The sequence below is a fragment of the Amblyomma mixtum genome, chromosome 2 (genome assembly GCF_055824585.1).
Source record: "Amblyomma mixtum isolate Tamu chromosome 2, ASM5582458v1, whole genome shotgun sequence".
Classification (NCBI taxonomy): domain Eukaryota; kingdom Metazoa; phylum Arthropoda; class Arachnida; order Ixodida; family Ixodidae; genus Amblyomma; species Amblyomma mixtum.
Genome location: NC_143013.1, coordinates 247527638 through 247599726, shown reverse-complemented (window position 1 = coordinate 247599726; position 72089 = coordinate 247527638). Strand labels below are relative to the sequence as shown.

The following is a 72089-nucleotide window of genomic DNA, read 5'->3' as shown; positions in this document are numbered from 1 at the left end:
CGTATTCGAAAAATTTGATATTCGCACACCCCTACTGTTTAGTTTTCTGACCGAACAATGATCGCCTAAAGACAGCAAGCTATCTTTGGCCACTACCATCAGAAATGTCAAAACTGAGCCTCTTTCTTTAAAATCTGGATTCTGCTTGGTGAATAGTTCATTCTAAACCTTCACCGTAACATTACGTTACAACGAAGCTACAGCATTTGGTAGGGTTAGATGGCGGGCAGAATTAGAAAGGTCTTGGCTTCATGCTTTCAAACAGATGAGGTTTCGAGATAAATACCGGTGACGATGCCCTATCGATGCCCTACCGATGCCCTACCGATGCCCTATCCATATCTGATATTGCTATAATTGCTGTATACGATATATCCTTTTGAGGCGTCAGCAGTGTACGCCTATGGGCTTAAGCGTTTCAGGTTGAAAACGACACTGGGCCGGACATTCTGATTTTTTTTTCTCCGATTATTGCTTTTCAAGGTCGCCTCAAAATGGTTAGTATAAAAAAATACTAGAAAATTAAGTCCTCACTTCACAGAATAAACCAAACAAATTTGTGGGATTTTCTTTAATTGATGAAACAGTTGCCGAGCAAAGATAAACGGTACATCAAGTAAAAAAAAAGCAAGGCTTTGGCGAAGGCGGCATTCTGCGGTCCTTCACCACACCCGGGAAAATGTTTAACTATGCCCCCTTTTTATGGAGATGAGGGGCTCCTTTCTCGGTGTTTTCCACAATAAATTTAATACATTTAGTTCCTCAGCCCTCACAAACATGTGGGCTGTGTTAGATCATTCACATTTTGGCCTTAGGATAGTTGGTAGGATAGTTGGTATCGTGATTGGTTGGTATAGTGCCTGATATAATGCGCCTTGCATTTGTGTTGGGCATGGTGTTTTCACATTGTTTTCTGTTTCGTTGCAGCGATATTTTTGCGCAATTTTATTTGTTGCTTAGAGGTCAGTTCCATTTTTTGATATGTTAAAAACTTGGCACCGACTGGATGGTGCTGGTGTTTTGTTTGTCGTGTTCCGCCTTTGTAATCTGTACCTTGTATCACTCCTATCTTGGTCCTGACCGGACTGATACTATCTCTAATAAATAAATAAATAAAATAGTCGTTTTCGTAGAGCATCTTTTAGTGTAGGCTCGGCATGAAACTCTGAAGCGAAACCTCCCATTCGCATTTGGCTACCTCTACCACCCGAGTAGACAAAGCAACGCTCCTGCATTTATCGTTTCCGGACGAAAATGTGGATGGAGCTTCCTTCAGATTTATCATCTAGTCAGTCGAATAGTCGAAAGCAACCACGAACTACGAAAGCCCTTTGTTTTTTGAGCGGCGACTTTTTGATCTGATTTACAGGGATGCTTTTCGCTGAAGCGTTTTGCACAGAACACGTACCCGAGGTTTTGTTGAAATTCTTCGTCATAATATGTGTTGAAAAGGAAGAGGTGAGCCGAGAACTTAAAGAAAAGAATAAAGACTGAAGTTGGGCGAAATTTGCTTCTGGTTGGCTACGCTGCGTGTGGGTGGAGCGCGCGATTAGTGGAGCAATACGGCAGAGGTTATGAAAATTGAGCGCACCGCGTCTTAGGGAAGGAAGAAAACAGCAGTGAAAAGGGGCTCAACAAAGAAATTGCGGCTTCAAATACTAATAATTAACCGTACGAAGGAATCTATACTGAAAAGGACGTTGTTTTGCAACAAAAAGAATGAGTGTGCAAAGACCTTAATTTAGTATTCGAGAAAACAAAACAAACTTCACCTTTACGGAATTTCTTTTCATATTTTCACCGATGCTTTGGTGTAACGTATAACTTTTAGCCTCGTTTGAGCTGTTCAGACCAGTTCTTTTATGAAAAATGTGGCGAAATGGTAAACAACTGAAAATAAAAAAAAATTGTGCAGCTCTGAAGTTATTCCTGCTGTTGTCTAATGCGCCATTCATACTCAAAATGCCCCTGTTTCTCATCGATAGTGCCTGTGTATTGTCAAATGTCCAGCACATGTTTCAATCCGATAGGGCATTTCAAAGATTTGAAATTAAAAATTTCCAGAAGGCACTTGGTGACCCAAAGGGCCATGAGGCCAAAGCCTTTCCCGCAACGCTCTCCAGCTTCCTTCCGCTAGACAAGGAGAACTCCATATGCATTGCCAGGACGTCGGCGTAGCATAGTAGTTATTAGCACGCTCGGCTATGGAACGGAAGGATGGTGGATTGATTCTCGCTGTGCACGAGATTTTAGGATTTTTTTCTGGTTAATGACTAGTTAGTGATGACTATTTATGACTTTCACTTCAGATGTAACAGATGGTCGGGCAGAGCCATGGCCGCGGGTATGAGCCATTAAAGCCTTTCGCCTTAAAATCATCCCGTTCCACTTATGAAATTGTAGCTGATGGTGAGGCGATACAAGACGGCAAAAACTTTGGGCAACACAGCGTGTATTCAGAAGTGGCTGGCAGGAAATGTTGTTGCTGTTTCTATGTCCTCCTCACAGATGCGGTACGTTCGTTTATGTTTTTCCTACCGCCGGGAAACTCCACATTCCTATATCGTTCTGTAGGAACGGCACTGCACACTTGGCTCATTAAAATTTTGTGCACTTTGCCGTGCTGAATACTAAACCAGAGTCGTGGCCGGTGATAGCACTGCCAAGCAGCTTGCAATAGGGTTTTAATCTGCATTCTATTAGCTTGTGATGACCGCAAAATTCGACCGAAGGAAATGAACGCGGTAATCTTCTGTATTTCGGCATAACGGCTTAAAGATATTGCTGCCTGTTAACCCGCATACGTGGCTTCATTACCTCCGCTGACTCTCTAATTCCCTCTCTTAGCCAGGAATAAGATCAATAAATATTCTCGCATTTGAAGAAAGGAAAGGCGCAGAACAGCAAAACAACCAAAATTTTGCTGGTCTCAGATGCTAAAAAAATCTAACAATGGAATAACAAATATTCGCTTTCCAAATGAGCCACATGTTGCAAGGCTTATAGAGAGCACTACTTCAATGCAGTAATTCAGTAACACGGTGATTGGGACTCAGGAGTACATTGTTTTTTTTTTTTCCGGAACTTTTTTCCTTCAGAAAAGGAAGCCATCGTTGTAGTACATCGAATAACAAAAACTTTTACGCTCAGCTTTGATGAACGCTACCTAATGCTTAGACACGCAGAAGCTGTTATTTAGAAGGTGAAAAAAATTTTTAAATCTCTTCGAGGCGACGCATAGGAATATCAGTGCACAAATGATAGAACCGAAGGGTTAACATTATTGCACGCACGTAGTAAGAGTGGCGGCAAAAAAGCACTTCTGCTGTGCAAAGCAGCTTATCAGTGCCGAGGTCGAGGTGCTGCTTAACGCTTCACACGAAGGGTTTTTTATAACCATATACGGACGTCGAAGAAATACACCTCGGGTAGTGGGCAAGCCGTCGATAAATTGCAAATAAGTGGTCCTTCTCCGTTCCGCGTGTCTGTATCGTACTTAAGTAAATAATTTACGGCGCAGTGCGCTTCAGCATGCTAACACAATTTTTTTTTTTCAGTTTACTGGTGTGTTCTCGCCGTTACAGTCCTTATCTTGAAGGTAAGCAGGCAAATACAGACCTACTTGCTTAAGCACTCTAGGCATTTTCGACTGTTAGCTACGGTGCCTTGAAATTTTGTGCGACTTTATTGGTTAAATGAAAAACTCTGTGCTCCTTAGGCTGAAGTTAATTTTTTTTACTCATTTTCAAACAGTACTGAACTTTTACGGATAAAAACACTTTGGATTCGCGATAAAGGAAATAGATCTTAGTTAAGACATGTCTTCTGCATACGAGCCTGCACAAGGAGCGCTTGTAGGCAACCAATAAATTAGGCGTCGCATACCAACACTCTACTTTTTTTCCAGCGTATTATTTAACTCCATAACTACGTACCCAAGAGTTTCAAAGCAAGGGTGATGACTCATAACTGAACTTCTTTTTACTGCACCAGATACTGAGACAACGCTTCCCATAAAACGCGAAGTATTGTTTGAAGAGTTAGTAGCCAGAAACTTTACGCCATCACATGGCCATGCAGTCCGCATGGCGAGAGGAGAGGGATGACTGCGTGGCACGGAGAGGCCAAAACGTCGCACAGCTGTTGGAACCCACCGAAGTATTCCAAGCAGGAACGGGGTCCCAAAGCTACGCGTTAAGATGCTAGGAACCCAAGTTGCGCGCCTCCGATGTCATAGCTGCCATCAAAAGACGCCACAATCTGATTGTCGGGGCCACCAATCAGAAGTCTCCCCTGAAAGATGCCACGATTCACAAGTCCGCCTGGCCCCAGTAAGCGCTCAAGGACTGGCTTAGTCCGCGAAGAATATTAAGGCGAAGGCCTTTAATGCCCCATCGTTGTCGGCAGAAGGTAGTCAGCAGAGGTATCAATGACGCTGTTCTAGTCAGAGCAGAAAAAAAATCTTTGTGCACGACGTGATTCGAATCCACCATCCTTCCGTTCCGCAGGTGAGCGTGCTAATGGGTACGCTACTTCCTGTCAACGCCTATGTAGTTCGCCTGCAAGGCGTCGAATCAGACGGATGCCTCCCAAACACCCCCCATTGTCTCCAGCATTTAAGATTCACAAACAATTGTGTACTTAATTATCATCTTAACCACACATCAGTAACACAAGCAGCAACAAAAGGCTTTCGCCTCACCGCACTTTAAGTCAGCAAAGTGCCCCTCTGAATTTTAATAGATTGTTATTATTAATATTTCAAAGAAAAAAAAAGCCAGTAAATACTGATTAGAACGTTGCATGACCGTAATCTAATTCTTAGGTTCGAAATCCGACGCAATCATAATTATGTCGCCAATTACAATCAGACCTTTTAAAGTAGGTCTCATTAATAGCCCGTATCTCTTTCCTAATTTGGGATATTCTGCCACTCGCCAGCTCTGAAGAACAAGTAATTCTTCTCTGGGCATGCAAGAGCGAAACAGGGTTACTTTAAGAGGGCATAGTTACTACTGCTGCACTAGGCACCCAAAGCTGTAATGCGCAGACCTATCGTGCGCAGTAGCGTACATTTTCATCACGCCTCTCAACAATTGTCGCATCACAACCCACAGCTTCGAATTACTTGCTGGCCCTTCTTCTAGGCGTCACCTCCACTTTAACAAGTGGATACCACATCCGCTCAGCGTGACAAGACACTAAGTGCGCCATTCGCGCTTCAGGGACTTTGGCTGCAGCCTCCACAACAACGACGAAGCGGGTAATTTTCGCTGCTGTCGCAATGCAGTGGATTTAAGCCTTATTGCGTCTACTTGTGAGGACACCTATTCTGGGAGAAGAGGTGAGGTTGTGGGTTTTAGCCTTACAGCTAACCTTTCCTTTTTATCCATCGTTTCTACTGTGCTTGGGCTATGTATATAGTGGGTAAGGAGCGACCTATCTTGCTTATTGGTACCATGGTACCAATCATGGTACAATGGTGCACTTCGCAGCATCGTACAATGGTACATATCACTTTAAAAGCCACCCAATGGTCACCTTCCACGAGTTTCGTTACCTGCCTAATCGCGACGGGCAGCTTCGTTAGAGCTCTCAACCAGCTGCCTTCTTTTTGTTTGGTTTCTATCCTATACATTGGCATCAGCCATGGATCTACTCAGTACATATATTCCATTTATTATTGCTCTTGAAAATTAACAAGCGTCAGCTGCTTTCTTTTCTGTACAATGGCAAGATTTGTTCTTATCATCATGAAAGTACTTGGCACAGTGCACGGCTTATGGCATAATAGGACACTGTCGCATGGGAAGGGACGCATTTTCGTAAGAAAAGAAAGCATTCCTTTACAGTCACACAGCATGTTCTATCTGCATCAAGTAAAACCTAACAGATGAGCTCGGAGAAACAGATCACTAGTGCTGTTTTTATTTAGCTATGTGTGGCAAAGTTCACTCCATGTAACTGTAATGTATCCTGTGTAAAAATAGTCTCTAGAAGCTGATATTCTCGCTTTTTTCTGCTCGCATTCCGTTTCATGCTCATGGTGCATCGCAATCGGTATATGAACGCAAAATGGTGATATACCAGCATGAGTTATTTGAATAGGTTGCATAATAATTTACCGGATTACGACACGCTGCAAACACCTGACTACAACGAGCCGCTGAAGAAGGAACAAAACACGTAGGCGGTTTCAAATGAATTTTTGCGGCTTCTTCAAAGACGGCAAAAGTAGCCCCCAACTCCGACCTCTAACACACCGATATTTCCCCAGTACCTGGAACGGATCCGCAGCAAAGGAAGAGTTACCCCTTACTATTCTGGTGGCTTTGCAATGCTCTACAACACCACTCTCAGAAGTAGCTGGTAAGTACATGCGTGTTTCAGGAACGTCAGTACCAGCCACACCGTGGTACCAGCAAAAAGCATGTTCTCGGCTGCTGGAGAGGTCATTTTAGGTGGAAAGAGCAGGCTGAATGGCAATAAAGCTGCCAAGCTTGTGTTCTTTAACCAGAATGCGTGGGTGATACAAAATAATTAACTTGAACTATTCAGTTGAACAAAAAAAGACGTTACAAGTGTGCAGAACTGCACTGCGACGAGTTTATATCGCTATTTGCCATTTAAATATAAGAGCATCAAAAAATAAAGCGCAGGAAGGGTATAGCTGGTTACTCCTGAGGATGAATGCATTTATGGACATATTCTCAGACTTTTACACGCGGAATTAAATAATGTATTTCCTTCAGCAAAAATTCTCATAAACTGAGTGAAATCGGTGTTGCTAACGGTGAGCTATTGGGAAGGTTTTGGCCATATCGCTAGGCAACAAGAGCAATTTTTCAGAGCACTACTGATAATATTATTTATTTATTTATTTCTTGTACACCTCAAATGCCCCTGAATAGGGGTATTGGTAGCAATACCATCGATATTACCGATAGTTTATCGTTAGAAAGACTATCGATGTTTTTTTACACAACCGGTAATGGAGAATAAACTATTGATACTGTTAATAATTATAATACCGATATTTATGCAGCACCACCACAAATTGGTGATGCACACACCGCTCTTCTTTCGGCATTCATGGTTCTCATAGAAACGACGTCAATAAATGAGCCTGATATTCAACTCGGATATGGCCCATGACTTTGATACGCAAGAAACCTCATGACAACCGCCATGAAAAAGCAACCAATTAGGAGTAGCGACATATATACAAAATTTTATTTTTACATGTATCCTTCTCACAGGAAAAACACACGCATGTGTTTTGCCGGTCCTTGAGAGCTGGAGTGCAGAATCTCTGTAAGGGTAAAAAAAACAGTTAGAACAGTTAAGAATATGCCGATATTTATGCATACAGATTTTCTTGTCATTACCGAGTTTAAAAGGTGAAAGATAATTAAAATAATTGTTTTCTAATCCATATAGCTCTGCAGACAAGCGTGAAATATGAACGCACACGCATAAACAATCGTAAGCCATCAAAAAGACTGCATCACTACTCACACTTCTTCTTGCGGAGGAGGGTGGTGTAGTCGAAGGGAGAGCCAAGACCATAGCCGTAGTTCAGACCGTAGCCGAGGAGACCGTGACCGAAGCCGTAGTGGCCGACACCGTAGCCGAGAGTGCCAACGCCATAGCCGTAGACTGGGGCTGCGTGGTAGGCAGCAACGGCTGGAGCAGCGTGGGCAACGGTAGCAACAGCCGGGGCGTGGTGGACGGTGGTCGTGGCAAGAGCTGGGGCGGCGGCATAAGTGGCGACGGCTGGGGCAGCGACAGCGGTGGCAACGGGAGCAGCGGCGTAGGTGGTGGCAACCCTGGTAACAGCTGGAGCGGCAGCAACAACTGGAGCAGCGGCGTAGGTGGCGACAGCTGGGGCAGCGTGCACAGCGGTGGCAACTGGAGCAGCGGCGTAGGTGGTGGCAACCCTGGTAACAGCTGGAGCGGCAGCAACAACTGGAGCAGCGGCGTAGGTGGCGACAGCTGGGGCGGCGTGCACAGCGGTGGCAACTGGAGCAGCAGCGTAGGTGGTGGCAACCCTGGTCACAGCTGGAGCGGCAGCAACAACTGGAGCAGTGGCGTAGGTGGCGACAGCTGGGGCGGCGTGCACAGCGGTGGTAACTGGAGCAGCAGCGTAGGTAGTGGCAACCCTGGTCACAGTTGGAGCGGCAGCAACAACTGGAGCAGCGGCGTAGGTGGCGACAGCTGGGGCAGCGTGGACAGCGGTCACGGCTGGAGCAGTAGCGTAGGTGGTGGCAACCTTGGTCACAGCTGGAGCGGTGTAGGTGGCAACAGCTGGAGCAGCGGCGTAGGTGGCAACAGCTGGAGCAGCGTGGACGGCGGTAGCCACAGCTGGAGCAGCGTGGTAGGCAGCAAAGGCTGGAGCACCCACAGCGTAGCTAGCAACTGGGGCGAATCCGTAGCCAACGCCGGTGCCGACGAAGCCAGCGAAAGCGCTGGTGGCCAGAGCCAGGAGGACGCAAGCGCGGATCTGAAAGCCACGCATGGAGTGAACAATAAGCTGATGTTACAAAGTTAATTCTCATCTTTGTGGCTGTAGTCGTCTGTACAGCTTTGCTATCTGTAAGAAGGCAAGTTTTCGTGAGTAGACGGCTTTGGCTACTGTAAGATGTTCCGTTTAACACCTAGCGAACGAGAGCGTTGAGCGGATGAAGGATTCCTCCTCTGATGTACGCTTCCCTATCTACTCTCTCATCTATCTACTGGTAATTAATGACAGCCATCCCTCGTTGTATATGCACGAAGCATAAGGCTGGGCCCGTGTACTTCACGAGATGTCCCTGCAATACACATGTCCTTATTTAACGAGCGGGATTGAAGCACGACAGGCTGGCTTAGCGACAGTAAAATGAATTACACGGGTAAAACTTACAAAAAAAAAGGTCGTACGTATGACTGAAAGATTGTTATTATCGTTTGATTAAAAACGTAATGGAGTAAATACCACAATAGAATATATAAATGGGCAACCGCTGATCCAAGATACCAGTGTTAACGTTCAGAAACGAAGATAAAAGCCCTGCAATCGCAGTAGTCGCACGCATATTGGAGCTGAACTATGCATCAATAACTCTGTGGTTTTCAGATTGCTGGAAGCTCGAGTACATGGGTGCTATGCTGGAAGGCCCGAGTTTGCTGAAACTCGGAATCTTCCCGAGTTCTGGCGACGCCCTCAGATGAGTGAACTAATGGTAGCAAGACAAAATCCCACCCTCGTCACGCCTCCAGCTTCATTGGGTTATCTGGATATATTCCGTGCTTTATCATCACATCGGCGCCACCTCATGGGCTTCTTGGGCGGTCTACAAAGAACTGGTCACGTGAGCCAACCGCCGGTGCACTTTTCATTTGTCTATCGCTCCACCAAGTGCATTACGTGTCCAATTATACAAACGAGGTTTGTTGAATTTTATTATGCACTTAGTACACCTTGATAAGCATTTTATAGTGTGCAAGATTTGGATTTAAAGCGCTTTAGAGTGATTCATGCATTATTAAATTTTGCTTTGTACCGCGAGGGAACGCTACCAGCGCTACATCATGTGCAACGCTGTGAAGGCTACGGAAGTAGTCCGCAAAAAAAAAATAAAGAGACGTGTATCACTCCGCGCTGTTCTGTGGCCGTGTGGCCTAACGCGTCGCTCCGGAGAGTCGATAGGCAATGGCAGTGCGTGGGTTCGAATCCTGAATGGTGAAACTTTTTGTTTCGCCCAGTTTTTTTTTCATCGCAAGTTGAATTTCGCGTGACTTGAATGAGAAAACTCGTTTTGTTCAGAATCGCTTAAATATTATGCCGTGTTCTGAAATGAACTGCATGCATCTGTTCATTTGATGCATACCGCGTTAATGTGAGCTGTCCGAAATTTGTTGTCAATGAGCTCGCACCGGCTTTTGGTCAGCAGTGGCGGTTTTCTTCCTGATTCAGCAGCATTGTGACTATACTTTTTAGATGCAAGCGAGAGGTTTGTGCGCAAGATGACATTCATTCGTCGGCTTTAATTAATTAGCACAGTGGTGAGTGCTCTGAAGTGGCCCGATTAACAAGTGGCCGTCTGCAACTTTCGATTTCGCCGTTGCCGAGGAGCCCACTTTTTTGTGGGCCTCTCTTAAGGTTATGAAGGCATGTTATGAATTGTTCTGTGCAACCGGTTAGCGGCTGATCCAGTCTTCGCCAAAAGAGTCTGGGACAGACTTTGGCACTGTGCTGTAGAATAGCCCAAAGGACTTGGCGAGAACAATTATTTTTTACTGATCGCAAAGTTCAGAAGCAAGATGTCTGTTAATTTAGAATGCTGGTTTATCATGCAAGAGCGCAGAACACATGTTCTAGACTTCTTAATCGCCTATTTTCTGACTGTATATGTGTCACATTCTTGTGGTTATCTGCAATTCTTTTGTTTTTGTTAAGATATCTATCGTTCTTAAGCAAAGCGCGTTTTCCTTTGTGATTGAAGAGGGCTCTATAACTTCGCTATTATATGCGGCAAAAGAGCAGCATATTTTAGCTGATTGGTCAAATTATTTTTACACACACCACCTTGGTATGGCCTGTTTTCCCGTGTTAAGTGTTAAATTTTGAACATAGTGTTGATTCCCACAGTGACAGAAAATAGTACTGCTTCAAGAGTCAGCTTGTCTCGATTTCCCTGCTCTTCTAGAAGAGCAGCAGCTGCTCAGGCAGGATTTTTATGCAGCCAGGTAAAAAGAGTTCCAAGCTGTGGTAGCGTCAAGTAAGAATGAAGAAAAAGTTGTACAACGCTAGGAAAAAATATTTCCAAAGAGCAAACAATAAATGAGATAGGACAATAAAGAATGCTGACCCCGCAGTGTTTGCGAGAAATGGTTTATTCTGGAAACAGCCCGTGGCATGGATCACAGTGCATACAGATTAAAGGACACGTGCAGTGGATGTACACCAACACACAAAAAGTCAAGTGCTCCAAAACGGAAAAAAATGTGGAGCCATTGAACAACACTATTTGATAAAACGAAAACCTGACCAATGTACTATTGTTTCACACTCAACTGAGCAAGAACCAGCTTGAAATCATTCACACCTCCGAAAAATTAAGGACAAAACATACAGTACTGGCTACCTCAACACTGGCACTGCATAACATGTCAAAACGACCAGAAATTGACAGTAATGCACGACAACACCAAACCAGAAATTCCTTTTCAGGACATGAAGATCAGACACCCATACATACCATTCTCAACCTCCACACACAAAATGAGGACAATGCCTAGGGGTTTGTGAATGTTCGAACTTTTTGAACAGCATAATTGAATAAATTGCTATTCAGTTAGTCGAACGAATCAAACAATATATGTTCAAAATTATTTTAAAGGAATCCAATTTGCTCTCACATTTTGAGATACTTTTCGAATAATTGACACCAGGCTTGATTAAGCTCCGCCGTATTTTTCTGCTATTAATCTTCCATAAACTGCCCACATTGATGACGTGTACCAGTATACGTATTCTAACTGGAAAAAAGTACTATTTGCACTCCCTTACAAATTCTACTTCTATACAGACACTATTAACACGACCACCTCACCACCTACACTACAAGTTACTGCCCGATACAATTTGATGCAACGAATTACAATGATGCAATGATTTGATGGAAATATTACAATTTTTGATGGAAATGTTACAATTTCCTCCGTAGACTGATTAACACACACACCCACATGCACACATATTTCACATTTACACCCACACACGCACAAAGGTGATCACAGCAAGCCGATGAGTCCTCTCTCTTTCCTCGGTAGCATGTGAATTACACATCAATTCGAAGTCAGACAAGTTCCTCGATGCCACTCAAATCTTCATCACTGGAATCAGTGCTCGACTCATCAAAGGAGGAGTTGCATGAGTCAGAAATGCTGAAGACAACCGGCTCAATTTCAGCGTCAACAATCATATCGCGTTGCCATGCTTCAGCCTCAACTTGCTCCACATGAACACAACAGTTTTGCCAGTTTTCCTGGCTTACAGACGCCAGTGCTTCCGACAGGAGCTTTTCCACTTCAGCCAAAGAGAAACATTTATTGCGACTTGCGATTATGAATATTGCATAAGAATGCAATCTGCCAAGTGAACAAATGCTACCGTTTAAAAACCCATCAAAATGCATACATGAAATAGTTGGAAAAATGCATGCACCTATTACGTGCGCAAACATGAAGTAAAACAAAAAACTATCCACACTGTGTGTAAAACTGCTCAGTTACTGATAAACGGAAGCGGTTTTTGAGGTTTAATGCCCCAAAGTAACTCAAGCGATGAGGCATGCCATGGTGAAGGGCTGCCAATCAACCATATGGGGTTCCTTAACATTCACTGACACTGCACAGTACACGGATCACTATCACTAATAAATGGGAGAACATTCCATTAACCATGACATGCATGAAAGCAAAACAGAGAATTCTTACAACCATTGTGTTCAATACATAATGTGCCTTCCTGGTGAAATAGTTGGCCTTCACCACGTCAGGGCTGGACTTCGAAGGGGTCTTTACGCCAATGTAGGTCCAGTCGACGCATTCCACGACGTCTGTGATGCCGCCGCGCAGAAGGAAACGCTCCTTAAAATATGCACGCTCGGCCGCAGTCGTGGGGAAAGCGAGCCATTGCTTCTGCACAGCCGCGTCGATAAGCGCGTCGGAGACGTCCCTAACACAGCGGCTCACAGTGCTTTGGTGGCGTCCAATAAAGCGGTCTGCGCCGACGCTCCCCTGGAACCTCCCGGTCGCGAAGAACCGGAGGGCGCGGAGGACTTGCTCTTCGACCGAAAGCGAATGAGGCCCGGTACGCACTCTCCGCAGGCGTGGGTCGTCGCCTAACTCTTTACACAACCATCGTACCGATGTTTTGGAGAGGTGAAAATGTCGCTGGAATTCGTCGTCGGCCATGGCAGTAAACGGGTCCAGCCGGCCGTACTGACATTTGCCGTCAGAGGAAGCGATGACCCAGGCTGCCGCTGCTGCCGCCATGACAGTCCCGAGATGAATTCGGGGCACTTCACCGTTCACGAGTTTAGCTCCGAGTTCACCTGTCAATCAAAACCATTGGTCACGCCCCCGGCGTGCCACACATAAATTATAGGCGTACGCGCTATGGGTGGGCCACTCCCAACATCCCTGCCGGCTACAGGTATGCTGCGCGGCTGTGCTGATTGCTGACAGACATCGACGATGTTGACCATCGAAATATAACCGGCAAAACGGACGTCATCGCTGATTAATCTAAGCACCTCTGCGAAGGACACGCAACGTGGCGATAGCCGCCGATTTCTTCGCTCGCATACCAAGATTGCACATTACTATAGCCTGTTGCAACCACGTAAGAGACAGCACAACGCTGACGGCGCGTCACACCTGCTTGCAAGGCGTCAAACACGGAGCACGACGACGAAACGGTGCTTGGAGCACGTCCTACTCCAACAACATGGCATCACAGGTGTTTGGCTTGGCCGTGCTTTCATCGGTGATAAAGCTCAGCATCAACGTATCATACACATCCGAGATCCACAAACGGTCGCTGCTCTAGACCCAGTGCAATAAAGAGTTTGTAATTTCCAGCACGCAAGCACTGCGTACTTCACAACCGTAACACCTTTCTCTGTTATAAGTCCGATTCCATTATTACAAACAGGATCCCTCATCTGCCCGAACGATATTACTGCGATGTCACTGCGGTATACAACGGCGATCGACGTTAGTGACAAAACCAGCCCGCAAAACCTTGAAATGCGCGACGTAAACAAATACTACGCAGATACGCGCGCCACCACCTTCACAGCTTTTAGTCAGTGTGGGATGACATAGGATAAGTTGTGTCGCTGAGTAGCACGCTCTTCGCATCCGCAGTGCACTAAAGAGGCATCACACACAACAGGCATACGAAATGAATCATTGAATACAGCCAAACAGCAATTTTTTTCTCACACCGCATCACAGCCGCTCGCACGGCCAATTTCTACCGCTGAGATTCGCCAAGAGCGTACTAAACGAAATGGTTGGCCATATGCATAGCGGGGTGCGGCAGCGGCCGTAGCAGCGGAGAACTCCACCTGATGTCACTGCAGAGAGCAGCAGTGACGCGGGGGTGCAGTGCAGTTCAGTTTTTTCCTTTTGTGTATTATGCAAGCCAGAAGATGCATGACTGTTATATTTTGATATACGACACAATAAACTATATTATCACAATGGCCGAAAAAGAAGACAGATTCAGCGTGTAGTAGTTGCCCAGTCTTTCCAGTCGAAGGCAGCGCTACCGGCGGCGTGTCAGCGCAGGAGCTCCCTCGTTTTCGGCACGGTGGGCTGCCGCTCTAGTTCGTATGCAAGCCACGCTGCAAGCAATGGCCTCACTATCGCCACTAGCGGCAGAAAGTGTCAAATATTTGTTAATTTCCTAAAGTTATGCTTTTCAACAACGCTTCATTGGATTCAGATTTTAAAATACATTTTGAAATCAACAAAATGTTCATAATATTATCTGTTGCCTTTTAATGTATTCGAGTGGAGACAAAGGGTTGATACAAGAGTGCACCTAGTGCGCACTGTTCGTCTTCGGAAATGGAGAGACAGATAGAGCCTGAAAGAGAAGACACGCCTTTGACGCGCCCGAAAAGGCGTGTCAGACAGCTAGCGGCGAGTGTGCAGATAGATAGCAGAGAAGTCACGATTTCGCGATTGCTGATATGGCGCTGATAACTTCAGGTAGCGCTGCGGCTTGGTATTGCGCAGTGTATTGTGTTTGAAGTGTGAAACAGGCGCGCAGGGTGCGCTTGTATCGCCTTTACGTGGCTTTATCTCTACATTTTATTGTCCGCTGCCTGCGCACGTTCCGCGCTATCTTCGTTCACTGACTGCCGTCATCGCAAACTCGGATGAAACTCGGGCGAGCGCCAAACTCGGGCCTTCCGGCATAGCGCCCCACGTTTCCATTGCAGAGCTTCGTTCCTGTATCTTAATGGTTTGAACTAGCCACTTCATACTGCGTGCTGCTCCAACTTACCATTGTGCTTGTTGTGGGCTGCTGCTGTTGAGCCAACTGCTAAATACCGAGAATCGCAGGAGCCCTTTTATACGATCCCACCTGGAAGGCTTGTGTGAGTAACGCTCGAGGAGGAGAGTGGAAGAAAGGAAAAAAAGAACGCAGAAATTACGTTTAGATCAATGCAAAAAAAAAACCCTCAAAAGGAAAAGCTAAGATACGCTGAGGAGGTAATTTCATAACACACTGCGTTCCCGCGTATCAGTGGCAACCGGTGCCGATTGCACTGAGTGCGGAGAAAGTAATACCAGTTACGAGGAGGAACGAACAAGATGACGTCCTTCAAGCAGGTTATTGTCGTATCTGACCAGTAGCGAAGCGAGAAAGAGGGCTGCATGTCGAACGGGATGAGAGAACATTGTATGAAGATAGCTTCTTCTAGCGCATGCACTGAATTCGAACAACCTGAAAGAAAAATTCGTACACAGCGAATTGGCAAGGTTACTGCTGTTCTCCGTACAGCATAACGCCTGAGGCGCGTTTGAATAGTCCGTCTGAATTAATCCTCTCGCAGCTTGCTGCCGTTCTATAGCACGATTAGTGATGAACGTCTCCTCGTTGCTCTTGACGGCAGAGCAATGCAGTATTATGTGCTTGGCTTCAGCATTAGCCTCCTTTGAGTACGTACGGCAGGAAATCCTTTGGTAACGCAAAAATTAACGTAATTTCTTAGGCAATTTCAATGTAGACTAATGCGTTCTCTATTTGCTGATAGAGTATAGCATCGAGACCTGCTTCTCAGTATTTTCCGATGTGTATGACGAAAGAAAATACGTATTATTGACTGAATAGAACGCCTCTGTGCAATTTAATTTAATATCGTCATCCAGCATACCGATTTTTCATTGCCTGAAGTGTTGAAATTTTTGTCGCAGTTTCATTTTTCGCCTAAAATAGCTTCAATGCCTCAGGGGCCCTAATATGAAGCGAGTGAAACGAAACAAAAAATGATAATGAGGCATAATTGTAAAACCGAGCACAAAGTGTGAATTGTGCGGTATAACGCCCCGGAGGCACACATTTTCTGGAGGGACTCCGTCGTAAAGGGCTTCGGAATAATTTACTTCGCCTAGGGTTCTTCAACGTGCTCTGACATTGCATGGCACGCGCACGGCTTTTTGCGTTGCGCCTCCATCAAGACCCGGTGGCCGCAGCCGGTATGGAACCCGAGCTATCCGGCTCACTAGTTAAAAGTTTTCACCATTTAGTCACTTGGCGGGTGCAAAAAAATAAACAAACAAACAAAACATATTGCAACTTCAAACGGTAACTATGAGCAAGATGAGATAATGACGAAGAATTTAAAGATTGGCTACTCGGTCGCAGCTCATTGTGGATGGAGGGCTGCGAAAGTTTACGAACGAAAAGTCACAAAGGCGAGCGCTTCCTTTGGGTCGTGTCATTTCTGTTTTTTTTTCGCGTTTTGGTGTTCACAATAAATTAAATTGAGAGACCAGCCGAAAGTACACAGCTCTCAGAGGGAGTTTTATTTAAACAAGCATCGCATATATACGCAACCAAGGCAGGAAACGGTCACAATCGCTGTCCGCTCTTTGAAATCTCTCTTTAGAGAAAACTTGCATCCATTACGACTCTCTAATCAAAACTTCAGCGCACCTAAGTGATGATGTTAGTCGTCGACGCGTGCAGTATTGTGCCTTTATGTACCTAATGGAAGCACCACAAACGTGGGCGGAACTAGAACTCGTCCCCGCGAACGCCATTTGTCCAAACCAAAGCACTCCCTCTACGATTTCATTATTTCAGTTCTTCGCCTTTAACTTCTTCCTCCCTTTTCTCCTCCGTTGACTATTTGTCTTGAGGCAGCTAGATCTGTAAAAAATGAAATAAATATGGCCGCGACTGAGCCACGCCTGCTTTTGGAAAGCGCGGGAGCTCTAAGAGATCAGCTTCGCGGGACACTTCGCCAGAGCACTACGCTCTTGCCGGCAATAGTGGATACGGTTTCAAGATGGGCGTCAAGAAAGTATCTCTACATGGTTATTGCGGAAATTATTTGTAGTGCGAGAGGTACGGGGATTGATACCCCGCACCTTCACCAAATATATGGCGGGAAAGAATATATTTACAGATATTTACAGATAGAAAAGAACAGCTGCGAGCGGCACCGAGAACACAGTCAGAACTTCGTTGTCGTCTTCAACTCCTCCCACTCGTGTCATCGCTCATTGTCGTCGTTGTCTACCCGCTTCAATACTAGGGACCGCTTAAGGCACCTTAAGAGGGCACTGCGATAGAGGTGTGCTCTGTATTCATTGCGCACGGATGAAACTTCTAGAAGACGACGACATGGAATGCTCATACCTAGAGAGATTAGATGACTCTCAAGGAATGGGAAAAAAATGCTCTTTGTAAAGCATGCACGACTGAAAATTACAAAAAAAAATGGTCGACAAATCAACTCTCAAATTTTTTATTCGTTCTATCTCGAAATAGAAACGACTCAACAGATGCGCTGAAAATTCGCATCTCTGAACTCAGGCAATAACGTCCTCAGGGTTTTAAGGCGAAAGCCTTTAATGGCTCATACTCGCGACTGATACTCAGTCCGTCCGTTACATCTGAAATAAAAGTCATAACAAGTCATTGCTAGTCACAAGTCATGTCTAACTTGTCATTAACCAGAAAGCGAGAGCCTTTCTAGGGTCATGGAGCGGAAATCTGTGCGCGGGATCTGTGCGTCGCATCTCTGCGCTGATGTGTCACTCTAGCAAAAAAAACCCGAAAATCTTGTGCACGGCGAGAATCGGACCACCATCGTTCCGATCCATAGCCTAGCGTGCAAACCACTATGCTACGCCGAATTTTGTTTTTCTTTCATAGTGTTTATTATAAATGGTTATGTAGAGAAAGTATATATATATATATATATATATATATATATATATATATATATATATATATATATATATATATATATATATATATATATATATATATATATATATATACGGGGTGTCCCAGCTGAATGTAACCAAACTTTTAAAAAAGGCAAAGTGTCCTAGTCCAGTGAAACCACCTCAGGGGTGTTCATAGTCGCGTGGCCTAGTCTTGAGTATTTTTTTTCTCGCTTCAAAGTTAATTAATTAGCTAAGTTTAATTAGCTAACTTTCTAATTATTAACTTGAGGAAGAAAGTGTCAATGCAAAAGTTTTAGACCACCCCGAAAAACGGCTAGTAGTGCGGTTTCCGTCAAGTTACGATTTACATAGCTGCATTTATTGGCCTTAAAACAAAGTTGTCACGTGACCAGCTGCTCGCTCACTTCTCTGTCCCAATGTGCACCCAGAGTCTCATCGAGGAGAGGACTTCACAAAAAATGGATTTTATTCTTTAAGGCTCGTCTTGGGATGTTGAAGTGGCACAGTTGTCATGTGAAAGCTTTTCTTTTTTTTTGTTATTGTGCGGGTTATGGTTAAAGTCCGGTAAAAAAACTACTTTACGTAAATATTACTTTGCTGCAAATGTCTCAGTAAGCTGTTTGTCAAAGCGATCTACCACTTTTCCATTGACACTTTGTTCCTCAAGTCAATAATTAAAAAGTTTGTTAATTAAGCTTAACTGATTAGTCAACCTTGAAGAACGAAAAAAATACTGCAGACTAGGTCACGCGCCTCTAAACAACCCTCATTTGGTTTGAGACGGCTAGGACACTCCGCGTTTTTTAAAAGCTTGGTTACATTTTGCTGGGACACCTGGTATACATATATATGTGTGTGTATGCACCCAAAAAAACTATTTACAGAGCACCTAGGTTGACGTTACGTGGCACAAACATGATAGAAAATATAACAGAATTAAAAGGCCGGCAATGATATACAGCGCATCAAGAGAGGAAACCAATCCGATAAAAAGTCCAATTCTTTGTAAATTTTCGTCTTCCTGCCAACGCATATGAAGTTCTCCTTGTCTAGTGTAAGGACGCTGGAGAGCGTTGCGGGAAACGCTTTCGCCTCATCGCACTGTAAATGACGAAAGTGCCCCCTCGAAATTTTTTTCTTCAGTTGCACGAAATACAAAAAATAAGCCACCAGGAAAGCCAACCACAGTATCAGTGCTAATGAAGCTTGGCTCCTGATACGAAGGACCGAAGTCTATGTCGGCCGCGGCGGCCACGTTTCAATGAAGGCTTTCCGCAAGGGCGATGCCGCGGTGGCTCAGTGGGTATACGGTACTCGGCTCCTGACCCGTGTCAGTGGTGGTCGAAATTATTCTGCAGCCCCTCCACTGCGGCATCTCTTTCTTGCTTTCTTCTCTCAATCCCTCCTTTATTCCTCTTCTTACGGCGTGGTTTCAGGTGTCCATCCAGAGATGAGACAGATATTGCGCCATTTTCTTTCCCCAAAAACAATTTTTTTTTCGTCATTAGCAGCCTCAGGACAAAACACGGCCATGGAGCTGCTTTGATGTTTATGATCTTGTAAGTCAAACGGCTGAAAGTGATCGCAGGTTAAACAGACAGTGTGTCTCATGAGCGGGCACGTGTGTATTCGGCAAAATGTGAACGGTTTGGTTGAGATACCGTTTTACACCGAACTCATAACGAAGATTTTGTTGACATCACTCGTACGTGATTGTAAGGATGAAGGGGTTTGAGAATTGAAAAAGAAAAGGAAGTGACGTTAGCAAGAAATTGATTCCGGTTGCCTACACCGTACACACCTGAAATGTGTGATAAGTGCAGCCACAGGGAAGAGGTTGTAGAAGTTCAACGTGCCAAGTCACTGAAATGAAAAAAGAAATATAAAGAGACGAACAATGTAATCGCCGCTTTCAATATTAATAATAGCCTGTATTCAGGGATTCCCTATTTTAAACGAGTTCGTTTCACAATGAAACTAACGCAGAAACAAAAATCGTTATTAAATATTCTACAAAGCACAATTAAATTGAACTTTATACAATATTTTTTTCGTGTTTTCACAACTACAACTTTTCTCCTCGTTTGTTTAGTTCGAAGATAATAAATATTTTTCGCACTGTCGGTACGTACTCTTCGCGGCGAAATGTTGGGGATTGAGGACATCGGTGAATCGACCAGAACTGTTTATTTTAAACCTTTTTCTACTGCCGCCTTACGCACCGTAATATGCATAGTGTCAGTGATACTCTTTAACAACGTCACTGCGATGTATAATGTTCGGCACAGCTTTCCTTGTTTCGGGGAACTTTAACAATTTGTGCTCAAAATCCACTCCTTCCCAGTCACAAATTTGAAGCTGCTGATGTGGAGGCACTACAAGGCAGACTTTGTGCAACAAACAGGCATTTTCAGAAAGGGCTGGCAAGGAATGTGATTAATGTTTAGTGTCCTCCTTGGGGATGCTTCAAGTTCGCACATGTTTTCGCATAAACCGCACTACCGTCTTGGCACTCAGCATTCCTCTCGTTCTGCAGAAACGGCACCGAACCTTGGGGCATTAACATTCTGAGCACATTGCTTTAGCAAGTCAGGGTCGTGCCTGGTGATAGCACTGCCGGCTAACACACGGTCGTGTTTTAATCTATATTTCATTACTTTCTCCTTACTGCGAAAATCGACTGAACGAAATGGAGCTGTTAACCTTTAGCACTTCGGCAAAGCAGATTACTGATTTTTATTAAGCCCGTATGCGAGGCCTTATTTCAATAGTCTAACCGCTTTGAGTTTTTGGTTGCCATTTATAGAGTTAGCTAAAAATCAACGGATTTAAAAGAAGATCCTGGCCCGAAACACTAGATAAACTAATTACTCACTGGTTTTACAAGATGAAAGACAGAAAAGATGGTGCATTAATTACTAGCGCTAATAACGATACTTGTTTGGAGCCCGGAGCTGAGCAGTCGAATTTTCGTCCAAAACAATTCGCGTGTTGCCATGCTTTCGGACAAACTTCTGTAATTCAATAATTTCGCAACTTCGTGACGGGTTCTCATGGGCAGTAAATTATTTCTTTCCTTATATACCGATAAAACTTTTTTGCGGAATGGAAGGAAATCATCAATATTTTAGTAAATCGAATAACGAAGATGTTTACATTGTCCTTTGATCATTACTACTTAACACTTGGACACATGTAGGCCATTACATAGGTATTAAGCTACGCACTCTTTAAATCTCTTCAAGGGATACACGAAAATATAAGTACGTAAACGGTCGAAGCAAGACGCACATATTATTATTCGACGCACATAGCAGGAATGGCGTCAAAAGCTCTTCTGTTTGAAACAGCAGCTTATCAGTGGTATGATCGAGGTGCATGCTTGATGTTTCGTAGGAACGGAATTTTATTGCCTTCGATGGATATCAGGCAAGAGTAGCTAATTAGCAACTGAGTGCTCCTGCTCCGTTCCTCTTGTCTGCATCTTATTTATGTAAATTATTTACGTGCCGTACGCTTCATCATGCCGCTACATTTTTTATTCATGTTTTCTGGTGTGACCTTGCTGTGGGCATGTAAGTACTTACTTACTTGAACACTCTAGGCATTTTTGCTTCTTTATTATGCCACCTTGAAGTAATTCCACTCGAAAACACAGTGCTCTAGTGGCTTAACTGAGATATTTTCAGTATAAGTTTTTAAAACTATTGATCTTAAACTGCGAAAAATCCTTCGAATTTTCAAGAAAAGGTAAAAGAACCCAAAGAAGGGTCATGCCTTCGGCATGTGCGCCTGCACCGGGAATATGTAACGCGAAAAAGGCAACCAAAATTACGGGCACGCGTAAGTCCCCTTAAAGGTGCTGTGAAGAGGAATAAACTCGTCTTTTTGCCGCGGGAATTCAATCTGCACGTTCCGGACATTCTTAGAAACTTCGATTTATTGCCCTGTGTGGGCGATTTCCCTAATTAAATCAAATTAACGTCCGGCTCCGGCCTTTTTTTTTTTTAATTCTCCCCTGTACGGTGGGCGGAGTCGACCAACGCGTGGAGTGCCTTTCACCCAGTCCCGTGGCGGCTTGCCGCTCTGACATCGGCGGAGTAATACGTAGTAGTCCGTAGAAGCAAATAGTCCGCGCGTATTTTTATTTCTGCGGGCTTATTTTACGGCTATATTATCTGCGAATGAAACTATTTATTCACAGAAACGTAAAAACAAAATAAAGCGAAAGCAAAGCCTCCACGGAGCTGGCTGAAAGGCACTCCACGCGTTGGCCGACTCCGCCCATCGTACTGGGCAGAATTCGAAAAAAAAGGCGGGAGCCGGACGTTAATTCAACTTAATTAGGGAAATCGGCCACACAGGTCCATAAATCGCAGTTTCTAAGGATGCTCAGAACGTGGAGATCCAGTTCCCGCGGCAAAAAGACGAGTTCAGATTCGTCTTCAGTGCACCTTTAAGAATGGGATGCCACAGCTTTGCAAGCAATGTTGCTCCTGCATGTATAGATATCTATGCCCGTTTTTCACTACATGGAAAATGCTGTCACTGTCATGGTTTCTTTATTTAAAAAAAAATATCACCATGCGCTGAGTGTGTCCGTAGAGAACCTCATCCAAACTGCTTGTCTCACACTTTCCTGATTGCATGCTACCTCTTGTTTTTCAGTTTTTACTTTTCGTTTTCTTATCACGTGACGTTCTGATGAAATCGCCCTCGCACCTTATCTAGGCCTTCTGTGACTAACGCATGACGTGAAATCACATCATGCGCAGTGCCATGGTGAGCATATAGGAATTGAATTCATTTGAAGTTAATTTTTTCAACTGCAACATATGATCGGCAGGTTGCAAAGGCTTATTCACATAGCCACGTGACCTCTCCCAACCAATCAGTAATTTTTGTCAAGGACGCAGGATGCGAAGCCACAAGATGCGAAGCCTAATGCAGTCGCGTTAGAAACCAAGACGTCGGATTTCGCCACTCTACCATTTCTCCAGCTATACTATTTCTTCATGATATTACCCTGTGCCCAAGAGTTCCATGGCAATCGTGATGGCGAATCGGTTAGCTGCTTTTTGCGACGCCAGGCATTTAGGCGAAGCTCCTCGTAAAATGCATATTAGTGCGTGTGCACCTACCGAAAGGTGAGGGATGAGTTCATGACGCGAAGAGTCCGAGACATCGCAGGGTCCTTCTCACCCACCGAAGTGTTCCTGGCAGAAACGCTGGCCCGAAGGCGGCCATTAGACACGCCTGGTTGCCATGCAGAAGGCACCCATGGAGCACTGTGCTATTCACAAGTTCTCGCTGCTACAGTTAACACTGACGATCCTCATCCCAACGGATGTGTAATCGTCATTAATATTTAATGATGTGCGAAATAGGCCTTTTCAGCAGAGCCTGTTATTAAACGAAGGTTTTAAAAAATAGACATCTTTTTCGGCCTAATTTTCACCATGGAGATAAGAAGCAAAAACCAAGATATATAAATAGCAAGTTTGCTAACTGAAACCTCATTCTTAGGTCCGAAATCCGATACAGTCACAATTGTGAGTCTAATCGCAATTGGACGTCTTAAACTTTGTTGAAACATAAGAGAGTGGTGCAAGAAGAAGGTACAGAACACAACAGAAACACTGCACTGGGGCGGTCTGTGCTTCTGCGGTGTTCTGTGCCGTCGTTTTACGCTGCCCTCTAATGTTTCAAGTGTGAGCTAACTAGCCCCAGCTAGAATTTTAGTTTAAACTTTCCGACATCATAAGCCATATCTCTTCTAATGTTAGGAATTCTGCCTCTCGTCAGCTGTGGAGCACAAGTAACTCTTGTTCTTTGGACGCCAAAGGCCGCAGTCGGCAAGCTTTACCTTTTTAAACGCCTCACTATGAAATTATGCTTCAAGGATGAACATTTCCTCGTGCAATTCACTTATGTTTTCTAAAATTACCTTCAAAAAATGTAGCCACGGCTTCAATGATTTAGAATTTTTTGATGTTCCCTTTTTGGAACATTGGCGAAAGCTACTATCATCTAAAAACGCTATTATGTTCTGCTCAGTGCGAATTCCCTCTTGATATCAGTGACCACATGTAGCTTTCTACAATGTATATACAGCGCATCGAAGACAACAGGAACGGTATTAGAGAGCATCTTGTGTGGATGGCCTGATTCTTCTTCATATCACGTGTATGAATTTCCATTCTGTGCGAATAAACCTTGCGTTAGTCTTGTCTTGCGCTAGTTGGTTGTGCATAGCGCAACCAACTAATTCAACTTTCCGCTATTTAGTCCATATTGTGTACCCTGAATATAGAGAAGTAAACTATAGAATTAACCACTACTCTTGAATTTTTCTTTTTTTCTCAGTAGGAGCCGTACCTCATTCGGCGCTTCAGAAACCGCGGTAGGCAGCAAAATATTCCTTGGGCAATGGCATCTACAGCAGAGCTATGTTAGGAACATCCTTTGACAACCAACACGTAGGCCCGTTCTATGATGATCACGTGACAACCTTCTCCATGCGCCTCCCGTTGCGTTAATGCTCGTCCAGGTGAGCGCTAGTGGGAAGTTGGAGGGGGGAGTTTGGCCACTCGATGCATGCATCCAGCCTTTCGTTTCGAGCAATATTTGCTCTCACCATGTACGATGCGTACTCGTGAGACGCTTCAAATGCCCTGAAACGCCTCTCAGACCACTTACGTAGCTGAGAAGTAGCAGACCAAAGACGTGCTCTGAGTGCAACAAACCTAGAATGTGCGTGAGGCTCTGGACACGAATGGGCGCTGATAAACAGAGCCGAACTGTGCCCACACATTTGACGGAGAGAATCAAACATTGTTTATGCCAGCCAACGCCATGTGATCCTACAAAAGATGATTGTCTCCTGTCTTTAAAATTTGCTGCTACAAAAAGGCAATTTTCCATGAAAGCAACATTTGCAAAAAACTCACTGTGAGTGGAGGACACAAAGGACGCTCTCTATTTCTATATCAAGACATAACCAAACATTTATTTATCGTTCTGTTTTTTTCTTTATTTCAACGTTTTTTATTTCTATGCAAGAGCTACAAATCTCACGGCTGTGACAGCAGCCATAATCAGCCCTTTTACAATTATTATTTTGAAGTCTTGAATTATGTGGATAATAAAAACTATGGTTGCAATCATTTCCAAAATTATCGCACTGTATACGAAAAGAAAGATTTCGTAGGCAGCTCCACTTTCAAGATAAATAAAAAATTGGGGGGGGGGGCACATCAGTTTTGTTGTTAATAACTCAAAAACGCAGTTACCCCCCAGCCCGGTAAATTTTGTTTAAGTCGCGCAAAATTAGATGCGATTTCGAGAAGCTTGCAGACAAAAGCCTCCCGTGTACCTAACTCGTCGAAACTTCTAAAATGTATTCGGCCACAAAGCCGACTGTAACTGCGTTTTCGAAATTCGACAAACTATGGATAATTTTGACGATGGACAACACTCCTCCCAGAAATTAAGGACATTAGCAGTAATAGGTAAAATTTAGGTACTCATTATTAGCCAGCCGTTCTACTAGTTCTTATGCATTATTGCTGCAAGCATGAAGAGTACATAATCGTGAGCCTGACTACTCTGAATGCAGAACCAAGGCCTCTCCCAGATCTCCCTATATAACCCTGGCCCCCGCCAGCCGACGCAAACTTGTCTCTGAAAACTCACATACTTGAGAAGCAAGAAACCCTATGAGAACCACTATGAAAAAAAAAAACATTTAGGCGTAAAGGCATATATACAAGGTTTTATTTCCACATGTATTCTTTCTATAAGAAAAACATATGGACGTGTTTCTTCATTCCTTGAGAGCAGCAGTGAAGAATTTCTGTAAGATTAATAAAGAAGGTAAAAATGTTAATGACATGCACACAATTAGGGGGACAATTTTGATAACGTAACCGAGCTTAAAACATGAAATGTTAATATAATTCTTGTTTGCTGAATTATAGAGCCCCACTGCTAAACTGATTATATAGAGAAGCATCCCCCCGAAAGAGTTGCAGAATATCAAAACAAAAATGTTCATGACAACTCACACTTCTTCTTGCGGAGGAGGGTGGTGTAGTCGAAGGGAGAGCCAAGACCGTAGCCGTAGTTCAGACCGTAGCCGAGGAGACCGTGGCCGAAGCCATAGTGGCCGACACCGTAGCCGAGGGTGCCAACACCGTAGCCGTAGACTGGGGCGGCGTGGTAGGCAGCGACAGCTGGGGCAGCGTGGGCAACGGTGGCCACAGCTGGGGCGTGGTGGACGGTGGTGGTGGCAACAGCTGGGGCCGCAGCGTAGGTGGCGACTGGGGCAGCGGCGTAGGTGGCGACCGGAGCAGCGTGAGCGATGGTGGCGACGGCTGGGGCAGCGACAGCGGTGGCGACTGGAGCAGCGGCGTAGGTGGTGGCAACCCTGGTAACAGCTGGAGCGGCAGCAACAACTGGAGCAGCGGCGTAGGTGGCGACAGCTGGAGCAGCGTGAACAGCGGTCACAGCTGGAGCAGCAGCATAGGTGGTGGCAACCCTGGTGACAGCTGGAGCGGCAGCAACAACTGGAGCAGCGGCGTAGGTGGCAACAGCTGGAGCAGCGTGGACAGTGGTGGCCACAGCTGGGGCAGCCTGGTAGGCAGCAAAGGCTGGAGCACCCACAGCGTAGCTAGCAGCTGGGGCGAATCCGTAGCCAACGCCGGTGCCGACGAAGCCGCCGAAGGCGCTGGTGGCCAGAGCCAGGAGGATGCTAGCGCGGATCTGAAAGATACGCTTGCGGTAAGCAATGCAGTCCAATGGAATAAAGTCACTGTGTATACTTATTGCATTCAGTGGTCCTACATGGTGGATATCGCTATGCAGTATAATTTTCTCGCATAAACAGGGTTCCTTTTACAGTGTCTGCCGCCTGAAAGCTCGTATGTTGACCGATGGGGCATGAGCGCTTTTAGCAGATGGAAGATATTTCCTCTGATCTAAAGCGGTCGCTTTTACCTCAGCTTCGAGAAGTTAGAATGATGGAGGAGTTTATTAAGTCAGCTTATGATTAATGACAGCTATCACTCCTCGTATAGGTACTAAGAAATGGGTGGGCCGGAAATCTTTACATGGAGTGCCTATAACTTACAGTGTCTTTTTTAACGCGGTAGACTGAAGTAAATCTCGCTGGTTTACAGAGGTTATACTTAATTAAAATCTTGAGGTTTGCAAGATACCTTTCGAAATAGACTCATAGAAAGAATTTACTTTACCGTGTGATTAAAACTAAGCTGGAAGTGGAAAACTGGAATAGATTAATTAGATAGGCAATCGGTAATCAAAATAAGCGTTGTTAACTTCAAAAGGGAAGGAAAAAGTCGCGCTATCACTGTCGTTGTACTCATATTGTAGCTTAACTGTGAATCAATTTCTTTGTAGTTTTCATAGTGATGAAAGTTCAAGCAAATTTATCGTCATAGAGCTTCGCTCTTAAATCTTTATGGCGTGAATTTTCGACGGCAGACTGCGTGCTGCTCAAACTTACCATTGTGCTTGTTGTAAACTGCTGCTGGGGAGCCAACTGCTGCTTGTCTAGAGTCGTCGCAGCCCTTTTATAGTAGCTGGCATGGAGCGTTTTATCACCAACTTTTGAGGAGGACAGTGGGAGACAGGAAAAAAAAAGTCCTAATTACGTTCAGATGAATGTAAAACAGGACGGAAAGTGAAAAACAAAGATATGCTAAGCAGGTAATTCCATAGCACATTGCTTTCGCGCTTATCAGTGGGTGTAACGATTTCGAATGCATACAGTGCGGAGAAAGTAATACCAGTTACAAGGAGGAACGGTCGAGATTCCGGCCTTCAGTGAGGTTATTGAGGTTTCTTACCGGCCGCGATGCGTTAAAGAGGGCATGTCGAACGGGAATGAGCGTAGGTACTTTCGTCAAGTGCATGCACTGAATTGAAATCAACTTCAAAGAACAATTCGTGACCAGGGAAGAAGAAAGGTTACTGCTGTTCTTCTCCGAATAGGCTGTCTCCAGGGTTGCGTTTATTCATTTCTTGTGAATTAATTCTCTTGGGGCTTGCTGCCCTTCCTTAACACGATTAGTGATGAACGGCTACTCGCGGATCTTGACGCTAGCGGATTATGGGCTTGGCTCTACCACAAGCCTCACTCGAGTACGTGCGTAACGGAAATCCTTCGTAGGAGCACACAAAAAGACGTCATTTCTTAGACCATTTCTATTTCAAGTAATGCGTTCTCTAGGTCCCGACGCAGTGTATCTTTGGGACGTTCTTCTAGATACTTTCTGATTTCGTTATGAAAAAAATAGTGTTTAATTGTGTTGAAATACCTTTGTGCAATTAAATATAAGATGTTCATTTTCAGACTATTCTCATACTAGCACAGCGTTGTTGCATTGCGTGACCTGTTCAAACATTGGTCGTCATTTTTTCTATTCCTTTACTTCCAAAACTTAAGCTCCTAAAGGATGGTAATACGAATGCCCTGATATACGAGTGAAAGGTACTTAATGCAAAAATTATTTTTAAAAAAAAACTCAAATTGCGAATTGCAGGTGGTTTATGTCATGAGGTGACACATGAATTTTAAGGACGCCGTAGTGAAGGAATATGAATTAATTATGCCGCTTATGGTTCTTTAACGTGCGCTAACATCACACTACACGCGGAAGGATTTTTTGTGTGTCGCCTCGATTGATAGGCTGCCACCGTAGCCAGGGTTGCAGCCGGGCGAGAGATCTTATGAGTGCGCCACAGGCGGTGGGTGCAAAGAAAAAAAACATTATGGTTGCAAATGGCATCTATACACAAGACAAGCCAGTGAAGCAAAATGCAAAGCTTGACTTGTGGGTAGCATTTCATTATGGACAGAATAGCGCAAAAACGACAGGAAAAACAAGACACATGCGAGCTTCTACATTTTGCGCTATGCCGTCGACAATGAATGCAGTAAAGAAATTTCTCGAAAGTGCAAGTCTTTTGGCAACTGTTTTAATTAAACAGGGGTCACAGGTATTGGCAATCAAGGCAGAAAGTGGTCCCAATGGGTTGATTTTTTTATTATCGGGTTAGAGAAAATTGGCAACCATTACGATTCTCATTAAGAAAGAAAAGGTCAATGCGGCTAATCGGGGATATTGCACGTTGACAGGTAGTATGTTTGCCTTAATAGCCAAATGCAAACGCGTCCCACGCGAGCGGAGCTTACTCTCTTCGCCGCGAACGCGATCTGTCTGATCGAATCCACATCTCCTAGCGCTTCAGTGGAGGATGTGCTCCGCCATCTCTCGCGTTCTCCAGCAGTTTCCTCCTCATGCTCTTTGATGCTCGAACGGCGGTCGCCGCTTAACTGCAGAACTGGCCGAAGACAGCTAAGCCTAGAAGCGCTGGTGGGCAAGACATTGAAAGCGTTCAGCGTGCAGTCGTGTTTGTGCTCTTCACGTCCCCGGAATTCTGCATGCTCGTCTCGAGAAGCGTTTGCAGACCATTTGGGTTCGGCATTGACAGCTTTATAGAGCAAAATAACTGCCATAAATGGGCATTAACCATGGGCGTCCGGAAGGGGGGGCAAGGGAGAGGAGGGGAGGTTGCCCCCCCCCCCCCCCCCCCTCCACCCCTTAGAGTTACGGATATTGTTTATGCACTAGTTCCTATTTGGTGCTAACCTACCGCCGGTCGCATCCCCAGACATCGGGAGCCCCCCCCCCCCCCCCCCACCCTCCCCTTGGAAAAAGTTCTGCGGACGCCCTTGGCATTAACTGCCCTCCACAAAAGCGGACGGTCAACGATGAGCCGTGTGCTCACTGTCAATGTTCGGTATTGTCACGCCGTAAAGGCATCAATATGCATAGTAGGATATAACTTTAAAAAAGGACAGTTTTTAACACTGGGCCGCGGTCAGCGGCGTCCTGTATTATTCTTATAGCCAACAGCAGCAGTAAACGAGATCATCTTTTTAATGTTTGACTTTGACAAACATACCAGGTATCAAAATCCTAGACTACATAATTTTTTCTTGCGATCAGGTTTTAGTCGAGGTAACAAGACAAATTTTTGACAGCGGATTTTTTTCTGTGTTTGGAGTAATTCTTTGTGGCGGTCCTCATTGTGGGTGAAACTTTACTGCAGACTTAAGTTTTATCCAAATATGAAGTGTGATTTGTTTTGAAAGCGAGCTTATTAGCGCTCTTCTATAGGTTTAGCTTCGAATTTGAGGGCCATTGCTACCAGACGGTGGTTGGGCGTGTTCACCAAGGAAGCGTGCGGGTTTTGCGCGCACCTGTCGGCATGCACGGTGTGAATGGCCAGCCACTCAATCAAAGACGACGAGAAACCAGTGTGCATGTTTTCTCTTCTCTTCAGCGAGTTTTTCCGCACAATCATCAGTCCGACAGCTACAAGTCTTTGGTTTGAAATGGCTGCTAAGCGTGCCGCAGAGCAGATTCTCAGTGTCGCTAGTGCAAGAAACCAATGATTTTTTTAAATGCCCTCGAAACACCTCCCGCTGCGAAGGCGACATCCCGAAACACACCTATAGACCTCGTCGGTCAGAATTAGGCCTTTATTCAACACCTCGAACACATCCCTGGTCCCTTATTGGTGCATGAGGTTTCCTTCACGTCTATCAAGGACTGGGAATGAAGTGCTTGTTGTACAGCAAGCACGTCTGAAAAATAATAAACAAAAGTTGTAAAAGTCTGATACAACTCACAAAAGTCTCTTTCAAACTCTTTACTTCAATATACCACGAAATCCGAACAACTTAACAGTTGGGCTGAAAATTCAAATTAACGAGTGCGATAACCGTTCATTGAGGTTTTTCTTTTGTTGCACAAAAATTAAAACAAAAAAACAGACTGTGCGTGTGAGCCTTATGGGGCCCCCGGCGGTTGCGGTGCCACTACGAACACCAATCATAGGCTCAGTGATTAGGGCGCTCAGCTGCTTAGACGAAAGACCCAGGATCCATCCTGGTTGCGGAGGCTGCGTTTCGATGGAGAAGAAACGCAAAGGTTGCCGTTAAGGAACCTAGGCTGGTCGAAGGTTATTTGAAACCTCAACTACGCCGTCCCTCATGGGCGATGTGCCTGTTCTTTACGTTTAACGCCGTACTGGTCATCACGCAAGAATGTATTGCGTTCACTAACTGAGTTTTAATTAATTTTTAACTCTGAACTTTAAGCGCTTTTTGAAATAACAGATTTGATTGCAGACTTCCACAAAATTAATTCAAACCGAAAAACAAAGGGGAAAAAACCCCCGCACCGGACGCTTGAGCATATGAAAGTCTGCGCTTTCGGGTGCGTTCAAGCCGAAACTTAATTGGTGAAGAGCATTCATTACCGCCAGCTCCCCGGCCTCGTTATCCGTCACACCATACCGTCGTGCGTGGGCGCTAACAGTCTAGCAAATGGGTGAAGAGATGCCGGGATAATGAAACATAGGGTATTATGGTGGTACAACAAATACGAAGTACTGAGAGGTATTTGGAAAGGAATAATTGTGCCGGGGCTTACTTTCGGGAATGCGGTTCTGTGCTTAAGGGCAGAAGTTCAGTCTTGGTTAGAAGTAAATCACGGAGCTTTTGGGAGATTAGCACTACGTGCCCACGGAAAAATTACAAACGAGGAAGCGCAAGAGGATACGGGCTGGGTATCGTTAGAAGCACGAGAAGCTCAGAGTAAAATGCCATATGATGACCGCCTGAGGAAATTGGATGATAACAGGTGGGCAGATAAGGTATTTCAATACTTATACTGAAAGGGTGTTGACTCACAATGGCGGAAAAGAACTAAGAAACTAACTAGTAAGTATGCCGGACACGAGGAAGGAGAAAGAGCAGTAAAAGACAGGTTGAAAACGCGGAAGGTAAAAATTGGATTAGTTCAGTGGAAAAGAAGCATGGTGTAGAACTCTATCGATACTGGAAAAACAGATCAGGAAGGAATTGTTCTATGATATCTCAGGAGGCAGTGCCCTACTCTTTGAAGCTAGGTCAGGGTGTCTTAAACACACAGCTACAAACAGAAATTCAGCGAAGAAGATGACATATGTGCTGTTTGCAGTAGATCAGTAGAAAGAATTGTTTGTTTGTTTTGTTTATTGGGTTTAACGTCGTGAAGCAACTTAGGCTATGAGGGACGCCGTAGAGAACGGCTCCGGAAATTTCGACCACCTCGAGTTCTTTAACGTGCACTGACATCGCACAGCACACGGGCCTCTAGAATTTCGCCTTCATCGAAATTCAGCCGCAGCGGCCGGGATCGAACCTGCGTCTTCCGGGTCAGCAGCCGAGCGCCGTAACCACTGAGCCACCGAGGCGGGGCAGTAGATAGAATTGAACACCTGATACTCAAATGTGATGGTATCCATCCGGCTGTCGATGCAGGCATAGTCGCTCTTACTGAGGCCCTAGGGTGTAGCGATAACAATGGTCATGTATATAAATCTGCGGTGGAAGTTAGCAAAAAGCGACTGGAAGATTGGTGGCTCAAAAGCACAGAAGTGACATATGGTTGGAAGTGTAGGAAACCGTATTGGAGAAATTGGCGAACTTTAAAAATTGGCTGTGGCTTAGCTTAGTTAATCCCGGTAATTGCGAAAGCAATTTCCCCTGGCTGCGCCTAGGTTAGCTGGTGGTGTGTCTTGATGGTGCTCTTAGTAAGGGTTATGTTATCAAAGTTACCCATTCGTTACACCCGAATCTTCTTCAGAGTTTGTACGTAGTCGCCGAGCTGCATATTGAGCCCGTCATCTCGAAAGTTGTTCTTCACGTTCTTCTTCTGTCTCTGTAGCTCGCTGTTTCTTCCTGGTTTTACACTGGCGAGCCGCCTTCTCCTTAAGCTTGGCAGTAGGTGGTTTCGTACACGGTACGGCAGATCCGCCGTTGGTAGCTACCGCCGCTCCACACTGCCGGCGCGAGCTGAGGCCCTGGTTGTTGACAGCTGGTGTGACGTCACTCCGGCTGTAGCGCCCCCTAGCGGGAGGAACGCGAGGCTCACCGCTGTTGGTAGCTACCGCCGCTCCACACTGACGGCGCGAGCTGGGGCCCTGGTTTTTCGCAGCTGGTGTGACGTCACTCCGGCTGTAGCGCCCCTAGCGGAGGAGCGCGAGACTCACCGCTGTTGGTAGCTACCGCCGCTCCACACTGACGGCGCGAGCTGGGGCTCTGGTTTTTCGCAGCTGGTGTGACGTCACAACAGAGGTCAAGCTAAAGGTCAATGGTAACTACCGCCGCGCCACGCTGAAGGCACAAACCGCTAACAGTATTGCTTTCACAATAATGACAATTTACTACGAAATTACAGAAAAATAAAGAAAAAAAGCCTAGTATGGTTGCAACTGCCACCACTCCGTTCCAATGCAGACGCTCCTATCTTCCATCCATCCATACTTCCAGTGACTCTACACTGCTATGAGCGCGGAGCAGTCAGTCACTTCCATCGCCGCTTTTGCTGATCGGTCAGTCGTCAAAGTGGAGTTTTTTGGCTCTCGCTAACAGCAATAAACATTACTTTTTCAGCCCTCTGCGACTTTCTCGCAGAGCAGTAGACCGTGTTTCTTCGAGGCACTTGGCCAGAGCTCATTAGTTCTGCGATAGTGGCCGAAGTAGCGAAACAAATTCATGCGAGGGAGACTGCTTCGGTCAGCGGTCACGATATTGCATGTTACTGAGCTAGCACCTAATTCCAAGAACTCTTCGAAACGCATTCTGCAATTCCATTTGTCGGATATAACAAGGTGCAAACGACGAGTATAAACGGAATCCTGTCATTGCCTCCAGTTAGACTGTGGCCGTGTGATATTTCTCATAGGGTACGATTTCTATTTAGACTGCCTTCCATGCCAGCAAACCTTTGGTGCCCTTTTAGGTGACAAGTAAACTCAACTAAAAGGATAAACGAAATACATGCATAAACATTGTAATATAAAAGAATACGCCAAGTGCATGAAACTATGAACGACATTTTGCAAAAGCATCGCTAGGTTGCGCATAATTTAGTTTTTTTCTTTTGCACGTATTTTTCTCAAAAATATGTTCACTGGTTGCCCCAGCCTACAGGCTCAGAAGCCTTCGGTAGACAAGGCCGAAGGAGGTGCGTTCGAAATGTAGAAGCGCTCAACATAACTTTGTGGGAGCCGCTGTTTACAATCTATTTGTTGAATTACATATTTAGAGTTCAGTGCGTGGGTTGCCAGACGAACGCACGTAGTGGCTTTGCGTCCATCCACTGATTCCGTTGCCACCACGGAGTGCTAACGTAACGCGGAAGCAATTTTTCTACTAGCGTCGCCAATGACTGCGTTCGCAGTTCTCAAGAACCTGCTGAGGGAGCTGTCGGACTACTACTTTCTCATGTTGAGCCTAAAGAAACTTTGTGAAAAAAACAGGTTTCCTTCAGGTGCTAGAAAATCGTGTAGAAGTGCTTCCTATTTGTTTTCAAGCGGAACCTTCTAGCTCATTCATTATTACTTTTGAAAAATCTGCAAGACAACATATTTAAGTGGTTTTCCCGCATTCGCCAAAATACTGCGATTCTGGCGTAAGGGAGCTCAAGACTGGGTAATTGTACGGTGTTTAAAGAACTGGAAAGCCTTTTAATAAATATGGGGGGGTTCGGCTTAATCTTCAAGAAAAGACTATCCCGTTTCTAACACATACCCATTGGTAAAACAAGTCCTTTAAAGGTCAGAAGCTAAAAAAAGCCTTAATCTTCATGTAAACGCAATGACAAATATTTTGTGTTTTGTTTGGAACCCCAAAATTGTTAGCCGAGAGAAAATAACCCATCTTTGGCATTTCCACAAAAGCACTTCAGCTGAAGTGATTGTTTTTCTCTGAGGAAAAATGTATTTTTTGAAAATCAGCGTGTCATTGCCTGAGAATTATGTAGCTACGTTAGCAACAGTCTGCGGGACCATTCTGATTGCCCAGTAAAAAAATGATTTGGGCTTCTTTGTTTTAGCTGAAATTACCACGACCTATATTTTTCGAGCACATACCACAGATTGCATATTCTTATGTTCCCATCGCCGGACACGTCAGCCCTTGTTTCACGTTGCCAAAGAAGTCGTCCCGTAATCCAAAAAACAGGAGAGGGGGGCTACAACTCTCAGTTTACTGTTGGGACAACTACACTATCAAAATACAACTACTACTGCAAATCGATACAACTATGCGATGTTGACAACGATACTGTACAACGCGCGGCGCTTATCAGATGCTGCTATCATTATTAAATCCACACCATTGTATAACATCTGCTTTGCACACCTATTGGCTTCATGCAACTTTTGTTGCAAGCAAAAATCGCTTTGCCGGCTTTAATGGCAGTGCATTTTTTGTAGAGAAAGGTGGATATCAAAATGGAAATATTTTTTGACAGCTATCTGACTCAAACTCGGGACGTCATGACGAAAAACGATTCTTTAATCATGGTTTGAAGGTTAACGGCATACGGGTTGAGCCTCTGGGATCCTAACAAAAAAGGCTCTCGTGATGAACCGCAGTGTGCTTGCGGGAACGGCAGATGTTGGCTACACCTATATTTAATTTTTTTTTTTAAATATTTTTAGCATATAAAAACTCTACTTTCAGTGAACTTGACGACTTTTTCTTTACAATAAGGTATTGCAACGGGCACGAAAATTTGATTTTGTTCTCACGATTAATTCATGCACAAGATCCGCTGCTTGCTGTTCATATCCCTTCCACCCAAAGAAAAACATGGCTTCCCCATTTGTCGCATCTGGACAAATAAGCCTGTTGTGCTGTGGTGAGCTATACCTTGTAGTCAAATGAATTGTTAAAAGCTACCGCACTCTAATTCAGGCTTTTTCATGTACCAGGAGCCACGTGTGTACCGGATAAATTTCTTTCGTAAAGATCAATTTGTGCACTGAGTTAGTGTGGGTGAAACTACTATCAAATAGCACCGCCTAATCATCAGCGATGATGAAACGGAGAAGTAGAGATAGTAGAAAAAACTACTTCTAGTAGTTTTAGTAGTAGTAGTAGTAGTATATAGTAGTAGTAACTTCACTGCGAAAAAGGCAGTGAAGTTACTTAGGCATATCTTTCGTCTTGCCACGCAGAGTGGGATGGCGGAAGTGGAGGTAATGAAGGATTGGTGAGATGAACAAAAAAGGTAAGCACATCCCATGTGCAGGCGTGAATTGAAACAAAAAAAAATAAGAGACACAAATAGCTGCTGTCACTTTAAATGGTAACAACCCGTACATAGGCACTATCTATTCTATGTAACGTCGCATGGCTTCAAAGCCTTTAGACAACGAAAGGGCGCATTTTAATATTCTTCATAACAGAATACAACTTAGCTTAGGGGAATAACGTTTTTGTGTCTTTGATTATGCATATAAAAATTAAAATTGTATGCAGTACCAAAACGAATTATTCTTCATCGTATGTAGACAAGTTTGTTGGCATATGTGTATAGGAGCAATTAATAAAGCATGCCAAATAATAGAGTGCTACTGCTTTTTCTTCTCTGGAATTACGCCCCACTAGTGCCTAAGTTGACGCTGTAACCTTTAAATACCGTGTCTGTAATAAAAAATGCTGCCGCCAGTGCCTCTACCATGTTAAAAACTAAAAAATTCTTGGCACTGGATAAATTTCTGTTTTCAGGAATTGGTCCCTGCTTGCGTAAAGATAGTGCAAGCCGAGAGCTGAAGCAAAACACGACGCAATGTCGAACGGCAACAAAAAGAAATTTGGCTGTGGTGTCTCTGTCCTCATTTCAGAACGTGCACGTTCGCGCATGTTTTCAAGCTACCGCTACGGAATGGCGCTTAGCCTTGGTGCATTAAAAGCGTAAGTGCATTCCTCCACTTCATCGCGGTCGTACCCGGTGATAGCACTGCAAAACACCTCGCCACTTTATTTTATATCATCATTTAGTTATTTTCTATTGACTGGAAACTTCAACTCTAGGAACTGTGTTAGGTGGTCACGTTCTGTATATCATCGGAAAAAATGCAAATAATTTTTTTTTCACCCTTTACCACGAATTTCAGCTTTTTCTTGCAGCCAACTCTCAGAGCTCTTCTGTTTTCTAGATATATAGCGAGTTATGTTAAAAAATCTAACACATAAATGATAGAGTTTTGTCCAAAACTTATAGAAACGTAATCTTTCTATTGCAGAAAAAAAGAGTAATGACTGTTCAGTCATTGCTCGTGTTTCGAATGAAGCTATTTACATTAGAGAAACCTGATGGCATAGCTCGCTGGAAAAACTAATGCTGTGTTGCGAGGCTTAGAGGGAGCACTTGGGGCTTGCCTTAATTGCGCAACTGTGGTGGATATTTCGGTGTCCTGTAAGTTCTTTTTCATTCATATAGCGCGGTAACAGCTTTTATTTACACGAGAAACAGCTCCCTATTATTGTGGGACAAGAAACGCCGAATACTCTTCACATTTGATAAATGAAACCTAATGATCCGAAACATAGATACTATTACTCAGAAGCTCACCTGCTTTTTCTACCCTTCCCGAGGCGAACACGCTGCGTGGACGTAAGCGAACTTCATCACCAAAGTACTACTTATTGAGTCCGCCTAGCTGGAATGGCCACAAAAATATTTAAATTTTTTCGAAAATGTATCGTATAGCTCACTGGTAACGCAATTCGGCGTCGGCGTCACCTGGACCATGGGTCCGAAAGATCTCAGATGACGTCGCCCTGGTATCAAAGAAAAATAAAATTTCTTCCCAGGGCAGCGGGGAATAGAACCCTGGGCGTTCACATTTCGAGGCGAGCATGCAACCAATAGGCCATAGAACTTACTCTTTTCAAAGTGATAATTATTACAATTATGGGATGTTTTATGTGCACGCACGAAGTATAAACATTAGGAAAGCTGTGACAAATCGACACAGTGCATAGCACAACATAAAACCAAAGAAGCACGAGTTATATGTAGACTACATAGCTAATACAGTATAATACGACACACCTAAGCAACAAACAGTATAAAAAAAGTAATGAAGAGCATACCACTATGATTGAGCGCCACTCCGGTTCGAACTTTGTCTGGGCATGCACTACTTTTATATGAACAATTATTCTGCTGACGGGATCTTTGGCGGAACGAACAGATTCACAATGTCGGTTCATCATGCGTGCTTCGCAGAGGCTGTGTAGTCCAATCAGGAAGAATATTTCTAAGGGGTCATCAACAATTGGCTGTGCATTAAGATATCGTGCAGAATGCGGGGTCAAAATGTCTTTTTTAATGTCCGCTACGTGACGTTATTGAAAAGCACTGCGTCATTGCAATTGATGAAACAACTCTTAGTCGTTTCGGGAGCATTGAAATGGCGGCAATGAAACGTACACACAACAATGCCCTATTTCTTTGACCGTAACACCCAGAAAGCTGGAGATTGGACAGCCGTATGTGCAGTTCACTTGGAAGAGCACCGGATGAGAAATTTGGAGGCTGTGGGTTCGGATCTCACTCACCGGCTGCACGTGGTTTTTTTTCTTCTGCTCTCTAATCAGTTATCTTCAAATAATTCGACTATTGACTTTGCAATGATGACGTTAACACATTAAGAAAAAACATCCCCTGTGCTCCTCGGTTTCAGTGACTGCTAAGTTCTATCATGCATGTTTTAACGGGTAATGTCTCGGTTCGTAGCTTATAAAAAAAAACATTCTGCTCTGCCAGAGAATCAATTTACGTGTTGTTTTGTGTTCGACATGTCCCGGTAAACCAAAACACAGAGATCGGTACATTGGTGGAAGAAGGAGCGCACAAACTAAACCAATGCAAAATCGCTTCCTCGACAATGAAAACAGGAACTCAGGGGAAAAACTAACAAGACCACATAGCTTCATGGCAAACAAAGGGGAACTTAGTATAAGCGATGCTTTGCGACTGTATGCTAATCAGTGGGTATATCATTAGAAAGGAATAGAAAAATATTAAAATAAATAATTGTAAGAAGGAAATAAAAATAAAACCACAATGCTCTTCCATTCAAAGCACGCAAGTGGTCTGAAGTGCCTTCCGTAATTTTTTCAGCAGGCACCTGATTACAACCGTGACCACGATTCCTGCTAACAATTTGCAATTTGCTGAATATGATGGTGTGGCACATACATGTGAGCCGCACAAATTCCTTGGCGTTCCTTTGATAGCTTACAACCACCGTGCACATTATTAGAAAGACCGTGTGCCATTTCTTCAGTGCTATGCTGACTTTTGTTCCCGTGATCTCTATGTTTTAGTCAAGGCGACCGCCTTTAATCTCTTTCTCGCCACTAAAATTTATTATGTACTTCGAGTTATTCAATGCCCAAGACTTTATATCCCGCGCTTTCACAGACTTTTCGCTGCTTTTGAGGGGGATATGTGCTTTTGATCTATGAAATATAACTGTTTTCGGCATGTAACGCTGGTGACCTTGGCTTAGTCCATCCGTGTGTCCAGCAGACAGATTCGCATTTCATATTTTTTGGCGACACTACACTCCCAATAGTGCATGCATTGTTGCAAGTCAATTTAGTTCATGCTTTACTAAACGTCATTATGATCGATAATGTTCCTGATTGTCCGTGTTTGTGAGGCCTAATGCAGGAGGCGTATTTGTCTGTCCGTTTTGTCCATGTTCGTTTACCGCCTGAAGTCTTGTTATAAGTGTCCTGGAAGCGGCTGTAGAAGTATTTAATTTGTATGCTGTTCCCTCCACCAATGTTCCGCTCTGTGTTTTCTGGTTCACCGGCGCATGACGTGCAAAGAAGCACACGTAAAATGCCATCTCGCCACGTACAACAACATTTTCATATAAGGAACACAGCGATAAATAGTCCGTTAAAACACTGCTTGGAGAACAAGGGATTTTGTGTTTCCGGTAAATGATCGCTGTTGCGATGCTGCAGTAACAATTGAGCATTATTTCATCAATTGCAAAGATGTACTCCACTTCTTGGGTATCATGCAACGAACATTCAAAACATTGATAAAAATTGGAGGGGACACATACGCACCACTGTATTGGTAGGACGCGACTGTTCAATGAGCTCATACCTTTATTTTCAGAATGGCTTATTCTCGTTTTAAACAATCATATACACCTGGGAGTGCTCATGCAAATCCTGGCATTGTGGCGCAGCGGTTAAGAGATGCGCCACTGCACTGCCGGGGCAGAGGCTGGCCCCCGATGACGCCCGTCCTATCCAGGTTGCTCGATGAGAGCAACCAGCGACCAATCATTAATTTAATCGCCACCTGCCACAATACGCAGTTTCCTCAGAATCCGGTGCGCAGGTTGTCGTGACGCGACAAGTATACGTAATCTAGATGAGACACCTTCCTCCTAGTTTGAATCTCTGGGGAGTTTTCGTGGATTTTTTGCTCACGTCCAATTTCGCCGACAATGCAGACGACTACGCATCATTTTCTGCGACGCGAGATTGTTAAAACGGTCCCATTCAAAGTGGAGCTTGCCCCCCCCCCCCCTCATTCTGTGCGATATCTCGCTGCAGTGCCCTTTCTTGATGAACACGTGGGCAGGTTCTTCCTAACTGCACCACACAAACCATGGAAAATACGTACGAACGGCCAAAACTGTGAATATGATGCATCTGCAAAAACACCACTTAAGGAAAATTATTGAACATCAGAATGAAGTTTATGCCCCGACCAAGATAGAAATTATGTGGCACTCACTCTTAGCAACGTGCTCTGAAAGGCCTCTACTTTAGAGTTTGGTTACTTACGCGTGTCGTATTATGCATCTTGTTGGTTTGAACTATTTTCTTAATTCTTGTACCCAGTTCATATGCTTTCTTCAGGGCGTCGCTGTAATAAATGAAATGTTGAAAAAAAATTGACAGAGGCTTAGCTTGGTTAAGCCCAGTAGGTTGCGAAAGCTCGTTGTTTCTTCCTGGCTTTACACTGGCGAGCTGCCTTCTCCTTCTATTTGACAGTAGACGGCATGGCAAACTATCTTTGTACAAAGTGAGAAAGATCCACCGTGACTACCCGCCGCGCTCTGCCGACGGATCGAGCTGGGGGCCCTTTTTTATGCAGCTGGTATGACGTCACCTCGACTCTACGCCACTGGTGAGAGGAGCGCGAGGCTCACCGCCGTGACTACCGCCGCCATCCGCCGACGGATCGAGCCAGGAGCCCTTTTTTTCGCAGCTGGTATGACGTCACCTCGACTATAGCGCCACTGGTGAGTGGAGCGCGAGGCTCAGCGCCGTGACTACCGCCGCCCTCCGCCGACGGATAAAGCTGGGGGCCCTTTTTTTCGCAGCTGGTATGACGTCACCTCGATTGTAGCGCCACTGGTGAGAGGAGCGCGAGGCTCACCGCCGTCACTACCGCCGCCCTCCGCCGACGGATCGAGCTGGGGGTCCTTTTTTTCGCAGCTGGTAAAGGCCGATTCACACGACGGACCGTTCGCCCGCGGCCCGCGCACTACGTGTGCATACGTCAGCACATTGAGGGGCGCGCTGTCGGCCGCCATCCATCCATGCATCTAGCGCGCCTCTCAAAGTGCTGACGTATGCACACGTACTGCGCGGGCCGCGGACGAACGGTCCGTCGTGTGAATCGGCCTTAAGACGTCACTCCGCGAAAGGTCAATCGTAACTGGTTTAATCAGAAACTTAAAAGACAACGCATCGGCAGGGCATGACGATATTAAGGCTTCTCCCGTGAAACACGTGGCAACGTCCATATGTGGTGTCTTAACGTACATTGCTAACCTTATGCTTACAACCGGCACGTTCCCAAACTACTTAAAATAGCTCGTGTGTGTCCCGTACATAAGGGCGGAAACAGAAATGAAATATCAAACTATCGGCCGATCTCTATATTGCCAGTGTTATCTAAAGTGTTTGAGGGAGTAATAAACGTTAGGCTCGAAAGCTTTTTTCATAAATACAATATTATCACTAGCTCGCAATATGGATTCAGGAAGAAAAAGTCTACAGAACAAGCATTGTTAACCATTAAAGAGAAAATAATTGATAATGTTGAATGTCGGAAATACACACTTGGTTTATTTCTTGACTTTCGAAAGGCCTTCGACTGCGTTCAGCATGACATTTTATTACAAAAACTGGCGGATTATGGAGTGCGTGGTATACCTCTTGACTTATTAAGAAGTTATTTGTATAACAGGCTACAGTATGTGCAAGTTCATGATTGCTCTTCCACTAGTATGATTATAAAACAAGGTGTTCCCCAAGGATCAATTCTGGGACCATTATTATTCATAATATATATTAATGACATAACTAATATTCCTGATTCACCCGATCTAATAATGTATGCTGATGACACAAATGCCTTTTTTACAGAATGTTCTTTGCCTAGATTAGCAATAAGGGTCAATGATTATTTAAATAGGTTAGAGAATTGGTTAATGGCAAATAAACTTGGCCTGAATCTCACGAAAACCACATACATAATATTTAGACCCATCAACTCTACTGTACAATGTGCTGTAGTTATAAAATACAAAAACAATATCATAGCACAAGTGTCCAACCACAAATTTCTAGGTGTTTGGTTCAATGAAAACCTTTCATGGAATGTGCAAGTTTCAAATTTAGTGAAAGATCTCAGTAAAACTGTAGGATGTCTTTACAAAATTACTAACTTAATACCAACTTGGCTCAAGATTTCATTGTATTATGCTCTTTTTTATTCCAAAATATCATACTGTATTCTTGTTTGGGGAACCACTGGATCCGGTAACTTTAATAGGTTGCTTGTTCTCCAGAAAAAAGCTCTAAGAGCCATTGAAGGCTATTATGGGAGACCGCGAGATATACCTACAGAACCATTATACAAAAAACATGCTATTCTACCAGTACAACAAATTGATTATTTTCGTTTACTGCAGTATATTCACCATAACAGATTGTATGCCACTCTACCTGACAGACCTGCCATAATGTACCATCTGAGAACACGAAAAAAACTTGTGCCCATCACTCGGACTAACTACGGGAAACAGAAATTAACTTTCCAGGTACCATTTGTCATCAACCAAACTTCACTAGAACGGGAATTCTCTTCATCAACTAAGGTATTTAAAAAATGTATAAAAAAATATTTGGAAGAGAATCCTGTTTAGTTTTTTGGCCTATACTTGCTATAATATGTTTTTGACTAGTCTTTGCTTACATGAAAACGTCCTGCGGCATAAAATTTGTCAATTCATGCTTGTTTATGTCATATTGTTGTTATATTATTTGTTGTCATTGATGTATTTAATTCATGCTTGTTTATTCATATTGTTATTTTATTTGGTGTGATTGATGTATTCAATTCATGCTTGTTTGTGTCATATTGTTGTTGTATTATTTAGTTTCTTTGTTTGTCCTGCATAGGCGCTAAAGGTGTGTGCTGCCGCCTGTATCGGGGAGCCAAGGCCTAGTCAGGCCTACCGCCTTTTGCTTTGGCTTCCCCTTTCATTTTTGAAAGAAAATAAACACCAAACCAAACCAAACCAAACTACCGCCGCGCCATGCTAAATGCTCGAAACCTAGCGTATTATTTCTTTCGCAATAAAAAAGATTCTTGCGATGGGTAGTGTTCCAGTCTCGCCATCCGAAGGTCCTTGTTTTTATTGCCACACTCGCCCAAACTAGCATAATTTTTGTTTCAGTTCAGTTGCTTTCCTCTGGTTACGGTAACCTTCCTGATTAAATTAGGCGTCGATGTGAACATTTTTTCTATTCTTGAATTATCTTAATTGTTTCTTTCGTCGACGCTTTTCGCTCGCGCGCATCGACGCCAGCTCCGGCTTTCCTGCGACACAGCATTCTTAACTCTATCGCGTGAAAACGTAGCCTCCGTAAAGTAAGCGCATCGAAAGCCTTAATTACTCCTTTGTTAGCCATGAAAATCAGCACAACAGGTTACATCGATAAAAAAAACACTAGAAGTATTCTGAGTTAACCTGCCACTTTCAAAATATAAGTACGTTCGCAGTTTACTGGCATCGTACCTGTACCGCCGGGCTTCCTGGAGAAATGAAAATACTAAGTATCACACCACTAAGGAGCGATAAATACCATGCTCGATTGTTTACCTTCAGGACTTTCTCTAACATGCCTATAGTTTTATCATATAGGGAGACTCGCTGTGGTAGAGTGTTGCTTCAGTCTATTAACATTACACCAATATCGTATTATTAGTAGCACTTTCCCTTCCATACCACTTGGGTATCACACCCCGCATCTTTTCTCCATGTTATATTCCTTCACATTTATCATCCCGAGAGTTTTTTCCGCAAAGATTAGCAGCAGGTTAACATTCAGTATTCAGGCTGCCTTGGAAGCGACTAAATATCCTCTTCACCATAAGTTTCCTCACATTTTGATTGAAATGGTGACATCCACATTTCATACGGTCATACGCTGCACTTTTCTTTGAGGTTTGCCAGCGCGAGGAATAAAGGGAGATTTGTGTTACTGAATAGTCTTTTCGAAAGTCATTCTTCTACTTTAAGCGCTACGCCTCTACTAACGGCGGCAATCCGAAATCAAGAACATTGGCAACATCCCATTTTTTTTACGCCGGTGAATGTGTCTTCATGCTTTTCGTACCAGCATTGCCTTTGGTGACGTTTTATCCTAACCCCGCTGTTCTTCACATCTTCCTTCAGCCGCAAAGTTGTTCAATGCCCCACCAACAAGCAGGAAAAAAACAGATGAAGGAATATATACACGAGTTTATTTCCTCATCTCTTCTCCTTATTAGGACAGCAACTGGAAGTGAGTCCGGATTCCTTGATTGCCAGATGAGAAGATTTCTGAAAAATAATAGGAAGAAGACCGCATTAGTGTGGTTCATAATAAACATAAGTGTATATATTATTTGCTCCCTACAGCGTGAATGTAAGAATCAAGTTAATAATTGGTTCCCTAAATGGCACAATGACCAACCATCAATGTAACAATAGACAAGCATCAGCAGAAGTTTCGTTGGTTCTCAATAAAGCGTGCTTGAATACTCACACTTCTTCCTGCGGAGGAGGGTGGTGTAGTCGAAGGGAGAGCCAAGACCATAGCCGTAGTTCAGGCCGTAGACGAGAAGACCATGTCCGAAGCCGTAGTGGCCGACGCCGTAGCCGAGGGTGCTGACGCCGTAGCCGTAGACTGGGGCAGCGTGGGCAACAGTGGCCACAGCTGGAGCATGGTGGACAGTGGTGGTTGCAACAGCTGGGGCGGCGACAGCGGTGGCAACTGGAGCAGTAGCGTAGGTGGCGACAGCTGGAGCAGCGTGCACAGCGGTCACAGCTGGAGCGGCGACAGCGGTCACAGCTGGAGCGGCGACAGCGGTAGCAACTGGAGCAGCAGCGTAGGTGGTGGTAACCCTGGTAACAGCTGGAGCGGCAGCAACAACTGGAGCAGCGGCGTAGGTGGCGACAGCTGGGGCAGCGTGGACAGCGGTCACGGCTGGAGCAGCGGCGTAGGTGGTGGCAACCCTGGTAACAGCTGGAGCGGCAGCAACAACTGGAGCAGCGGCGTAGGTGGCGACAGCTGGGGCAGCGTGGACAGCGGTCACGGCTGGAGCAGCGGCGTAGGTGGTGGCGACCTTGGTCACAGCTGGAGCAGCGGTGTAGGTCGCAAAAGCTGGGGCAGCGTGCACAGCGGTGGCGACTGGAGCAGCAGCGTAGGTGGCGACGGCTGGAGCAGCAGCGTAGGTGGTGGCAACCTTGGTCACAGTTGGAGCGGCAGCAACAACTGGAGCAGCGGCGTAGGTGGCAACAGCTGGAGCAGCGTGAACGGCGGTAGCCACAGCTGGGGCAGTGTGGTAGGGAGCAATGGCTGGAGCACCCACAGCGTAGCCAGCGGCAGGGGCGAGTCCGTAGCCGATGCCGGTGCCGACAAAGCCGGCGAAAGCGCTGGTGGCGAGAGCCAGGAGGATGCAAGAGCGGATCTGCAAGGTAGGCGCGGAGTAAACACTATAAAAGCCGTGCGATACAGTAAACCTCTATGAATACTCAGAATAAAGTTCTCTTCCTGTGCCTCTTACTGTGCAGTTGAATATTAGCACGTAAATAAATTTCGCGCTACAGTAATTTGTGGCTGAAAGTTATGTTTTGTTTGCTTTCAGAGAATGAGAGCACATTTCTGTTGAGCATGGTGCGACTGGAAAGCGGGGGAAAGCCTATTCTTCCGTGATTTTAAATTATCATGTCATTTCAGCAAGGTGAAATTAGAATACTGATGGGGCTGGTTCTGGCTACTGACAATTAAATACAGCTATTACTCGCCATATATACCACCAAGAATAGTACTGGACAAGTAAGCTGCTTCGGCGTCACTTGTACCAAGGACCTTCTAGAGGAAGATTTTATGGTGCTAGAAATTTAACAGCGACATATATTAATATTTCGTCTACCTACAGAATACATGGACGATGCCTTCAGTACATTATTGAAATCAGGTTTATATTTCAGGATAACCCTTTTTGCCTAACACGAAAGTGTTGGTATCAAGTGTTATGGTATTGTTCCAACTGCCATAGTTTTGATTTTGAGCAGTCAATAAAATTGTGGCCGTATGATTGACTGTGTAGTGGATTGAAGTTTTAAAATAACACTTGAAACTTGCAACCACTTCCAAACTAACGAGGCTTCTATAGTCAATGATAATTCGCCCCCTAACAGTGCTTATATTATGTGTATTTTGGGTAATACTTGGGGGCCCTACGCATTGCTGTTGGGATTTAGGCGGCTAATTTAGTGCGTCAGGACCAATCCGATGGTTACCAACCACGAGCAAAATCACCCTTTTGCTTGTTCCGTTGCATGTTCGCCTGTCGCGAGCGTTTGATCCGGCGGCACTGCAAGCTCATAGTCGGCTTCTACGGAGCAAAAATTCCTGCTTTCGAACCGATTCGATTGTAGTAAACGTTCTCTGAAGTTTTTACAAATCGGTTCTTATGCACGGATGAAAAGAGTCCATTCTAAACGCTCAAAAGCAAATCCAAAGACAGTGCGATCAGCTACGTTGGGCTCTAATCAGAATCGAAGCACTAATTATGTTTTGTGCTGTTTGCATAAATGGATGCCCCAAAGGATGTTTTACTGCCGCAGAGTTTCATCATTATATCTTAATGGCGATAATTGTCCAGGGCAGACTGCGTGCTGCCTAAGCTTACCATCGTGCTTGTTATGGGCTACTGTTGCTGTTTAGACAACTGCTGAATGTCAGAAACCAAGAGAGCTCTTTTATAGGAGCACACCAGCAGTGTGGGAGAGTACGAGCGGTGTTTCAGAGGAAGAGAAGAAGGAAGAGAAGAAAGAGACAACGTGGCGGAAAGATGCCGTGAACAAAAAAAAATAGGAGCAGAATCAGAGATGTGCTAAGAAGGTGAATTCATAGCTCATTGTATTACGGCATGTAAACGTTCACAGCGATACGGAGAGCTTGGGGAAAGGAGAAAGTAACTCCAGTTACGACAAGGAACGGTCAACATGTCGGCCTTCGGGAAGGTTATTGTCGTTCCTGACCGGTCGCAAAAGGAGATACAGGCCTGCCTTGATTGGGTGAAGGTGAAAGAGGATGCTTTGTGATCAGGAGAGGTAGCTGCAGCCTCGGCATGCGCTGAATTGAAATTAACCTTAAAGATCAACTTGTGGCCGCTGAACATATGAAGGTGCCACAGTTTTCCACACTACAGGAAGTCTGTTCCGAGGTCATCGATTACTGCGTTTGCTTTATTCTTCTCGCGGTGTACTACTTTTTTTATTGTGCCATAAGTATTGAGCAGTTCACTTGAGTTTCTCAATACGAATTCATTATGCCCTTCCCTCCATGCCAGAACTGACTCATGCAAGTATACGTCACAAAAGACCTTCGGTGATGAAGCGTGCCGTCAATTCCTAGATCGAGTACAATGCTTTAGGCGATCCTGGTGGTGTCAGGCTAAGAGATCTCTTCCATTATTTTCTTTTTTTCCTCATGTGTATAATCAAAGGCTATTTAAATAAACTCCTATTCAGTTAATAAAATGACTTCAGTTAAGAAACTGGTATGGTTTTAACTATGATAAACCGAGCAGATATGCAAAAGCCTGTGTTTAGGCTGGTTGGCTCATATTTTGCTTGGCTATGTCGTCGGCACGTTTGGCGACTATATTAGCTTTAAGTTAAGCTTTGGTCAAGGTTAAGCTGATCTCATCTGTTTGCTTCACATTTAGATGCTGGTGAAGGCGACGATTTGCATGGACAGCGCGATAGTGTGTTGCAGTTTAACATGAGGTTGATCGGCTGCGGCGATAGCATTGTGTCCTCGCGCAGAAGCCAGCGAAGTTGAAACCTTATTGGAATGTGATCTGTTCGCGCTGCCTTTTGTTCGGAACCCTCTAGCTGAAATATTTATTTCATTTCTGCACATGAGAGTTCATGCAAGCCACAAGATTCTTGGTTCGGTTTGATAGCGCCAAGTAGTGCTCTCGCACGAAAACATAATTGTAATTTCTGTAAATACTCTGATGTGCAAAGCGTTACGGCACTGCCATATTTTAGCAACATATTAATGCAAGCCAAAAATCCGGGTTCACTCAGAGAAGAACCTCTACTCGAGAAGTAATGCTTTTGCGAATGCTTGGAACTTCAACGTGAATGCACATTCTGTATGTCACGTAAACCTTAATTTTACATTAAAGGCTTTGTAACCATGGAAAATCTGAAATTTTTAATGAACGCTTTAAGCACAGAAGGCTGTTTGACAACGTTTTAGAATTCACTCTGCTCCCCTCTCTACCCAAGCTCTCCGCCAGTGTGGCGAATAAAACAAGTGTAGAGTCTAAGCATACATTGAAAGGTCTTCTGTAGTGGTCACAATGCGCCTTCTTTTAAAAGTGCAGTAATTAAGCTTACGAATTAGGAGAGGCTTCGTGATGGGAAGAGAAAGGCCAACATACGGAGCTGTGGATGCTGGGGATAGGAGACGCGGTGCAGTTTTTTCGGGTTCACGTGCACTGCATCGCTACGACCAGCTTTTTAACTTTGAGCATGGCTTACCTTTGGCTTTGTTAACTCTCGCGGACCCCTAGCATCATTTCACTAGAAAGAGTAGACTTCGTCTGAAAGGTGGCAAGCTCACCTGTGCGAATTCTTGAATAGCCTACTTCATGACATCAGTTAGGGTATTCGCTCATGCATTAAGGCACCTTCTCTTGGCTATTGCGCTAAAGGAGCTCCCCATACAGGGTCCTTCACCTAAGATTTTACACAATTTTCAAAAATGCTCTGCTTCACTTATAAAAGCGCTTTTTCGGCATATCATTATCAGTGGTGAAGTACATCGTAGTAAATCTAAGACGTACTAACTAGCAGGCGTAGCAGGCGTAAGACGTACTAACTAGTATTGAAAAGGGACCCGTAAACTGCGCGATGCCAGCGCACGTTAAAGAATCCCAGGTGGTCGAAATTTCCTGAGCCTTTCGCTACGGCGTCCATCATAGCGTGAGCCGTTTTGGGACGTTGAACCCCCCCCCCCCTAAAATCACAAACCATAACTAATATTGAAAATCTGTGTCTTAACTATTACTGTTGGTCTTCTTAATTTTTGAGGAGCGTGTAACCAACTGCGAGTAATGTCCCTATCAGTTTTTACAACTTCGAAAACGTGATTATGCTCGACGCTGTGGCCAAGCAAATTTTGGCTACTTGAACGAGTTAGGTGCACTGGAGATTTTGCTTTGCCTGCAAGCTTCTCGAAAGTGCATGCATTTTGGTGCGATGTAGGCAAAATTTATTTCGGCCACAGCATTGAGGATAAGCGCTTCTTCGAAATTCTAAAAACTCTAATGAGTGTTACCTCTACGGTGGGCTACGACTAATAGTTAAAAGTTGACTATTCAATATTTAGTTATCCAGCCTGCTACTTGCATGCCTTAGCTGTATTCCGATATACTTCACAGCGGACAAGGCTCTACCAAAAAAGCGTTCTTCGAATTCAAAAGCCTGTCTTTAAAAATTGTGTGTCTTATGTGAAACACCCTGTACACCCACGTTCTCTTTGAGGCCGTCATATAAGTTCGCAAATATATGGACGCACTCTAGTTATCGAGGTGTGGTTAAACTTGTGTTGGTGAGGTGGCCTCCCGTTGAAAACGACGCATTATAGCGCTAAGCTGTATAATAGAAATAGACCGGTTTCACAATATTCGGCACCCTAATGTGCGAAGGGCGCACTGAGCACAGGCTATGCTCACATGTGCAAAGCGCAGGTAGGTTTCAGTAGATGCCCGACGGACGATAAGAAGTGGACAAGCTAGGCTGGACACATGGAGGTGGAAATTTGACCACATAATGCATTATATGGATTAATAACTGAATTCCAATCATATTCCTCTTACCCAACTTGGCGATAGTGTGCGCCGCCAACATGAGCGCTTCTCACGAGGTTCTGATTACAACTCTTTAAAGGCGCCCTGAGGACAACTTGCAGTTTGCTTGTACCGAAAGGCTACCTTGCTGTAATGTCACGGTACATGTTGCACTGAAAACGGGTCTAATTTATACGCTAGAAAATGTCCAAAAATTCAATTCAGGCATCGGCGCCACCGACAGTTCTCGCAGGAAGCGGAGATGACGTCCGCACCGTTTTTCTTGCGTGTATCTTTATTGCAGATTCCACTGTCTTTGCCTCTGACATGAAGGCATGATCATGCTGTTGTTTTTGGTCACATCGTAACGCCTTTGAAACGAGTAGTGGGGATCAATAGGTTTTATCCTAAAATCCTGTTTTCTCCGCTAAAAAATCTCTTCGGTGGTCTATAAAACATCAGCACAAGTCCTGCTTCGTTCGACATGACTTTTATTGCGAAGCAACTGTGCAATATTTTAAAATAGTCTTTTTATCATATTGATAGGACGCACTGCTTAAGCCTTAATGCGCGTAGATACTTTCATAGTTTGTCCTGCGCTCGCAGCAGGTACTTTGGGCTGCCTTAGTGTGGCTTTTTCACAGTAAATAGCAGAGCACTACAAGGGTTCCTAGGAGTAATCTGCCGTTATATTGATTGCGATGGCGTAATTTTAAGATAGGCGAGATGTTGCGTTCATAAACAACTGCCCTTCGAAGAAATGCACTTGTCCAGAATTCATCAACATATTCCCCCCAAGAACGAAAAAAAAATCAATTTTTCTAAAACAAAGCAAGGCATAAAGTGGCTTCCCTTGTCCCTTTGCCACAAACGTGTGGTCTCCCTGGATGCAGCCATATATATCCATATATCCCATATGAACAAAGTGGAAGGAAAGCCTTCGTCGGACGAAAAAAAAACCGGCCTAATTCGACAAATATCTACAATTAAATTAAATTAAATTAAGAATCTAGCTATTGCACCACAGAAATTTTTGCTTGCTACACGACATCATCAAAAAGTTAATCCACGGGGCTTTTTTTACCTCCCTGCATCAAGTGCAAGAACACTTCTAGTAAATGAAACGCGAAGAAATACCGAAGAATTTAGGTAGGCGTTAACCGAAAAAGCTTTTTCTGTAGGAGCGCCATTTAGCAGGTCGTAAAGACCTGTTGTATTTCGTATCCGCTTGCGGCGATGTTCTGTGGGCAAGGCCACGCCGCTGTGGTTCATCCATAATAGTGTTCGGCTTAAAAGCTAAGTTCGTTGGGTGGCATCCAGGCCACGCGGCAAGCGAAATGCAGAACAGCCCTGGTGAGGTACGATGCCAGCGCGCGTTAAAGTGATACATAGGCCAACAATAGCCAATTTCAGTTTCTTTGCAAAAAATAGTTTTCTTATAGGGGTCTCGGCATCAAACGACATTGCCATTGCTCAGAGCTTAAGAGTTGAAGTCTAAATAAAGTTTCTGTAAATCGGGGGATTGAAACCGCTGGCGGTGATCATCATCATCATCAGTCTGACTAATCACACTGCAGGGCAAAGGCCTCTCCCATGTCTCTCCAATTAACCCTGTCCTTTGCCAGTTGCCGCCCCTGTATCCCCGCAAACTTCTTAATCTCATCCGCCCACCTAACGTTTGGCTCCCCCCCCCCCCCCGCCCCTTGCTACACTTGCCTTATCTTGGAATCCATTCCGTTATCCCATTACCCTTAGGACCAGCGGTTATATTGCCTTCGCATTACATGCTTTGCCCAAGCCCATTTCTTCCTCTTGATTTCGACTAGGATTTTATTAATCCGCATTTCTTCCCTCACACACTCCGCCCGCTTCCGATCTCTTAACGTTACACCCATCATTTTTCTTTCCATAGCTCGCTGCGTTGTCCTTAAATTAAGGACAACGCAGTGCAACTCAAGGACAACTTAACGACAGTACTGATCTATAGACCGTTATGGACTCTTTGACCCCTGGCTTGAAGACTGTGGCTTCGATGTCCATCTTTAAAAATGCCTTTTAAAAAAAATTCAAGGGGCCCTTTGGCTCTCTAAAGTGCTACCAGGACAAAGCGTTTCCTTGCGCACTGTTTTTTATATTTCATTTTTCTTTTATTTTTATTTTTGTTTCTCTTCTTACTTTGATTTTTTATTGATTTTGTTTTATTTATGAAACCCATGCATTCACTAGATGCTCCTCTATTCACGCTCAAACCCTGAGCCTTCGTGGCGGAGTGGTAGCGTCTCCCATTCAAAGGCCCTGGTTCGATTCCCAGCCTCGACGCCCTTTTTTTAAGTAGTGACGCCGAAACGCGGACACATCTGCCTACACGGCTGCTAATGACAGTAAGAGGCATTAAAGGCTTTCGCCTTAAAATGTCGATATTACCGCCCTTCGGTAGTGAAAAGGGCCCCGAAAGGGGATACACGCCTTTTTTTTTTCTTTTCTAGTTAGCAAAAAGTCCGTTTTCGTTGCAAGTAATTGAAATGCTGTAATTAATCTACATAAGCGAAATTTAATTTTTTCTTAGTGGGCTCACAAAGAATCACCAGCGGCCGAAATTTGTCCGCAGCTCTCCATCGCATCAGCTCTCTCTCTTTACCTCCCTCCCTCCTTCCTCAACCGCATGTTTCACCCCGTATTTTATATTCCTTAAGCAGCGAAGTATTTTTTATTTAGTTTATTTATTTATAGATACTGCGATCTTGTACAGATCATAGCAGGGTGAGACAAAACAAAATAGAAGGATATAAACGCACTCAAATTCATAACATTTGCAGGCACTTTTCAAACAGCAGTAAAGAATTATGATTAACAGTCTCGCTATTAAGTTTGTTCTAGTCAGTAATTGCCCCTCAGAAAAAAAGAATATTTAAAGCAGTTAAAGCAGTATCGATGCTAGAGAGCTGTTTAATTGCTGTGAATTCTTCATACGTGGTGATATCTCGCTTTGAATCAGCAACGAGGCCGTATCTTCGTCATTATTTACAGTGGTGTCGCATACGGCTTACAATGAGGGTTATTCTTTTTCGGGTTTTATATTTTTTCAAATTCGGGGGGTAAAAATCAGGCGTTATTTTTCGGCTTGATAATAGGGGAGAAATGGGGTTTTTTTGTGGAAAATCTCGGAAATTCGGGTTATATCGGGCTAAATTTGCAAACTAATAATTTGATCCATTTGCTCTAACCGGTGGGTAACAATTAGGGCTATATTCTTGGCTAGTTAAGTATTGAAAAATTTGGCGTTTCTTTGGTAATTATTACTCGCAGTGATAGGCAACGATCAGTTTTGAGAAAAGAAACATTTTATTCACGAGGGCTGATCATCGACGTTCTACACGTCCTTATTAACATACATAATCATCTGCATGCGGAACATCTCGGTTTCCATCCGAGACCTGTCTGGTCTCTGCAGGTACCTTAGCTGAGAGAACGTTCGCTCAACGTCACAGCTGCCATTAGCTAGGCACAACAATGACAACGCTGCATTTGCTAGCCTTGGGTAACGCACAGTTGCGTCGTTCCACATCACTTCAACACCTTCATTTGTGGGGCTTGCTTCCAGCAAGTAGTGGTTAAACTCCTCGCGAAGCGAGCCTACATCGTCCATCACGGAAATCAAGAGAGGTCGGTAGTCATCAAACGACTGACTCAGCAGCCGCTTCCCGAACGGACCGAGTACGGCTCCCAGTTTGCTCTATGTCACCTGGTTTTCTTTGTCTGAGACTGGAGCCACAGCAATTCCGTGGGCACAATTGTTTCAGAAATCGGTAAAAATCGGGTTTTACCCAATATTTTAGGAACACGTTCGGGGCGCAAAAATAGGGTAAAATCGGGTTTTACCCGAAAACGAACAACCCTACTTATAATTAGTGTTTTGAAACATAGGTATCCACGAGCTGGTCGCGTATCATTAGAGGCATTTTATGAATTTTCACTGGCATGTATTGTGCGCCAGAGAAAACTAGGCCAGCCGATGAAATATAATGTTTCACGTGAGCTCCCCAAATTGAAAATTTTAATTTTACTTCACAGTTTTGCTGAAATAAACTAGCAAATAAGCACAGAATTTTTGCAACACGCTAAGCCATGTAAGAAATCTTTTCTTCTGTAGGCTGAGATCAGCATTTGCTACAAGAGCTACTCGTCATTGACTGAGTACCACTGCTTTATTTATTATACCTTCCATGGAACTACATCCATCATCATCAGATGAGCTAACTATGCTACACGAAACACATATCTCAGGTCCGAACTACTGCCTTTCGCAAAATGCAGTGGTCAGTGTTGTCACACCGTCTGCTCGTTTATCTCAAAGATACGGCACCTATTTTGCGGTACTTTGGGTGTACCACCCGACGTAAACTCAAGCGAAGTTTGATGGCACCAATGGCAGTGTTCGGCAGTAAAGGCTTTACGGCGAAAGCTTTTGAACGGAGACATTCCGCGCAAATCAACTTCGCTGCGTCACACGTGCCGCTTAGAAATACAATCTGCTTAATTTGCTAACTTTTTCAAGAAGATTTCCTGCAGGCTGCCGCATTTCTTCCCGAAAACCGCATAGTGCTCAAGGTAGCACGCACACAAGTAGCTGGTACTAAGCACTAACCGAAGTCTTTCGACAAAGTTGAATTATGCACCTATTCCATTGCGTCATATTTTATCCGGTTCATCCGTCGTAGTACAAAAAGGCGGTCGACACCAGTTGTCCGGATGGAGACTGGCTCGTTATACTTCTAGCCGGATTTTGTGCCCTTGTGCAACTGTCGATGGCTCAAAGGCGGATGGAGTCATAGGAGAGTGTGAAGAGTACAAAGGAACAAGTGATGGGGTAATGCACTTGCTTGGCGCCGCGCCTGCATAGCAAAATACTAGAGGTGAGGGGAACTGCGTATACGCGCCAGCGCTGTGTGTTCGAATGAGCCTGCACGCAGGTGTGTACGTCATATCGACGTCATACATTTAAACGCAAAGCGCGAACTAGCTTTCATTGGCGAGTGTGTTAGTGTCGATCTTGACCACGCCTTTTTTTCTACGCTGTACAAACGCTACTTTCCTCCCTCAGACAGTACGTCTGATCAATTGGCCCAGCAGAATACTTTGTTGAAGGTTCACGGGTGATGACGTGCGCTGTATGAACTCTTTGGTATGGACATGACATGTTACTGACGTCACAGAGGATGTAAGGAGTGGAGACACGAGGGGGCGCGGCGTGCTAGTGCTCTGTAGGCGGTCTCTGTAGCAAGATTTCACTCAGTTTCAAGGCTTGCGCAGCATTAATAGATAAATACTGCGCAATTTTCTTTGAGCTGAAATGCAATACTGTTAAAATTTGAATGGTGTTCAGTGAAACTCCCTAGATTATTCATTTTAACGTGGTGTCCGTACAGGCAAGAAGTATTGAAGTTCCAAATGCAATGCGCGCAACGGCATTCACGCTCGCCAGCGTCGGAAGTGCTTCGTCATGTCGCCAGCGATATTTTTGGCACCTTCATTGGCCAAAAAAAAAAATGTGGCTGACGGTGTAGCGTAGACAGTTAAATCCATTACTCGCAGTTCAGTTTATTTTCAATCACTAAAGAAGTGGAACCATAGGCGCCTACTCTATGGTCAGCAAATACCTGCTGCCGGCGGGGGTCTATGGCCCGCAAAGCGTGCTGTGTGTATTGGGCGACCTAGGCGGAAAACGTGAAAACGTATCCAGTGACTGTGGATAAAACGAGGAGGAAAATAGGGCCGTGGTGCAGAGTAGTGGTATTTCAGAATCAAGGGGCTTAATCATTTATGAGTTGAGGGCGGTAAAAGGATCAAAGTGGGCACTAAGACGCGCAGGGAAAGGAAATGAACGCGATTAAGAGCCCTGGGGAGCGCTTAGGGCAACATAAACGTTGGTTTAACAAGGCGTGTCAAATGTTTCGCGGCGGGTCAAGTCGGCTAACTTGTTTATCCTACGCTAAGGGGGGAGCTTTACATTAAGGCTGTGATTCAGCCAAGTTAGTATTGATTCATTGCTTGGGCAGCTATCTGCAGCGTACGTACAGTAGCAAACACATTTACTTTCTTGAGCAGCACTCATTGATAAAGAGGTCCAGTATTTATCCCCAAAACCATGTAACCGCTCTTATGCGCAGACACCGAGGTGAAAAATGGTTGAACAAAAGCTGTTCTGCATGAATTTACACGGAGAGAGTTCACATGGGACAGGCAAATACTGTGTGGTTAACTGTGTTTGTGCAAATTCAAGCAGCACAGCTCTCTCACCATGCTGTTCCAACGGGCCTAGTCGCAGGGACTTCTTAACCATATGAAGAAAGGCTGGCCGATCGTGGTTTATTGTATATGATTGGTCTATTTTGTTCTTTTTTCTTTTCCTTTCCGTCTTTTTTGAGTTATAACACGCACATTAGTGTATTTTTTTTTGTAAAACGTGTACCGAGAGTACCAGCTCTCTCTGCAAGACTACAATATGGATAGCGGTTTCTCGAAGCTGAGGTAATCGTCACAGATCGCGCGAAAACTTTTTTTGATGGCATAAATGTTGCTGGTAGAGCGGCTGTAGTGTACTCAAAATAATAAAAATGTCGCAAGTAAACTACGGGTATCGGGCCCAGAAACTACCCTATATTTATGGTACATCTCATCTGCAGCCGGCGGACAAAAAAAACATAAGGTTTAGGAATGCGTGAGAAAACAGAATAATATAAAAGGAACAATTGTGGACAAGCAGTAGATGGGGGTAAGAAGTAAAAGTACTATTTAATACCAGTTCCCATATTCACAGAAACACAAATGCACGAGTACAATATTCGCAATCTATGTCCTTTGTTTCGAGATGGCATATGCTTTGACTACATTGCAGAAAAGGAGTAGCACATTATGGGACACACCCGCCGCTGTAGCTCAGTGGTTACGGCGCTCGGCTGCTGACCCAAAAGATGCGGATTCGATCCCGGCCGCGGCGGCTGAATTTCGATGAAAGCGAAATTCTAGAGGCCCGTGTGCTGTGCAATGTCAGTGCACGTTAAAGAACCCCAGGTGGTCAAAATTTCCGGAGCCCTTCACTACGGCGTCCCTCATAGCCTTAGTTGCTTTGGGACGTCAAGCCCCAATAAACCAAACCAAACGTTATGGGACACGACAGATAGTGGTGCTAAACATGCTTATCATTTCAACCTCTTATATTCCCGAAGCTTAGCAGGTCGCTTGGTCTCCCTCGTTTCTTTCATGGCCTCAGGGGCTAGAGTAATATGCGCTTCTCGCCTAATTGAAAAGTTTGAAGTCTTTAATGCTTTCGTTGCTTTACAGCCTCGAAAATCTTTCCTGTCATCATGATTATCATCATGATGGTCATCATGGTCACCATTTTCATTCATGCTCTTCCGCTTTGTGTCAGTGTCGTGGCGACAAATCCTGTGGTTTCACGCAGTAAGTGTACAGGCGCAGTTGAAGCAGGTCTTCTGTTTGGCGCATGGTAATTGAGTCGCCAGTGAGTGCTGTGTGCAAATTCAAATACACCGCGCCAGACCTTGCGCTGCGATGGCCGAGATGTCTCAGGAGTCACGAAAACGTGCTGCTCAGCGCCAATGTAGTTTCGAACCCTCTTTCAGCCAAGGAAAGGAAGAATTGTTTGATGTGAATGTCATCACAACGGAAAATTTCGCAAAGTTTCGCTCTGCCTTTCCCCCTCAAGCACTAGTAATCACTGGTATACTGGTTTGGTTTGGTTTATGGGGTTTAACATCCCAAAGCGACTCAGGCTATGAGAGACGCCGCAGTGGAGGGCTCCGGAAATTTCGACCACCTGGGGTTCTTTAACGTGCACTGACATCGCACAGTACACGGGCCTCTAGAATTTCTCCTCCAAAGAAATTCAACCGCCGCGGCCGGGATCGAACCCGCGTCTTTCGGGTCAGCAGCCGAGCACCATAACCGCTGAGCCACCCCGGCGGCTACTGGTATAATGATAGTGTCAATAATATTGTCACGAATATTACACAGCACACAGAGACACAAGAACTGCTCCAGTCTGCCGAGCGGTCACCAGCAAGAAGACGAACCACTTCTTCTTCCTCGTCACAAGCGAGATGGCGAAGCACTTCTTCGTCCACTTCTGAGCTGTATCATTGCTCCCTCCCCTGCAGCATCGCCTCGATGCGGGCCGCTTTCACAGAGGGGAAAATGGGTTAGACACGGAAAGTGAGACACAGCTATCACGACACACAACCGGCGGCACTCAGCGTCAAGTACAATCAGCAGGACGGTCGTGGTACGGCTTCATACGAACGACGTGCACAACATCCGGATGCGGTGGTCTGCGCGAAGGGCGGCCTGGGGTTGCCGGTGAAACTTCGTACGTCACGTCGCTAATGCGGCGGAGAACTCGGTAAGGTCCGAAGTATCGGCGCAGTAATTTTTCGGACAACCCACGGCGACGAACTGGTGTCCAAACCCACACGTGGTCGCCTGGTTCGTACGTAACAAATCGCCGTCCGAGATTGTAGCGGTCAGCGTCGGCGTGCTGTTGACGGTGTATTCGCTGCCTGGCCAGTTGACGTGCTTCTTCAGCCCGCTGAACGAAAGTGGCGACGTCAAGATCTGGCTCTAGGTCACACTGAGGGTCGACGGGCAACATGGCATCCAAAGAAGTAACAACTGGACGACCGAAGACAAGCTGGAAGGGCGTGAGCCGCGTTGTCTCTTGCAGGGCCGTATTGTAAGCGAACGTTACGTATGGGAGAATTTGGTCCCATGTTTTATGCTCCACATCCACATACATGGAGAGCATGTCGGCCAGGGTTCTGTTAAGGCGCTCTACCAAACCATTTGTCTGTGGGTGGTACGCTGTTGTACGCCTATGGCTGGTGTGGGTCAGATCTAGGACTGCCTGAGTCAAGCGGGCTGTGAAAGCAGCTCCACGGTCAGTAATTATAACCGCAGGAGCGCCATGACGCAGCACGCTGTTGTGTACAAAAAACGTAGCCACTTCGACAGCAGTTCCGTTTGCAAGCGCCGTTGTCTCAGCGTACCGCGTCAAATAATCCGTCGCGACAGCAATCCAACGTTTTCCAGTGGATGACTTCGGGAAAGGGCCGAGTAGGTCCATTCCCACTTGTTGGAAAGGCGTCTTCGGAGGCGCTATGGGATGAAGAAATCCTGCGGGTTTGAAGGGAGGAGACTTACGGCGCTGGCAGTCGCGACAGGTTTTGACGTATGTCCGCACTGATGGAAGTAATCTTGGCCAGTAGTACCTCTGCCGAATCCTCGCTAAGGTACGACTGACCCCCAGGTGGCCGGCAGATGGTTCGTCGTGGCAAGCGCTCAAGATATCAGGTCGCAACTCGGACGGGACTACGAGCAGAAATGTTGCAGTGTTGCTCTCAAAGTTGCGCTTGTAGAGGACGCCGTTCTGCAGAGTGAAGGATTTGAGTCCACGAAGAAAAACACGAGGAATGCGGGGACCGTCGCAGCCTTCCAGGTATGCGATGAGCGGCGCTAACTCTGGGTCTTCCCTTTGAAGCTGCGCCATATCGGTTGCGCTAACAGCACCAAGGAAAGAGAAGTCTTCAGTGATTTCCGGGGAAGCAAGGTCCACTGGCGCGCGTGATAAACAATCCGCATCTTGGTGCTTACGCCCCGACTTGTACACGACCGTTACGTCGTACTCCTGCAAACGGAGGCTCCACCTCGCCAACCGCCCAGATGGATCTTTGAGGCTGGCCAGCCAGCATAACGAGTGGTGATCACTGACAACGCGAAATGGTCTTCCGTATAGGTATGGGCGGAACTTACTGATGGCCCAGACTACCGCAAGACATTCTTTCTCAGTCGTTGAATAGTTGCATTCCGAGCGCGAAAGTGTACGGCTTGCGTATGCGATGACTCGTTCGGCGCCATCCTGCCACTGTACCAGGACCGCCCCAAGGCCTACGTTGCTAGCATCAGTGTGTATGTCAGTTGCTGCGGCGTCATCGAAATGGGCGAGTATCGGTGGACGTTGCAGGCGGTGGCGGAGTTCCACGAAAGCATCCTCTTGGTCGCTTCCCCACAAGAAGGGTGTGTCGTCTCTGGTCAGCGCTGTTAAGGGTTCAGCTATTTTGGAAAAATCTTGGACGAATCGTCGATAGTAAGAGCACAGTCCCAAAAAACGTCGAAGGGTCTTTTTGTCAGTGGGACGCGGGAAACTGGAAACAGCAGCGGTCTTGTCGGGATCTGGGAGAACACCGCGCGCGCTGACAACATGGCCGAGGAAACGAAGCTCCTGAAAACCGAAATAGCATTTCTCGGGCTTGATCGTAAGTTGCGCACATTGGAGCGCCCGGAGCACTGTGCGCAGCCGCTCCAAGTGTTGCTCGAAGGTGGGCGAGAAAATGACGACATCGTCAAGGTATACGAGGCACGTCTGCCACTTGAGCCCAGACAAGACAGTGTCCATCATGCGTTGGAAAGTGGCCGGCGCTGAGCATAGTCCAAACGGGAGCACCTTAAATTCGTATAGACCATCAGGCGTCGCAAAAGCAGTTTTCTCGCGGTCTCGCTCGTCCACCTCTATCTGCCAGTAGCCGCTTTTGAGATCCAAGGAGGAAAAGAACCTGGCATCACGTAGTCTGTCGAGTGCATCATCAATCCTGGGGAGCGGGTAAACGTCCTTTTTCGTCACGTTGTTCAGTTTGCGGTAATCGACACAAAATCTCAGGGTGTTGTCTTTCTTTTTCACGAGGACTACCGGTGACGCCCATGGGCTTGTCGACGGTTGAATGACATCGTCGGCGAGCATTTCGTCCACTTGCCTTTTAATGGCTTCGAGTTCCGTCGAAGAAACGCGGTATGGGCGCTGGCATACGGGTGGTGTAGTCTCGTCGGTGATAGTGCGATGCTTTGCGACAGGCGTACGACCGACCCTGGAGCTTGTGGCAAAACAACCCGCGAAGTCGGTTAGAAGCGCCGAGAGAAGAGCCTTCTGCTCAGGCGCCAAATCGGTATTGATTCTGACGGACGGAAGGACAGGGCATGGTGGGGCCTGGTCTTCAGGGCTTGTCTCCAGGGCGCACACTTGAGGCACCACAGCGAAGTCATGCAGGAAGGCGACAGCCGTGCCCTTGGCGAGGTGCTGCAACTCGTTGGCAAAATTTGTAAGGAGCACACTAGCACAACCGTCTTGTAGTTGGACGAGCCCGCGAGCGATGGCTACTCCTTTCTCGAGCAGCAGGGGTACGTGGCTATCAGCGACACCTTCGTAGTCGTGGAATAAATCATTCCTCACGAGAACTAGCACACTGGACCGGGGTGGCACCATTACGTCGTCGTCAACAAGTCGCAGAGCAGTGAAGCGTGAATCGTCTGTGTCAGTGCGTGCCACGGCCCGTTTCGTCGAGAACGTGACCCGTGATTCGTGGAGGTCAATGACAGCACCGTTCGTGTGGAGAAAGTCAAGACCGAGGATCAAGTCCCTCGAACACTCACGGAGGACTACAAACTCGCCGACGTACACAAAACCACGGATATCGACACGAGCTGTGCACCTGCCGGCAGGGATAATCAGGTGACCCCCAGCAGTGCGAATGCTAGGCCCCGACCACCCCGTCAATACTTTCTTCAGTTGTACGGCAAGGGCCAGGCACATGACAGAATAGTCGGCACCAGTATCCAGCAAAGCGGTCACGTCGATTCCGTCAATTTTGACGCACAAATCGGAGGTAGCGCGTCGGATGCTGTCGCTACTCGCTCCTGGAGAAACATCGTCGCGTGGTAGTGGCGCAGGAGGATCTTCACAAGTCCCGGCATCAGCGGCCTTGCCTCCAGAGGCCGCTGGAATCAGTTTTCCCGGCGTGGACTGGGAGAACGGCGTCCGGAGTAGCCTGCGGCTTGACGGGGGCTTGGAGAACGGTAGCGTCGTTGCGACGGTGATCGAGCCTCCTGGTGGCCTGACGTGATGTGGTTCTGGCGCGACGACAGATGGAATGCTATCTCCTGCGGTCGTTCCCCGTTCTGAGGGCACGGGTCGTCCGGCGCGAAACCACGCAGGCCCACGCGGCGGTATGGGCACGCCCTGTAGAGGTGACCCGCCTCGCCACAGTGATAGCAGAGAGGCCGACGATCCGGGGCACGCCACACTTCACTCTTTCGCGGCCGCTGATAGGCTGGCGGAGCGTCACCACGAGGGAAGCTCGACGAGAGCACTGCTGGAGTCGCGGCAGTGACGTCGTACCCAGGGGCCTGGCGCAGGACGGACGCATACGTGGGCCTTGCATCAGGCTGGCGAGGAACCTCGGAAATCTGGTGCTGTTGTGCTGCCAGGCGCACCTCGTCCCGGATGACTTCGCTCAGTGGCGTGAAAGATGGTGTCTCGGACGGCGTACGGAAGGCCTGCAGTTCCTCTCTGACGACGGATCGGACCAGCTCGCGTAGAAAGGCCGCGTCGATACCGGGAGGCATGGAGATGGGATCAGGCCCGAAGGTGTTGACGTCGCGACTGTACTGGCGGGCTCGCTGTTCCAGTGTCTTCTCCATAGTTGCCGCCTCGGTGAGGAACTCTGCCACAGTGCTTGGTGGGCTGCGCACGAGTCCTGCGAAGAGCTCTTGCTTGAGCTCTTGCTTACGTCTTCAGTGGCTACATTAGTTGTCCGTGAGTGCCTTGGTAGCTGTATTAACAGGCATGCCTTTGGTGCGATATTGTTGCGAAATGGCTCGCCGAATCGCGTAGTGTTGCTTTCGCAACAATATCGCACCAAAGGCATGCCTGTCAATGCCTGTCAGTGCGAAAGCAACACTACGCTAGCGGCCTAGCCATATCGCGGAGTCAAGGAAAGGCCACACAGCGCTTGCGCGACGAGCAGTGACGTCACACGGCGCACAGCTGGCGCGCAGCCGCTGTCGCTGTGTGGGTGACTCAGGGGTGCCGCCGCCGCCGCTGCCGCGCGTTCTCCATCGCCTCTCTCTCTCTCTCTCCCCGCCGATGCGCAGTAGCGGCGCACAGCTAGCGTGCCGGGGCCGCCGGCACGCCAGCTGTGCGTAGTGACATCACTTACTCCTCGCACATGCGCAGTGTGGCCGTGCAAGAGCACGCGAAACGGCGATACTGTGCGCAAAGTAGCAACCCAAGGGCAGTATGAATCCAGCGAGGGTCGTCTGTTTACGCGGGCGTTGCCTTACCGCTCACTGCGTCTCGTTGACATGTATGTTGTAGGTTAATGACCACGCCGCACTTTTGGGCAGTGTTTTAATGTCACATTAAGCAGGAAGAGTCTCTGTGCAGCAGCCAGATTATCACGGATACCGAGCCAGCCGTGGCACTGCCGGTAGCGCTCCAAGTGCCAAGCGGGCTAGAATAACGGAAATGTGACGGGTACAGAACGTCCGCTTCGATCACTCAGGAATAATTAAAAGTCCACATAACAGCATGTGCGAGGAAGGAAGATTTTCTCGTACAAACATACCATACGCCGACGAGGCGGTGTGTGAATTGCTGATCCTCGATCCCCGGTGGTGCGTTTATCGGCCTCTTTCGCCCGCAAACCAAGCTTCTGCGGGAGTTTTATGAAAGGAAAGCTGCTGAAGGACTCTAGTACAAGTGAGATCTTTTCCATCCTTTGAGAGAACAAATGGAATTTTTGAAATAAACAACTCAAGAGCAGGTCCTAGGACACATGACTATCCCAAAAATATTCATTAAATGCTTGAAAAAGCCAGCCAGCATTTCTGAGTATTTCAGCTTGAATAAATTTAGAACAATCCTAAACGTCCTAGCACATCCCAAAAGCTATACGCTCAAATGTTTATGGGTGAGAAATTCAAACATTAGTTTCTTTGAAAAGCCCAACGTTAAATGCTGGGCGTTGCCTACGGTTACAAAAGTCAGGGGGCACTTTGACTGTCTAAAGTGGGTAGAGGCGGAAGCGTTTTCCGCACCACCTTCGCTGTTTCTGTGGCACTGGTGGCGTCACATATATTTGAGTACTAATTACTAAGTGATGGCAAATCACTAATTAATTCTCAATTACTGATTAATGCCTGAATACTAATTAACTGCTAATTAATGACGCTTAAGCTTCGCCTTTAGGAGTGGAACGCGACAGCGCGTTGTAGCGCTGCCAGGGAGTCCACGGCACGCCACCACCCGTTCGGCGCGATGTCTTGCCCTTTGAACGCAACGCTTTTTGAGGAAATGAAATGGCGCAGTAATTTTCTGTCATCTCGGTGGACACCTGAACCGCACCGTAGAGGAAGGGAGGTGGGAGTGAAAGAAGATAGATAAAGAGGAGCCGTAATGAAGAAAATGAAAATTCTATTTGAGGAAAGGAAATTACGCAGTAACTGTCTCACATATCTCGGTGGACACCCGTCAAAATTCAGGGGGGCACTTTTTTGACCTAAAGTGTGGTCACTGATGTGTGTTTAAGAGTAAGTTTCGCCCCTAAGAGTGGAACGCGACAGCGCCTTGCAACGCTGCTGCCGAGGAGTCCATAGAACGCCATCGCCCATTCGGTTCTACGCCTTGCTCGTCGGTAAATTGGTTTTTGAGGAAAGGAAATGTATCTGTCTCTCATTTGTCGGTGGACACCTAAACCTCGCCGGAGGGGAATGGAGGAGGATGAGAGTGAGTGAAGACACCGTATTCACTAGAAGCGCCTTTGTTCATTCCAAACCATCGAGCTGGCATGGCGGAGTGGATAGCGTGCTCGTCTCTCACGCCGAAGACCGGGGTTCGATTCCTGAGCTCGACCAATTTCTTAATCGCTTTTATTTATTTATATGGCCTAACTAGTAAAGCTAATTAGGCTAATTGGGGAATTAAGCAATTAACTAAGCTCAGTCCCACTTACTTGGAGCATCACTATACGATCCCTTCAATTGGTTGTATGGTTACTAGCCAAAGTGCAATTGGCCCCGTTTGAAATTCGCGCACTGTGACGTCACGACCGTTTCCACCAATTGAAAAGCGTGACATTTTCTGTCGACAACTGCTGCTTACAGCGATGAGACATTAAAGGCTTCCGCCTTAAAAAGTATTCATGGAAGTCTGCCGATAAACCCGTATGAAGAATTGCGTGCCCCATTTAAGCGAAAGTCTGCTTCCTTTCTAATGGATTCTATTCAGTTCAGCATCGCGGCAAGAATAGCAAGAAGTTTCCCACGGTATTGTAACGGAATGCAGCTGCTGTTAACTCGATATGTGAAAATAAAGAGTTTCACACTTTTTAGTTGAGCCGAGCTGTCAAGCGTAATGTTGGTTTTATTGCTTGCTATTCGTATGGGCATGCATCAGAGTAAGGTAACAACGATTGCTACGTGAAGCTGATGAATTAAATGAATAGTTATCAAACGAATGGTAAAAGACGGAAATTAAAGAAAAGAAGCCTTAAAAGGATCTAGTGTAGATCACGGCTTCTTGCCTGCCGCTAAGACTGCTTGAGACTTTTACTTGCTCCTTTTTTCGTTTTTTTCCCTGGTGAAGCACACATGGAATCGTCTCTACCACTGCAGTTGCTTTAAGCGTAATCAGCGTTAGCGCGAAGCAGAGGCCACGGCTTATCTTCGAGCTTCTTCGACAGCTCGGCCGCTTGCGCCGCGTGCGCCCACTTGGACGCGCGTACAGAAGGTTACACTGCGCATTGCATTTAGCAGTGCATCGACACAAGTGCCCGTGCGCAGGCGCCGCAAACATGTAATAACGCGAACGCCGCACTCACCCAGCGTGCGTCTTGCATGCCCAACCTAGCGCAAGGGAGACTTTCGCCCTCACCTTCTATACCCTCCCTCGTACGAAGCGCGCTTTCGGTACGGGCACGCCGCCACTAGGCCTTGCAACCGCTCCGCGGCCGTGCGCTGTCGGCAGTATGTCTTTAACAAAGGCTGTTCGCATTACGGATCATTTGCCGTACGCAGCTGTATAGGACTAGGCCGCTCGGGTTCTACTTGCATCTGCTGCGTGGCGTGGACGTTAACTTACCACTCTCTATCCTTATCTGAGAATGATGGCGAGCATTTTGGATATCACCTCATTGGTCTACATAGCGGAAACTAGATGCGGAGATGCGCAGTACAGCTCAGCGGCTGCGTGGAAACCAGGAAGAACTGAAATTATCCGCCAGCTGTCCTTCCACCTGTATTACTCTGATGATTAGACTCAGTGGAAGCCTCAGCAATCATGCAGGCATTGTGCAATCAGCGTGTCGAAGACTTTTAAACAAAAATACTGCATGGAAGATGTCTATAACCACTGCACAGTTACCGCAGTCGTCTGTAAAGCCAGAAATAAAATTTGAATAAGGAAGTGCGCCACAATGAAACATGATTTCGCCAATGCTATTCACCTCTTTTTTAAAGGAGGTGTTCCGATGCCTCGACTGGGAACATCTGAGAATAAGAATTAACCATAGCACCTGTAAGTAATTTTGATTCGGTGATGACTTTGCCTTGCTAAGTCACTAAAGAGATGCACTTCAAAGCGTAATCAATGAGTTAGACAGGCAGAGTAGAACGGTTGATCTTAAAATTAATATGCAGAAGACCAAAGTAATGTTCAACCGTCTCGCAAGAGAACAGTCATTCACAACTGGTAGCGAGGTGCTGGAAGGGATAAGGGATACGTCTACTCAGGGAAGATAGTGGTTGCTGATCCGGATCATGAGAGGGAAATAACTAGAAGACTAAGAATGAGGTGGAGCGCATATGGCAGGATCTCTCAGATCATGAATGGCAGTTTATCAATATATTTCAAGAGAAAAGTATACAACAGCGTTCTTACCGGTACTCACCTACGGGGCAGAAACGTGGAGGCTAACGAAAAGGGTTCAACTTAAGATAAGGACGACGAAGTGAGCTGTGGAAAGAAAAATGATGGGTGTAATTTTAAGAGACCGGAAGCAGGCAGAGTGGAAGGTGGAACAAAGGCGGGTTAATGCATCATAGTCGAAATTACGGGGAAAATATGGGCTTGGTCAAGGCATGTAATGTGAAGGCAACGGGGGCACCAAAGAACAGCACACGTCAAAACAGCATGCCTGAAAACAGCGCACAAAAAGCAGCACAATGACGAAACAGCGCAGTGAAGACATGGCAGGACGACAAAACAGCACGGCGGTGTACGATGCAAAGCTTCTGAAGGGTGAACTATCGTAGCCATAAAGGCAAACGGTAAATCACAACACTTGCGGCAGCGACCTTTGTAGTTAGCTAGTGCTCGTTCCGCTGGTTCATTAAGAAACGGGGCAGGCTCATTCCTTGAAGAACAACGTTGCTTGAACGGTGCACATGGCAGAACTAGTGGCCATATAGTCTTTGCTTGCTTGCCTTCGGTCATCTATTTTCTTTCTTTATTATGTAAGATGAATCTAGGCAACTGAGAGATAAAATAGCCCGGCATATGCTCTGCGGTCAAATGTCCCGGCTAGTTTACCTTCATGTGTGAAAAGAAAGGAATAACAGCTAGCAAGAGAGTTCTTAAAAGATGTAAACGACGTCTCGGCTTCCGGACGGAATTCTTGTTCACTAAACGTGTTTCGCTCTTTTACGTGTCATATCCCTCGAAAGCTCTTCAGCGGCCATAAATGACATTCGCGGCGATGACGACTTCCAAAGCATAGCGAGAGGGGCTACCAGTTAGAAAAGGGAGATCGAGAGGCTACTGCAATGGCCGAGTGTTAGGCATCGAAAAGCCTAGCGCCTGTCTGGTTCGAATGGAGATTTATGTATTGTTATTTATCATGCATTATAAAATGTTAGGTGTTACGTATTATCATTTTTTCTTCTTCGTAGAAAACAATAGACGAACAAAAGCGTTTAAAGGACGGCAGATATCTCATTTTAATTTGATACTATAAAATTAGGATACCAAACCGAACTTCATTTTATTGAAATAAATCTGTACGCTATTTCGGTCACGAAACACAGAGCGGGCGCCGATAGCCTAAGGCATGCTTCATTATTGAAGCTTACGACAGCCTAACATGGGAAATAAACAGAAAATAGAAAAGCTAGCTCAAGTTAGGCTCGAGCTAGTTAGAATGAAGTTTGAATCTAGCTAGCTTGCACGGTGTTTTTCTCGCCCATGTGATCAATGCATATCAGCGCTGCGTTACTTGCTTTACAACCACGAGGCCCTTAGCGCAGCGCAACGAAAATGCACTGATGAATGAAGCACGTACGGCTGAAGATATTGTGGCTCAGCGACGACAAGACAAGGAACAAAAAGACAACGCAGCATGCATCAACTCGCTCCACCGGCCGTCATTTTGAAGCAGTACGTATTTTACTGGACGTAGGGAGTGCTGCTGCTGTTGCTGCCAGGTTTTTTTGCCGCTGGCAGTATATTTATTAAACAGACTACTGTAAGAAGCAACGCACACGTATTTGCACAAGCACTGAAATTGATATCTAAAATGTATATTTTAATCAAGGCAAAATTAAGAGGCAATAAACATCCTGCGAAACGAAATTAACTTCAATTATTCTAAAACTCTGCTTCAGTAGTCTCCCACCTATGTCAGGTTTGTGTTAATGGTTTCTTGTGGTTCCTGAGCTATGGGATCAAATTTGTTGACTATTAACCCTTTAATAAAATAGGCTTCTAAGCGATAAAAGTAGGTTTGATCAAATGTTGCGAAAATTGATGTTAGGAAATAACTCTCCCCAAAGTGTAAAAAAGAGCTTTAATGTAAAATTACACTCAACAAATGCACGGTTATGAATGAATTTTCAGGTCAGCTGTGCATCCCATTTCTCAAAGTAAAGTAACCGCCGGTCAGCCTCAGACAACCACTGTGCAGCTTCCTGACTAAACACCAAACAAACTGAAAATGTCTTCTCGGGCAATCTTGTCATCGTTAAAAGTAAGCATCGCATACTGGCATGGGCGTCCGGAGGGGGGGGGGGGGGGGCAAGGGGGGGCGGCTGCACCCCCCTGGAAAATCACTCACTCGAACCGTGAGTGATGGCCGCACGCCAGGGGCGGTGGTGCGCTCAGTCAAAAGGGTAAAAGCAGCCCCGCATGGTCACATCTGCGAAATGCCGCGTCCGGGCGTGCGTCGTTCCGCCGTTTTCAAACCACGCCATCGTTAGCTCTACTGAAGGGCGACCTGTTCCAGACATACAGCGGCACCGGCGAGCATGTGTTTCGAGCCGCCCTGAGATGGGTGTCTGTTTCTTTGATCTCTAGAGAGATAGCGACACGGAGGCAGACAGTGCACGGGGCATCTTGTTTTCGCCTATCGTTACGCCGGTCACCGATGAATTCTTAAGGAGGGAAGGTAAAATCAGCCGTGTCCACCCCCGCTTTGTCGGGCTGCTCAGGGGCAAGCGGGCGATGAGTTGGCGCCGCCGCCGCTCGCTGTCTCCTCCGATCCACGGGTAGCGCAGTTCGGTAGAAGCGCCGCTTTCAGAATCTCCGGCAAAGGGGATTAGCTGCTTTTGTTCACGGCGACGCAGTCTCCCGAGGCGCCCCCACACCAGCGTTCTTTGCGTCTTCTGCGAAAACCAGCGCCTTTGGTCAACGCAGCCCGATGGCGCCTGCCTGGCTCGCCTGTCACCTCTGGCTGGGCCTCAAATCACAACAGCGCCCATGTACTGTGCGTGTCAGTGCATGGTAAAGAGACCCAGGTGGTCGACATTACCCGGAACTCTGTACTACTCCATCCCTCATAGCCTGAGTCGTTTTGGGGCTCTGAACCCCATAAAAACACAAAAACAAATTTTCCGACTGGAGTGGCGAGTGTCCCTTCCCCTCGGAAGTTGCGCGGCGTTCCTTTCACCCCCAAAGTGCGCATTCGGGGATACTGCGGCAAGTAAGCCATTGCACGTGTGCGCGCCTCTGTGTTTGTGCTTGGGTGTTTTTAGTGGCCGGTTGTCAGCGAAGCTGAGAACAACCAAGACAGCGGACAAGAAAACGACGAGCGGAGAGCAGTGTGTGTGCGGTTGCTCGACTGTGCGGATGCGCAAGCAAGATGGAGCGAGGTGTATGAAGCGGCGAGCGTGCATTTATCTTGTAAATAAGTTTTCGTTGTATATATAGTCATCTTTTGTTTTCAACGTACGCGTTCAACAGTTTTTCCAATCAATGTGTATGATGAGTGTGCACCGAGAGCGTGTAATGAAGCACAGAAGTGAATTTATCACACGTGTAATTACGCAATTCGCCCAGAAAAATCCGAGGCGCCTACAGTTGCTGTTCAAGGAAGACTGACTGAGTGACTGTAGTTGCGTGTTTGTGAACATATTGTGCTGTGTGCTGGTCATCAATCCGGGTGAGTCGAGAACCCGTATGCAGCAAGACTGAGCACTCTTCTCCACGAAGTGATATAGCATCTTTTTGCATTTTTATTAATTTTAGTTGTTTCTTCGTTGATAAACTCCAATGTACCTCTCCTAGCCGCGCTTTAATTTGCTGTTTGTAATTTTTCTTTCATGTGTGCATTTTGTTTAATTTTTATTTATATATAAATAAATAAATTTACTCCGCAAATAGCGCCTTTCTGCTACGAACATACCCCCCCCCCCCCCCCCCCCCGGGGCACCAACGGGGCCCCCCCCTGCAAAAAATTCTGCGGACGCCCTTGCATGATACTGGATATTTTCAGTATATGAAGGCCCTGTAGTTCGCTCTGGACAAAATTGCTGAAGCTTCAATTGCCGACAGCGAGAATTTTGAAGAATAACAGCTCTTGGTGCACCCAGAGTCCTACATCGGGCATATTGCCGGAGTTCAGCATCATGATGATCAACTCGCAGAACAGATGCTTCAAGAACTACTTTTTCAGCGTTATTTATTCAACGACTACTTCTGCTGTACAGCTGTACAGCAACGACTGCTGTACAGCGTTTAAGTGAATGTATCAACAAAACATTAAATAACAAAGATTATGTAGTTGGCATTTATATTAATATTAAAAAAGCGTTTGACACCCTGAACCACGATATACTTCTATCAAAATTACATCTGTATTGATTCAGAGGTTAATTAAATCAGATTTTCTAAAGCTATTTTTCCGGCCGCAAGCAGTGTGTGAAAATTGACAAACACGTATCAAGCGTTCATTCTATCCTATGTGGCGTGCCTCAGGGCTCGGTGTTCGGACCATTACTCTCTTCTTTGTACATAATTGATCTTCCAGATGCTCTGAATTATGCCCAAACTATTATGTATGCTGATGATACAGCCCTTCTGTTCTCTAGCCATGAACCTAATATGGTTGAAACGCACGCTAATAGTGATCTTTCTCTGACATGCCAGTGGTTTCTACAAAACAATTTAACAATTCACACCTCAAAGACTAAATACATTGTCTTCTTCAGCCGATATAAAACTGAAATAGCTTAAATGAGCTAAGAATAGGCGCAAAACCCCTCGAACGAGTCGATCAACAGGTATATCTTGGTCTAACTCTAGATTCAGCTTTCAATCTTAATCCTCACAAAATTCGTGTAAGGAGTAAACTGAGACGGGCTTGCTTTGTTTTAACAAAAGCTAGAAAGTTCTTCTCGCTTCACGCATTAAAAATTTTGTATTATTGCCTTTTTCAAAACAATAAGGCTTACTGTATAGAGTCCTGGGGACTTACGTTTAGCACTTATTTAAATCAAATAGCAATTTTACAAAAAAGAGCCCTTCGTATAATAACGCATAGTAAATGCACAGATAGATCCGTTCCGCTCATTCGTGACCTAGACATTACACCTTTCTTTGCTATGCGGGATTTCGAACTAGCTTGTGCGGTTATA

General features: G+C 45.6%; 2 protein-coding genes across 2 annotated transcripts; both read right to left on the bottom strand.

Moving 5' to 3' along the window:
• Positions 1-7510: 7510 nt before the first annotated feature.
• LOC149363357 (uncharacterized) lies at positions 7511-8518 on the bottom strand. Its single transcript, XM_089568479.1, has one exon. The coding sequence runs from the start codon at positions 8516-8518 to the stop codon at positions 7511-7513; it is 1008 nt and encodes a 335-aa protein (XP_089424605.1).
• Positions 8519-26043: 17525 nt separating this feature from the next.
• On the bottom strand, positions 26044-66082 carry LOC149363356 (uncharacterized). Its single transcript, XM_089568478.1, has 3 exons — positions 66065-66082; positions 45141-45938; positions 26044-26625 (listed from the first exon to the last, which is right to left on the bottom strand). Exons 1-3 carry the CDS (start codon positions 66080-66082, stop codon positions 26044-26046), a joined length of 1398 nt encoding a protein of 465 aa, XP_089424604.1.
• Positions 66083-72089: the final 6007 nt, after the last annotated feature.

What these genes read in the sequence shown, in the direction of transcription:
- LOC149363357 (XM_089568479.1), bottom strand. Translation starts at nt 8,518, where the DNA reads ATGCGTGGCTTTCAGATCCGCGCTTGCGTCCTCCTGGCTCTGGCCACC.
- LOC149363356 (XM_089568478.1), bottom strand. An exon ending in CCCCAGTCTACGGCTACGGC is followed by an intron (nt 26,626 to 45,140) that starts GTCAGCACCCTC and finishes GCTGCCTACCAG; the next exon opens with GCTGCCCCAGCTGTGGCCAC.